Consider the following 70,585-nt stretch of genomic DNA (forward strand, 5'->3'; position numbering starts at 1 on the left):
CAAGGGGCCACAGAATAGGTCTCACTAGGAGGTTGGCTCTTAGCCCCATCATTTTTGCAGAGTTAACTCAGACACCACATCCTGACCTTTGCTTTCACTCCTTGCCTCTGCTTGGATTATGCTGGGCCAATGCCAGGTTCATTAGCTATTTATTTGGAGAACATTTGGTTTTCTTTCCTTGGACTCTGGTTCAGATCCTGCCAATGCTTTCCCCAGTGGTCAAAGTCATTGCACCAGTTCTGGGACATGTAAATGGTAAATAAGAGAGTGCCTTAGCATATGTGACTACTTTCCCCTCATTACCAAGTAATCACTGCCAGTTCCCATTTCTGGACTGAAACATACAGTACTTGTTCCTGACAATTTTCTTTTGTATATTTTGATGTCAAATATTCTCTGTGGTCAAAAATATGTTGAATATTCTCCAGATATTTGTTATCTATATTTGGCACTTATTGATTTCAATATCTGATGAGTGATAATTTGATAGATGACATGCACTGGTATTTAAAATCTGATAGTATTAATATTCAGTGTTGTATCACAGTTGTTTTCCATTTTCTATCTCAAGGGAGCACTCTCAATGTCAACTTGTCTGCCAAATAAACTGCATATTACTAAGGATTCTGGGACTTGTTTTAATGCTACCAGTTAACGTAGACCAGTGATTTGGGCCTTACCATTGCTCACTGTGAACTCATTGCTCACTCCCTTATATGTATTGCTGAGAAATATCAGTAACATTAAGTATGCTGTCTTTCAAGAAAGCTTACAGATGTTGCTAGAGCACAACTTCCATTATCCCTGACTATGCTGGCTAGGGCTGACAGGTACTGGAGTCCAACAACATCTGGAAGGTGGCAATTTAGCTACCCACTCCTGACACATAGAGAATCTTCAGGTGTAAGTAGTTAGACATGCAGGAATATCTGGTGTATTGCACACCCACAGCTGTATGTAATGAATTAGGAGTTTCATAGGAACCAGCCAATCAGTGTTGTGCATTGCCAACGTCTGCTGCAGTCTCACAGAACTGTCTGCTCCCTCTAAGCTCAGGCCTGGAGGAAAAAAATTGTTTGCTTGAATAGAAAAGGACAATGTGCTTTCAGAGTAGCCCCACCACACAGATAAAGAGCATATCTGTGGTTGAAATTAGATCTGAACTGCATATTTGCTTGCTCCCAGTCTGTTGCCACTATACGGTGCTGTCTCTTATTACTATAACATTCTAGAAAACAAAGTCCTCTCACTGTAACACAGTTTTGAGTTTCTCAGAAGTAGCTCATATATATGGACAAAATAATCTTTTATGAATAAGAATGGTTTTCTGTTAGATAATCCAACTTTATTTCCTAGGATAGAAGTTTTCTGATGAACTGCAAGCAGCCATAATACGTAAACTTTAACTATAAATCTAAACTGGATTCCCAAGTGTTATGTGGTTTAAGGAGTATTGAACTAAGGTGGGCTAGCTAACCACAGGGTGAAGCAGATGTGATTTTCAGTAAGGCACTTTCGGAGTCAGACCAACATTTTCCAAAATAACTAAATATATAATGGCAGTTCAGCCTCTTTAAATGCAGATCTGCCCCAATCACATTAGTTATTGATTCGTGTGATGATCTCTACCCCCCCCCCCATCAACTGCTTTCCTAATTGCAGCCCATTCCTCAGGTACTATGTCCAATCTGGGCTTATTTCCAATTCTGGAGTCTAGTAAAGAGGGATTCACCTCTTCTCTGAAATCTCCTTTGCTCTTCCAATCAGTCCTCAACTCCTTTATATTTGATTGGGGCAGGTTCACATTTAAAGAGATGAGTTTGTCGCCATCCTCTAGTTTGATAACTTTTCTCTATACAAATATTTACCTTTTTGCATATTTAAGTAAAGCCCAGAGCTCAAGACATAGTTGCTGCATGGTGCAATTGTCAGAAGGCCATGGTATAGTCACCCAATACCACTTTCTGAAACTAACTCTTCAGGAAGCCATGGAACTTTTGTGAAACAGTGTCCATGATTCTCCACATCACAGAGTTGGTCTAGAAAGGATACCATGGTCAATGGTATCAAGAACTGACAAATCCAGCAAGAGTGAAGGTCCTCTATCCTGACAAAAGCAAATACTATCCCAAAACTCGGCTTAAGCCCAGATTGATGATATGATTCCAAATAATCAATTTCCTCCAAAAATGCCTGGGGCTGCCAGAAGTTAAATACCACCTACACAGCACCTTGCCCCCAAAGGGGCAGTATTTGTGACCAGATAGTCATTTTTAAGTGACTTAGGATTCAGGAAGAAATTCTTAAGAAGTAGCTGCACCACTACTTATTTCAAAGTAACAGTCACCCCTCCCCCCCCCAAGACGCAGCACTCACTACACCTAGAACTGCCCCCTTCCCAATCAGCATCCCCAGTTAACTCATATTAGCCATGATGAGCAAGTGGCTCATTGACACTATTGTTAAAACATATGTACTTTCTCCCCATCTACTGTGAATCCAAGGTCCTTGCATTAATTTATAAAGCCCTGAACGACTTACACTAGGTCTAGGGTACCTCAGCTGCCTGAACCCTTGCATCCCAGCACAATCACAGAGATAATCTGCAGGAACATTGTTGTTGGTTACTTGCATTGTTGAGACTCGCTTGACGACAAGAAACCGAGTCTCTTGTGCCATCAGCCCAGTACTGCGGAATGGAATAGTATTGTCAATAGAGATTCAGCAGTTGCCTTCTGTTTCAACTTTTAAACGCCTGCCAGAAACATTTCTGTCAAGTTCTGCAGGCAATTAAGAACATATATTTCCATAATAGTTTGCTGATTTCTGATTTTCACATTTTTATATGGTTTTTACCACATGATTTTAAAATATCATTGTTGAAAACAGCTCTGATATTTTAATTAATTAATTAATTAATTAATTAATAATAATAATACGGTGTATTTCCTTTTCATGGAATAAGTCAATCTTGTCTTCTGCTTCCTGGTGTGATTATTCTTTATCTGGTATAAGGGTTAAATGTACACAAGTATTTTAAATGGATGCATGTCCTGACTTCATGCAAAAGGCTCCATCCTTCTTAGAGCTCTACACTAAGATCACATGTGTTGCAAATGTACACCTTTTAATAGTTCATGAATTGTTATTATTTGCATCATAATAAATAAATAAATAAATAAGTTAGTAAATAAATAAGTAAAGTATTTATACCCCACCCATCTGGCTGGGTCTCCCCAGCCACTCTGGGCAGCTCCCAACAAAATATTAAAAACACAATAAAACATCAAACATTAAAAACTTCCCTAAACAGGGTTGCCTTCAGATGTCTTCAAAAAGTCAGATAGTTGTTTATTTCTTTGACATCTGATGGGAGGCCATTCCACAGGGCGGGCGCCACTACCGAGATTTATTTTTATTTATTTTTGTTTTTTATTTTTATTTGAAAAGAATAAATAAGTAAGTTTAAGAGGCCACCAGTACAGCTATAAGCACCTTGTCCGTGGGCCTAAAAAATGGAAACTGATAATGTACAACTCCTTACGGTGGTGAGCCTAGAAAATGTCACAGCTAGTGAGTGATTCGCACAAGAATTCATTGTTTGATGTTTACTTATCATTTAATGACATCATTTAATGTGAATGTTTGAATTACTTCCAGTTAAAATACTGCTTAGGAGAAGATGTATGAGATCTGGCCATTCAATCTGATCTATGGTGGCTCTTTTACAAATACAGTAGAAGCCACCATATGGTTTTGGAATCACTATGTGAATGTGCGTGAATTCATTCAAACCCAGACTTATATCCTCTGGGTGTGAAGTTAATTTGTAATCTCTCATCACTAAAATCGTTTTCTTTTTATCCCCATACCTGTCTACTTTCGTTCCCATTGCCAGAATTTCATCTCTCTACCTGGGCTGCTCACCTCTTTGGGTTGAGGGTCCTGGGCCTGAGCAATACCCAGCCTCTCATTGCCCACACAGGTGAAGAGCTTGGAGTTAGTTCTGGCACCGTGAATTGTTGCCATCACCTCGCTGCTCTCCCTTTGCTTCCTCTGCCTAACTTTGGAAGCCTGCCCGGCTTGTGTCTGAGTCTGTGACACATGTTGCCTTCTTCTCACAGTGGGAGAGATTAGAATGAGCCAGCTCTCACAGGCACAACTGACAGGCTGAGCAGAGCAAGAATCTGACTGTTTTGCAACGCTCTGCCCACCCAGTGTACACGGCTTGGGCCAGAGAGGAAACAGCTCAGCCAGCACCAGGAACGATGGCACCTGGGCAGATTGATGCCATAGGATACGAGAAACAAGCAACAACAAGAGAATGGTCTGTTGTTGTGTTTCCACAAAAGACTTCTACAGCACCAGCTCAGAAGTGCCTTCCAGATCAAGGTAAATTCTAGCATACAAGGGTAAAACTGGCATGAACTTGCAAATGTTTCAGTTGCACAGGGCTTTAGATCTAGCAGTAAATTGTTTTGTGCAACTCAACAGATTGCATATTCTCAGAGTGCTTGCAGACGGAGGCTTAATATCTCACACAAGTCCTTCAGATATCACTAGCAACAGTTGGGCCTATTTTAGTTTATCAGATTTTTCTGCAGAAAGGGTAAGACTGGATTAAATTAAGGGTGAGGGAATTATGAGCTAGTATTTTTATGCCGATGTAACCACCTGAACGCTGGAAAAGACTTAGATGCATGAACAGCACCAATCCCACAATAACATCCTCTGGAAGCACATTTAAATTTATATATAAAAACACAATTCATTTCAGGAAAAGAATTTAAGGTTTCTAGATTCCCCTTTTGCAGGAATTCTAGACAAAATTCAGGATTAATTCAGTGATATTCATGTTTGAATGTTGTAGGGTAAATGGGGACACAAATGTGCCCTTGCATTTCCTGCAAGAAAGACTGTTCCTGTAGAAAATATCTGCATGGTGCTTTTGTTGTGCCTTTTCCCTTACTGCTTTCTCACCAGTGTAAATGGTTTGCAAATGGCTCATAATTTTGTAATAGTGTTGCAGAACACTTTGATCATGCATTATGTTCAGTGCGTTCATATATGTTCACACATTCCGTGCATGACAGAGATAATCGTGATCATACTGTGGAAAACCTTTGGAGCTTCCCAGAAGTGATGTTTCATCAACTGTCCTTGCAATCTACATTTGTTCAAACTACTGACTTCTCCAGTGTGTATACAGATACAGCTCCATGGCCAAATCAAATGCATGTTTACTCAAAGAAACTCTAACTGAGTTCCATAATAGAAGCTCTGAATATGTAACAGTATATCAGTGGGAACACTTGAATGTATGAAAATTAGGTAACAGATGCTGCTTGGTTATTAACACTGTTACTCAGAGTCATTTTAAATACCGGTAAGTAAATTCAATGCAAGTTCTAAATTCAAAATTTCAACTGAGTAAGAACATCGGTGCTTTTAATCTCACAATTATGATCAAAACAGGGCTTTTAGAACTCCAGCCCCAAACAGCAGCTGAACTGTAATTTTAACAGAATAATTTCAAAGTTCCACTGAATGAATTGGTTGCTATCTTTAATGGTCTTTTATATTTCTGGTCTGTGACTGTAATAAATCAGTTCAATTCAATGGTCATTTAAACACTTCCCCCTCTTTGTAACGGTCACTGTAATGCAGGAATATCATAAATAATCTTTTAAATATCATGAATTGGTAATGTATATGGCAGTGCAAATATATTTCACACCTGCTACCTTTCTCTCTCAGCCTTTATTTCTATACTGTTATTCTCTCCTACAATAAAAAGATATATTGTAAGCTCCCTGAGGCAGAGACCTGATAATTGTTTTTTTCTCGTAAACTGATGGTGCATAATAATCATTAGCAGTAATAGTAGCAGCAGCAAGAGTTTGGCCTTGGGGCATATAGAGGAAATCTTCCTTTCCACAGCTCAACATACAGCTTGTTTTCATATTACATTTCTAGTGCAAGTAAACTATTAGAAATAACTTCCAATAAAACCATACGATTTCTCTGGAGCTCTTGTCAGCAACAAGTTTAACAAGCACGGCATGCTCTTTCAATATTATCTTTCCCAATGGTTCAATGGTTGTGGGTTTTTTTAAAGTAACTCTTTATTTGCACTACAATTTTAATCTTCCCCAATTATTAAAATATGTGTACAACACTTTAAAAAGTGTTTTAGAGCAAATTTAAAGCTTGCTCTTTCTAGTGGGTACCATTTCAGCAGTCTTCCCCTGCCAATTATCATTATTTATATTATTGAATAAATAGATAACTAGATATATAGGTTAATACTGTAAATATATGCAGCCCTGTAACATTATTTCATTATTTGTAATGAAAGTGATTCAATGGCTTACATTAAAATAAAATAAAATATATCACTCTGACTTACATAGGTTTTACATCCTTATATAGATGCATCTTGTTTGATCTCTAAATCATGATATATGAAGACGACAACTAGCCATTAATTTCTAAAAAGAGAGGTGCTGTGGCTGAAGACTTTTTGGCTATTCCACCTTCTTAACTTGAAAGCCCTTGTCCCTAAAACCAGATGCATCAGGACTGATTGAGGCTTGTTTGAAATCTGCCAATATTCAGAGGTTTTCTCTTCTAATTGATTACTTCACATCTTCAAGGGCTGAGCGCCAGCATTTAAAACACAGTCCATGGCTTAAACTAGATGAAACTTGGCTCAGAGAATTCCCATAGGTAATAGATAGCTTGAGATTATGTTCAATCATCAGTTGACCATGTGTGTGTTTGTTTGCATTCCTATGTACTGCATTTTTATCCTGCACTCCTCCTAGGACCTCAAGAGTATTAAACATGACTCCCTTCTTTATCCTCACTACAACCTTTTGAGGCAGGTTAGGCAAGGGGAGAATGACTCAATGGAAGTCACTCAGCAAGCTTCACAGCTCAGTATTAATTTTCCTGTGTCATGGTTCAACACACTAACTACTACTAATCCAGACTCTCTATTTTCCAGTGGAATTCATTCACATACCAGCAAATTCAGGTTGCCTTATTATAGCTGACTGGGAGGTCTTGCACAACAAACCTGCTTCCCCCAAAGACCAAACTTTTTGCTATAAGGAAAGTGATGAGGAAATACACTGGAAAGTGTGAGGCAACACTTGCTTTGATGTGTCATGAAATCTCCCCAAAAACAAATCAGAATGAATGCTTATTAAATAACTTATGTCATCTAATTTCCTAGCAAACAAACAAAAACCGTATTTATTTAAGATATTTATATTCCACTTTTCTGGTGACTTCTGTTTCAGTGTATCTGAAGAAGTGTGCATGCACACGAAAACTCATACCAAGAACAAACTTAGTTGGTCTCTAAGGTGCTACTGGAAGGATTATTATTTTTTGTTTTGTTTTGACTATGGCAGACCAACACGGCTACCTACCTGTAACTCACAAAGAGGTTTACTTTAGATTGTTACTAAAATAAACATCTTTTTAAAAAAAAACTACTTACAGTAAATATTACTGTCTGTTTAGAAGAAGTTGCAACTGCTTCTTCTCTGCTCCCTGCAGGGCAAGATGGTCCTTCAGAAGCAGCTGTGGTGACAGGTGGAGGGCCACCACTGGGAGCTAGATGGAAGCAATTCACCAGGCTTTTTCCTTCTTAATTGCAATCAACCCTTTGTGGCTGTGGATATTTAGAAGCCCAAGCAAAAGTATATCCATGGAGTTAGGCTTTAAGTTTCTGCTCTCAATGGAATGTTTAAACCCCCCCCCCAAAAAAAAGAACAACAACAACCCAAAAGCAAAAGTCAAATTGCATGGAAGACTCCATCAACAAGAGAAGATTGCAGGGGAGGAGAATCCTGTTGCTGTGGGTCGTTGTCAAAGCTAAAAAGATAATTGGGATATGGGAGATGGATTAGAACATATTCACAGAGGATAAATCTATCAACACCTACTAGCCATAGTGGTTAAAGCGTAATTTATCCAGTCCTTTGACCTGAGACAGCTGAAAGCCGAAAGGGAACAATGGTAGAAGAGGAAACTATAAAGCAAGAGAGGTGATATGTTTATCTTGGAATGGCTAAGCTATTAAAAAACACTGAAGCAAGCTTTCTCATTACAGTGATATCTTATTCTGCCTAAAGAACAAAAAGATTCAGAGCAAGAGAGAAGTTTCATGTTCAAAGAACCACAAACTTGCTCTCCTGTGGTTATTTGGACAAAGGAAGGAGGTGGTATGTTAACTGAAGTTATAATACAGAATCAAAAATTAAATACAGAATCACAAAAGATGATCTTTAGTTCTGGCTACGCAAAAGGTAAAAAGAGCTCAGTAATCCCAATCTTAAAAGAAGCAAGTTATGAAAAAATCTTCTCAATGAAATGTTAAATATTATAATATAAAAATTATCTTGCTCATTTTTTCACTGTTTTGACTTGAAGGAAGTGTGTCTGTCTGTCTTTTCTGTCTGTGTGTACAGCGGAAAAAAGCCATGCTATTTATAATCCAATTAGCACAGTCCTTAAATTTTCCTGCTCCTTTGTTCTAAAAACGATTGTTTCAAATGGAAAATATGAACATAAACTTCTAGCATCTTTCCATTTTGTTCTGAACACCTTCACCCCAGCCACAAGTATCTTGCATGCTAGAGAAGAAGGAATATTTCCTCTCCAAGGGTTCTGCTCTGTTTACACAAATGGATCAAAGAGAAGAGGTGCAATTGAGGAAACCATGGAGGAAATTTTGTCCCTCTACAAGAGTTTAACCAGTCATTACAGTTTTTCTGTGGAAAGTCCCAACAGACTTAAATTGTGAAGGGGGAAAGGGAACTTCAAACTGGAAAAATTACATGTGATGCAATTATGACTCTTTCCCCCTTAATAATTTTCCTGGTTAGTCTACTGCTCCTGGAAAACTGCTGCCCCAGGGAGCCATCTGTGTTACCTATAGGGTTGGGGCAGTCTGTTTATTGAGCAGTGTGAAGAAGTCAGGGCTCCTAACTTCAACGGTGGGAAGGGTGGTTCTACTTGCTCAATGGTGAAGGGGAAAGCAAGCTGTGCAAGCTCAGTGGTATCCTAGTCATTATTATTAGTTTCGTGTTCCAGTGAGCCTTGGTACTGAAACACCAGGCTAGGTTCTGGTGAGTCCTGGATGATAGTAAGCCCGGATCAGATCCAATATTTGGTTAAAAAGCAATGTGGGTTAAAAAGAGCAATCCATTGCAATAGAGTGTGTGTGTCCCTATTTTTCAGAATCATTTACAGACCTATCAGGCAGGTTGCTTGCACTTTCCCCCCCAAGTAGCCATATATTTTCCCTGTGGGTTTCACTGAGTGTGAGATTCTGTCTCAGCAGGAGCTCTAATATCGCTGTGCAAGGGCAACCTGGCACCCAATACCCTATCAGCAATTTCTCACAAGGAAAGAGCAAACACCTGCCCAGGTCTGCAGGGCATTCCCTTCCCTCCTCCTGCACCATGTTTGCTGAGTGAAACTGAAGCTAGTGCCTTATCGGAGATCTGCACTGTCTATCACTATCAGTTTCTTAAAGAGAGTAAGCTAAGCAAGGTTTAACTTCTAAAACCAGAGGTGCTGGGTATTCAAGCTGAGCAGAACTCCCTTCTTGATTTATAGGTGTGAATAGGCTGCTCAGAGGTGAGAGAAAGTCTCTCAGCAAATTCCTGGCTTACAGCTTGTTTATTTCCTTTTTAACCTACCCTTATCCGAGTAGCTCAGGGCAGAGTACTGTACTTGCACAATTTAGAGTGAAAGACAACCCAAGATCACCCAGTCAGTTTTAATGCGGACTGGAGATTTAATGTCCACAGGCCACCTAGCTTTCTAGCCACTACTTACAATGTTGCTATCCTGTTTACAATTTTAATGGTATTGATTGCAATGTGGTCTACCAGAGTTGAGGTCCAAGCTTGGAAAATGTTTGACCTAGGATTCCATGGCTGTGTACAGACACACATAATCTGAGCAGTGTAAAAGTGCACTCAAGGCATTATGGACAAATATCCAATTTAATCTCTCCCTATATTATGTTCAAAGGAAACCTGTACTTCAGGTATGCAGCGAAGGCCAAATCTGCATAGCCCTGGTTGACTGAATTCCCTTTCTGGAATATTTTTTCAGGTGCTTTAAAAAAATGTTCTTGACAAGATAAATATGCAAGAGAGGCTAGTGGTGGGGAACAAAGAACACAGACTGTCCGAAGCACGGCAGGGGAGGGGAGAGAACAGGAAAAGACCATCACCATTTGATTTAGAGGTTAGACATGTGTCATTTGAAGGGCAAAGGCAAAGAGAAGCAGATCTCAGAAGGAGAAAAAAAAGCAACCTGCTTGTCTTGCTAGCTATATTAGTGTACCAGTACTCTGTCAAGGAACACATGAAGTAATAAAAGTGTGTCTGAACATGTCCAGAGTGCCTTTTAATGACTTTTTAACAGCCCAGGTTTATTCCCATATATATTATGACTTCCAGGAAATTTGAGTCCCTTCTGTTTTTAGAATTCAATAACATATCAGTATCCCCAAAATTGCAAAGCTTGTTTGCGACCGCATCCCATTAGTGATAGTTTAAAATCTATGCCACCCACCTAATGAGTATTTTGACATTTGAATATTAGAGGTTGCTGCTGCTGTATTCTTAGGGTTCAAATTGTTCAGTGCTTTCAGGCACCTCCCAGGTAGGTGGTGCAGTGATCGATCGATGGTACCCAGCAAAGCATTGCCAAAAACGTAAAAAACAAAAAAAAACCCCCAAACAATCCTGCCAACAGAAAGTTTCAGTACATCCCCAGTTGGGTAACATAAGTTTTTCCTTACTACATTTTCTGTGGATCAGGAAAATCCAAATTAAATTGGGGGTGGGGGAGCACAGGCTGCCACTTGGATGAGAACGTCATCATGTGAACGAAGCGAAAAACAATGGGATGCATCATAATCCAGTTTAAACTCCCGTGTTCACCATCTTTCTACTATGAGTCACACCAGACTGCTCAATGAACGACATCTCTATAGCTTCAAAAACAACAGGGAATTATACACTGGAAGATGAAGAAGAGTTTGGCTGTGAAGGATAAGGTGATTACTTAAGGGAGGGTTTTCTATGCCATATATGGTTTCTTGGCTGTTGATGAGTTAGCAGCAAATCCCTGTGCGATGCGTGCCCATGCCAATGTGTTTTACGGTGCCTAATATGCAAACTGACTCACCGCTGTCTCTCCCATGTTTACCCTCCTAAACAACGTATTCACCAGAAAGCTGGGGAGAAAACACTTCACCCCGCTGATTGATGAATCTCCCCTCTATTTTCTAAAAGGTGCTCGTTGTTCCTAGTTGCTATCTCATGATGACCAGCAACTGTGAGTATCTAGTGCACTGGCCCCAAAATGGGCCTGCTGTTTGTGTGCCTTTGGTCTCATGAGAAGCATCCCTGAAACGAGGGGGCTGGGCTTCTACCCGGAACCCCTGGTTGCCCCAATTATTTTTCGTTTAAGTTTAAATCTATGATAGACAGCTTTTATTAAAAGAACGAGGACTTGACCACCACCTCGCAAACCCATACCCTTTCAAATTCCTGACCTGCATCGCTCAGCTCACTCTTGATTCCTGCTGGTTTAGGGTGGATCAGAAACTAGCCCCTTATCATACTTAACACACGTCCGTGTGTGTGTGTGTATCTGCTTTATTTAGTAATCTTGTGATTGTGTTTTTTTATATTTTTAACCTTCCGTTTGCTGCTTGAGCTTTTTAAAAGGAAAATAATGATGGAAAAACGTTTTAAATAAATTAAATGACTGGCGGAGTCCACAGAGACCGCAAAAACACAGCTGCAATAACTGTGAGCATGACAGGGGCTTTAGCGGGGCAAGGATAAGGCAACTTATTTAAAAGTCTTAAATATAAGCAGGTAAAAGCTTCTAAACTTAGGGGGGAAACACCTGTATTACATATTTGGTAATGATGATTCAGAGGCACAGATATTTGATTTGGGGTTATAAGAGCTTACTCTAATGGTGTTAACTGTGGAACCGGCACTTTACAAACACCACATAATATACATTATTCACCTATGAGAAATCAGTATTTTATTGCAGCAGCACCCATTCTACAGAACTCCCAGAAAATTAATATTGGTCAGGTGCCATCTTTGTACTGTTTTCAATGTCTGCTAAAAACTGTTTTTAGGCAAGTCTACCCAGATTTACTTTTATTTTTTACATTTTTTTAAAAACTGGTTTTATTGATATTTTAGTAATTTTATTATGCCTACTGTTTTTAAAGTCTGTTTTTATTGCTATTTTAATTCATATTTTATATAATTTCATGGAAACTGTTAGATAACTTGATTAAGCAACATATAAGTTTTGCTAAATAAATAAAAGAAAGAACTGAATTTACTGTTTTGAAGAAAAAGTTTTGAAAATCAAAAGATAAACGGCTAAATATGCAAAAATTGTACTTTAAAAAAAAAACTGAATAGAAGCCACTATTCATAAAATGTGTTGAATATTTAGATTGGCAAAAAAGCTGATGAAAAATATTTTAAAGGTTTTGAACTATGACAGTTGTGGGGGAGGATAAGAAGGATCTTAGGCTGCTGGGAACCCAAGTATTAAAAAATAATAGTCTCCGGTGAGAGAAAACCAAACCCAGGTAAGATATAGCCCTGAAACTTCCCACAGCGTGGGATAGTGGAGGAAAAAACACGTTTCATTCAAAAAACAAAACTCTAAAGCTGATTTGAATTTGTGTGCAAGTTTAGCATGTCGTTATACTTTCAGAATTCCGATTAGAAATTTTGAAATGCTCAAATTTCAGTTTTAAAGCCAGCTGTTGAAAACCTCTTAATGCTGGCCACTAAATCTTTTTACTATTCTCATTGGTAAACCTTTTAAAACAAAATTTGTTTTCAGCTTAAAAATAAGCAGTTTGTAAATCTGTTCGTTCAAACATGGTTGTAAGTGCTGCTCCAGGTCCTCATTTTGCTCTATTACCCTTTTCTACAACAAAATGTTCCTATGACCCCATGTTTTTCTCATCAGGGGGGCAGCAGAAGCAACTTCCATTTTATCCCTGTAGTTGTGATGGCGCTATTCAAGTAAATTTCAAATGTGAAATTGCATGTGCTCAGAATATTCCGCCTCCCCCCCCCCTCCTTCTTCTTCAAGTCAGTGTTGGCAAACTCCTTTTGTTTATTTTTTCACTGTATACCGTTTCTGGAATGCAAAAGCAGATGTAAAGCATAGAATGGCTGTGAAGGAAAAATGTTAAATGTATGTGTGCTTCATATTCGTAATCGAATGAATACCTACGGCTGTCTAAAAAGCACAGAGGAAGGTGGGGGCTTAAGACCATAACACGAGGGTCAGATTACCTAGCACTGCTATTACAGTACCCTTCTTATTGTGGTCCGGGAGCAACAGAGCTTTGCGTTCAAGACAGCACCCCCACCCCAGCCAGTTTTCCCTGGGCACTGCTCTGACTCCCTGAGAAAGTCTTTCTGGGATCTCAAACTGCAGAGTCATCCGCTAACACACAGGCAAGCGGCATGTAGGGAATGTCCTCCCGTGGTGCGTGGGATGGTGGAAGGATGCCTCTAGCCTGGCGCGGCTCCAGTTCCCAGCCTGCTGCTATATTGGCTCCCTGCTCCCGTTGGTTATCTAACAAACCCCCTGCCCGCCGCCTCTCATCCTAAGTGCATACTTCCCTGAGTGCTATCCTTCGATAATAAGAGATTCAGGAAGCAAACCACCATCATGCCTCATTAAAATCAGCGGCAACTGCACCAAAACCTTCCCTCGTTGGGCTGTGCAGGATAAACTTCAAAGTGTTCAGTTTTTTAACAGAAGGCAGGAGGAAGAACCTCTGCCTTAGCTTTAGGAGAGCCCTGTGTCCTGCACTGCACAGGGGAGTATTTGAAGGGCTGTTTATTCCAAGTTGGGTTTAAAAGTTAAATAAGAGAGCATGAGTATTGAAGAAGAAGAAGAGTTTGGATTTGATATCCCGCTTTTCACTACCCAAAGGAGTCTCAAAGCGGCTAATATTCTCCTTTCCCTTCCTCCCCCACAACAAACACTCTGTGAGGTGAGTGGGGCTGAGAGACTTCAGAGAAGTGTGACTAGCCCAAGGTCACCCAGCAGCTGCATGTGGAGGAGCGGAGACACGAACCCGGTTCCCCAGATTATGAGTCTACTGCTCTTAACCACTAAACCACACATCCATCAACACTAACTGGACAGCAGATGGGGAGCCAGACATACAGTTCACATTCTTCCTCGCTGTGGTGAGATGTATTTTACGGTCTATTTAAATAAATAGTGATTGTCACTAAATTTGCATCCATACTTATGCACATCTTATGAAAATGTGTCCTCTCCTCACCTCTTTTTTGGTGGTTCATTTCCTCTTATTTGATGATGGGTAAGTAGCATAGCTTGTTGCTGCTGCTCCACCTCCTGTTTTATCTCACAGCAAGATCAGATGCCATTTCTCCCCAAGAAAGCCAAGTCAAAGTCCTCAACAGTTTCTTACCTCAGGCAACTGTGACATCTGCTGTCTCTCACCTAAGTTAATTAAGTGCAGGATTTCCCCACTTTCTGTGCTCTTGCAAAAATAAATGAGCCAAGCCAAACTGAGAGGAAAGGTGGCCTCTCCCCAATATGCTGCTGTTGATGCTGAAGGTCAGTCTTCATAAAATCATGGGGTGGGGTCATAGAATTGTATAGTTGGAAGGGACCCTGGGGGGTAATTTAGTCCAACCCCGTGATGCAGGAATCTCAACTAAAGCATCCATAACAGGTGGCCATCCAACCTCTGCTTAAAAACCTCCAGTAGAGTCCGCCACCCTCCAAGGGAGTTTGTTCCATTGTCAAACAGCTCTTACCATTAGAAAGTTCTTCCTAATGATTAGTCTGACTCTCCTTTCTTGTAACTTGCAGCCATTGGTGCAGGTTACAACCCTCCAGAGCAGGAGAAAACAAACTTTCTCCATCTTCCAACGGAATTTAGAAGACTACATGTGGATTACAGAGAGTGTTTTAAAAAGTTATCATTCCTCCTTTCTCTTCACAGGCTCTGTTCATGAGCAGAACACCACCTCAACTGAGGCTCTGGAAGATATTGAAGACAATGAGGAGCTCATAGAACAGCTCATGTGCATCACCTCGGACAGCTTACCCCAGCTAGAAGTAGAGGAGAAATATGACATAGCCAAGGAGCTAGGCAGTGGCTCCTATGGACATGTTCTGCACATCCAGCATCGCGAGAGAGGTGAGTGTGTGAAAAGGACAAATTCCATGCTAGGGATCATTAGGAAAATGACTGATCATCAAACAGCCAATACCGTAATGCTGTTAAACAGATCTGTAGCGTGACCACTTGAAATACGGTGTACAATTCTGTTCATCTCACCTGGAAAAGGTTCAAAAAAGGGTGACCAAAATGATCAAGAGGATGGAACAACTCTCCTATGAGAAATGACTATAACATTTGAGGCCTTTTCGTTTAGTGAACAAGAGGGGAAATGATAAGAGGTGTACAGTTGTACCTTGGAAGTCGAACGGAATCCATTCTGGAAGTCCGTTTGACTTCCAAAACGTTCACAAACCAAAGTGCAGCTTCTGACTGGCTGCAGGAAGCTCCTGCAGCCAATCGGAAGCCGCGGAAGCCCCGTCGGACATTCGGGTTCCAAAGAACATTCGCAAACCAAACACTCGCTTCTGGGTTTGCGGCGTTTGGGAGCCAAAACATCTGAGTACCAAGGCATTCAGGATCCAAAGTACAGCTGTATACAGTTTATGCACTGGGTGGAGGAAGGACATTTTGGTCCCTGTAACTTGGGGACATCCAATGAAGCTGAGTGTTGGAAGATTCAAGACAGACAAAAGAGAGTTCTCCATACAGCACATAGTTAACTTGTAGAATTCACTCCCACAGAATGTCAAAATGGCCACAATTTCGATGGCTTTAAAAGAGGATTAGAAAAATTCTTGGAAAATAAGTTTATCTAGCTTACTAGCCATTTTCTGCCTCCACTGTCTGAGTCAGTATGCCTCTAAATATCAGTTGCTGGGAATCACAAGTGGGAATAATGTTATTGAATGGACTTCCCATGAGCACCTGGCTGAACTAAATGGACTTTTGGACAAATACAGCAGGTTCTTCTGATGTTCGTAAGGGCCACACCAGCCCACAGGAGGCAATGTGCTGTTACAGCTGGGGTACCAAAGTCTATTAGTGAATATTAGAAGCTAATAATATTTGGATAATATTTGGGATACAAACAAAGGGAAAATGCAAGCTGCAGAACTGTGCCAGACAAGGAATTCATGGGTTAGTTTATGCAAACCATATTGGCTGAACAATGGGTAAAGAAGTACTAGGTTACTAAGGGCCACAAGCAATGCAAAAGAACTGTCCTTCTCTTTGCCCCACACTCCCAGTGAGAATTAGGGGAGGGGTGTAATATCACAAGAAAATTTGTCCTTTTAGAAAGCTAAAGGTTTGTTGGGAAGGAGTGGGACAGAATTCCATAGGCTGCTATGGAGGCAAGAAGCAGGAACACGGTAAGTAAAAGTTGCAGTGGGAAATGGGATGTTAATCAGATTAGAGCATGGTCTTGTTTTGAGATTGACCCTAGTCTTGAAGAAAACCTACCCTCTAGTACTGCAAACATGTCCTGGGGCTAACGCTTGACTTAAGACCTGCCTGGAGCTGGCTCAGCCCTGCCCCCCTGCCCTCTTCTAGTTCACTAAATCCTGTAATTAATTAGCTGTGTCATCCCAGCAGTGTGGGCAGCTGCCAGCCAGCAGGTGCTGTGTTGGCGATGCCAAGTGCCTGCAGCAGTCCGAATAGCAAGCTAGCCAGCCTCACAGCTGTAAGAATAAGAAGGAAGGAGGTAACCATTTGCACATAAATGTATAAGAGTATGTCACTGAACAACAGATTCAACCCGAGTCCCAAACCCAGGTTAGGGACAGATTATTTTTTCTGTTACCAAGATGAAAGATCTTCCTCACCATTTGAAACTAGCTTTGCAGTGCCCCCTGCTGGGGAGACAATGGTATGCAGCAGTTAATTTCTGAAAACAAGTGTGTTGCCAGAGTTTGAATTGCCCTCCAGAGCTTTTGACCTCAGTGTTCCTTCTCCCAATCCAATGATGATCAGCTTCTAAGGGCTTACAGGCTAGCCACTGTGTGAACTGTGTGTTCGAGGTACAATGCCTGGCGCATGCAGGTGTCAAATACTAAACAGAAGATTTAGGAATGACATGGGCACTACTTTTGGTGCTGTGGCACCCAGGCACCCTCCGATATCCAGCCACTTGACATTTTGTTGTTGTTTGCAGGAACATCGATGGCTCTGAAGCTGATGTCCAAGGAGCGGACAGGGAGGCACGAGTTCCTGCGGGAATACTGTATTGCTCTCTGCCTCTCCTCACACCGCACTCTTCTCCGAACCACTGGCATTGCTTTTGAGACATCTACACATTACGGCTTTGCACAGGAGCTGGCACCAGCTGGTGACCTCTGTGCCATCCTGAATTCAGGGGTACGAAGTGGGATGGAAACTTTGTGGGGCCTACAAATGGGAGAGTCGCATAGCACAGGTGGGAAAGTAGTAGGATTTATTTTGTGTATGTTGTTGTTGTTCAGTCGTTCAGTCGTGTCCGACTCTTCGTGACCCCATGGACCAGAGCACACCAGGCACGCCTATCCTTCACTGCCTCCCGCAGTTTGGCCAAACTCATGCCAGTCGCTTCGAGAACACTGTCCAACCATCTCATCCTCTGTCGTCCCTTTCTCCTTGTGCCCTCCATCTTTCCCAACATCAGGGTCTTTTCTAGGGAGTCTTCTCTTCTCATGAGGTGACCAAAGTACTGGAGCCTCAACTTCAGGATCTGCCCTTCCAGTGAACACGCAGGGCTGATTTCTTTAAGGATGGATAAGTTTGATCTTTTTGCAGTCCATGGGACTCTCAAGAGTTTCCTCCAGCACCATAATTCAAAAGCATCAATTCTTCAGCGATCAGCCTTCTTGATGGACCAGCTCTCACTTCCGTACATTACTACTGGGAAAACCATAGCTTTAACTATACGGACCTTTGTCGGCAAGGTGATGTCTCTGCTTTTTAAGATGCTGTCTAGATTTCTCATTGCTTTCCTCCCAAGAAGCAGGCGTCTTTTAATTTCGTGACTGCTGTCACCACCTGCAGTGATCATGGAGCCCAAGAAAGTAAAATCTCTCACAGCCTCCATTTCTTCCCCTTCTATTTGCCAGGAGGTGATGGGACCAGTGGCCATGATCTTAGTTTTTTATGTTGAGCTTCAGACCATATTTTGCGCTCTCCTCTTTCACCCTCATTAAAAGGGTCTTTAATTCCTCCTCACTTTCTGCCATCAAGGTTGTGTATAGGGAAATATTAAACATGCAAACAGTTGTAATCTAAAACTCACAGTGAGCCTGCAGTGTAGCTCCAGCTTCCTCCTGGCTCTAATATGAATGGCTGAAACACACCCTAGCAGTGTTGTCAAAACTTGGATCTCCAACTGTTTTCGCCATCCCTGACCACTGGTCCTGTTAGCTAGGGAGACCCAAGTTTGGGAAACACTGCAACCTAACATATTAATTAAACGCTGGTTCAACTGGCCACCTTTTTGTTCTTTAAAGTGCCACAGTACCTCTCCCCATTTTTATGTTTATCCTTTGCCTTCTTAATATTTCTAAAGCCCAAAACTGCTCCAGTGTTAAGCAGCTGATAGTAATATAGCAAAACTGTTCTAAGGATGGGGGGGGGGGAGGTGTCTAGGTGACATCATAGGTACCACTAGCCAGGCAATTACATCTACAGTTAGCTTCTTTCAATGAAAGGTACATTTGTACTTGACTCAACGACGGTGCTTCCAAACTGGTCCCATTCCTTTGAAAGACGGAGACTGGAGGGTAATCCTTTTCAAGAGGTAGTGCTCATATTTACACCCTGCTCCCTTTTCTTTTTCTCAACAGGAGGGCCTTCCTGAGGTGCAGGTAAAGCGGTGTGCAGCCCAACTGGCCGAGGCGTTGGATTTCATGCATGGCAAAGGCTTGGTGCACCGGGACATAAAGCTGGACAATGTGATGCTTTTTGACAAAGAGTGCCGTCAGGTGAAACTGGGAGACTTTGGCCTCACACGAGTGGAAGGCACACAAGTGGCTGCTATGTCTGGCACTCTGCCCTACTCCCCACCTGAATTGTGCCTTTTGGAAGGCACCGAAACTTTGGCTCTGGACCCCAGCCTGGATGTCTGGGCCTTTGGAGTGCTACTGTTCTGTATTTGTACGGGTTGCTTCCCTTGGGATGTGGCCATGAGCCCTGACCCTCAGTTTGAGGAATTTGGCATCTGGCAGAACCGCACGGTGCCAGGGGAGGCTCCGGCCCTGTGGAGAGGCTTTACCACCCATCTCTTGGGTCTGTTCCGCCGCCTAATGGCCATTGACCCTAACCGCCGCATTCCTGCTGTTGAAGTGCACAAGTACTTAGCTCTGCCTTGGAGGGTGGACAGTTGTGGAGGGACACAGAGTCCTCAAGATGAACCTCTGAATACAATGGATTTGGGTGCCTTCCTCAATGATCCTATTGGGGGCAATACTAACCTGGGTAATAGATCTCAGGAGAAGTGTCCAGGGGAAATACTGCCTGAGCTAATTCTCTGTGAGAAAACCCACACCATTCAGAATGGTCATAGCCCTGGAAGCAATCCCAGTCCACAGGAAGCCTCATGGCTAACTGAGCCTGGGCTCCAGCCCTGATTTTAGATACCGGTAATCCTCTTCCATGAACATGCTGAACTGAGTTGAAAGACCCAAGTAAGGGAAATAAGACTTAGCAGTAGTTTGTTCAGTATAATGCCACCTCTGCTATTGGTCAGGGTAGCATAGAACTAGCTAGTCAGTAATGAGTGATCTACTCCCTGCCAGAGAGAAAATGCATAGTTGGGTAGCAATGATATCAGCAGAACAACCTTTATTTCAATAGCAGGAACATCCACTAAAGAAGATAACGGTTGCTTCCTCTTTAGCTTTATTAGCTGGAGATGCCTTCCTTTGTTCACTCACTTTTTGTGGAGCATCTAGGCAATGTCATTATTAAGGTGTTGCAGTCCAGAATTTTCTGTATCATCTCACCATGATTTTTTTAGACAATTATGACAATTTTAAAGAAATAAAATATGATCGCTGGACCAGCCTGCCCACGAGGAACAGGCAGAGTTCTGTTCCAGCTTCTCACAGCTCCTGTACCTTTAAGACAGGGATGGCTAACTCACAGGCCGGATCAAGGCCACCAGGCCTTCAAGTCCCACAGCCTGATTAGGAAATCTCGCCTGCTCTTTAAGGAGCAGATGGGGCACTAAATCTCCAGATTGAGACATAAAATTCCTCTTCTCTTTAGATCCTCCTGTGTAGAGATAAAAAATCCCTCTGGCATCCCTTTAGAGGGGATATCTGGAGAGCAGTCATAAGAATCATTTCTCCCTGCTCTTAATGCTCAACCCCACAGTGCTGAGACTGGAGATAATCCCTCCACCTGATATTTAAGAGTAAAAGGCAACATGCCCACCCCTCACTCCAATCCTAGGGTGATACCTGGGGAAATGCTGTGTTTTAATTTTAAAAAGCAAGCAGAAGGCTCATATCCAGCCTTAGTACTGCAGTGCCTAGCATTAAGATCAGAGAGAAGTGTAGGATAGGTTTTAGTGCGTAGGAGAGCATATATTAATTGGCACTTTATCCCTCTAGGCCACGTGTGTGGAGTGAACAGAGTTTTAAAATCGCCACCCTAAACTGAACAATTAAAAGAATAGGAATTAGGCTGCAAAACCTTGATTTTAGCAAGTCCAGCTATGAAGTAAGCTGGCTCTCCTTTCTTACCCTGCTCCGTAAAGAATTGGGCAACAACTTGGAAAGTAATAAGTTAAAAACTATAACTTGTTTACTTATAATCTAGCATTGGTTCAAGCAACGGTAGCAGTAAAAACTATGCAAGCAAAATACTTACATTTGCAGTATAACCAGCTTCAGGTATGCACCTAAAGCTGGAGTAAGTGGAGGCATGTCTGCATCCATGGCTGTCAAAGGGAGAGAGAGAAAGGGAGAGAGGGAGGAACCGGAAGTACTGCATGCTCCTTCCTCTCCAGGAGAAGAGGGGAAATGACATCACACAGAGCCCTCACTACCAATTTTAATTTGGTGGTTCGAGTATCTATCAGCAATACAGCTCTGTGGACATAACCCCTTCTCATGCTAACTCAGCAAGAATATGTATTTGTTAGGTTTTGCTGCTACTCCCACAAGATTCCCATGACTGCTATTTAGAGATCCAGCACTGGAGTTGTGTGGATAAAAATGCTGCCCTTAACTTCACATAGTCCAAAAACAGCTGCCAAGAGGATCTTTAAAGCAGTTTCAGTGAACAGCTTGGCTTTTTTTACTTATGGCAGACTAAACTGAAGGCTACAGGGAGATGAAAAAAATCCCTATAAATTTAAGCCTTAAAGTTTCAGCAATTCTTCTTTTCAGATCTTGTTTTGCCCCCCTGATTAGGGGATTGGTGCTAGATAGCCTATTAATTGCCTCTTTAATTTACCTTTCAGAATTACCCAAATGTCAGTTTCTGTTATTGCTTTAATTACTAGTTTCCTTCTGTTATATTTATTCCCACCTCCAAATAGTGCTATTTCACCAGTAAATAAAATAAAAGATCAGTAATCAAAACATCTTTCCTCAGAAACAGAAATTGTCAATGGAGCAGTTCTGAGAGACTATTCATGGGGTGATGAAATGGTCACCATTCATTTCCCAGGTGCAATTAATAGGAAGCAATTGAACAAGCTGAACTGCAAATAACAAACTTTTAACTGAATGGGACTTTCTTGGAGGTAAATATTATATGAGGATCTTGGCCACAGAGGAAGGGTGTTGCTGCATGATATAGTGCTATATTAGCATGCTGGTTTTAATTACCTTTTCAACTATTTAGAGAAAAAGCAATATGTCAGCTGTACCAAAGGACTTTAAAAGCAAAGAAACAAGAATGCTTTATGTTTGCAGCAGGCCAAGGCCTGAGAGTAAATATATGGATTTTTTAAATATGGTGAATGCAGGCAAAAATGGTTTGGCTTGTTAAAATAATGAATTATACAGGATATTATATGTATATTTATTGTACTGTATGGTTGATGAAATTTCTGTAATAAAATTGTTGCCATGAAAGAAGGCTTAATTCTATGATGCTTCTGCACACTCAAGTGTAATGCAGTCTTTGTGTAGGTCAGACCTCAGAGTTTGTGTACATTACACACAAGCAGGAAAATATTTGACAATAATGCTTTCCATTATATAACATTCTTTCATTTACATAGAAATAGGACACATCCGAGTCAACAAAAACATTACAGTATGTGGGAACAAGATCCAGGAGTGTTTGTGTCTGTATGTGAACTTTCTTGGTTTCTCTGGTCAAGACTCCATTAAGCTTGCCTACATCTTTTCACAACTAATTATTTTTCAAGATAAGAAATAAATCTCGTTGGGCAGAAGTTTGTTGGATGCTCACTGCATAGCCAAGTTGGACAACACAGAATGCTTAAAGCTTCGGCTCCTCCCCACCACAGTGCTGCTTCAGTATCTTCCTCAACCTATCCCAAAATGCAGCCTGGGCAGCTGGCTCCTGAGGCCAGTCTAGATACGCCTTCCTCTTCACCAGCTTTGCCAGACGATGATAGGCTGAGAGTCGGTATCTGGAGATGTGCTCCATGAACACTAGGATCAACGTATCCTCTCGCTCAGCCACAAGACGATATGTGGCCAGGGTCATCTCCACAGAACACCAGGAACTGTTGAGGGAATGGCGGCTGACAACACAGATGGTCTTGTAGCTGCTGTAAAGACTCTCCATGATATTGTCCACAATGGCCTTGCCCACCACAAAGTCCCGGTTGTGGAGACAGAGCTTCAGGAAGGGGGGTCCCTTCTGCTCCAGATTGGGCACCAAGTGCTGCAACACCCACTCCTGGTCCTGACTGCTGTAGGACACAAAAGCATCATACTCAAACCTCTGACCTTTTCTGTTATTCAGCAGTCCATGCCACCATGCTCTCAGGATGTAGATCAGGAAAAGAAGCTCTGAGCCACAAGTAGCTTTCAGGATGGGGAGTGAAATAAGGAGGAACAGCATCGAGGAGGTAGAAACAAAAAGGAGGAAGCCAAAATCCTGACTACAGTTCTGCTGTATGAAAGACAGATAGTTGCCTTTCTTTTCTCTCCTTTGGACATCCAGACAGTCTGCATGCTCCAGCCCAAATACATAAACCTCTTTCCTTCTGATGGCCCAGTCAATGAGCCAGGCACTTGAGCAGTCACACCTGAAGGTGACACTGGAGAAATGCAAGTAGCGGAGAGGCATTTGTCCTAGTATTTGATCCTGAATGTCACTGTCAAGTTCCAGGAAGGCCTCCTTCTCTAGCACGAGTTGCTTGAGTTTGCACTTTCTTCTGAAGAACTTCGCTGAGATGTACCTGATGTTGCTGTTCACCACTCTCAGGGCCTCTACTTGGGGCAGATCCATGAAGAGGGACTGCATCTCTGGCGCAGAGGAACCGTAAGGTTCTTCAGGCAGGTTGTGCACCTCAAGCAGTTGCAGCTTGGACAGATGTGACATGTTGAAATTCCATTCAGTATATATTGCTTCTAACTTATACTTATAAACAAGCTGCTCCAGCACAGGGAAAAGCAGATGGAGGGGCTTAGAAGAAACACATTCCAAAGCTGGCTCCCAATGCATCAATCGCACAGTGGGGAAAAATGTGTTATGAGACAAGTTGTAAAATTCAAAGCAGCCACTTAGAGTCATATTCTGCACTGAAGCAAAGTCAGACTGTGGCGGATTGTATAAGGCAATTGATGAAAAATTTTGCAGTACAAGACTTTCTACATTTATCACTGAGAATCTCAGGGTTTCTTCCCCTTCCTGCAAATTTGGAAAGCCTATTTGGAGTTCTCTTAAAAAAGCCAAACCCTGGAATGAATCTCTTTCAAACTGTGTGATGGGATTGTCACACAAGTCCAAAGAGACCAGGCTGGACAGTTTGTAGAAAGAGGCATTTGCAAGGTTGCGTAATCGATTGTTTCTCAGATTTAAAACCTTAAGTTGACCAAGTCTAGAGAAGGCAGATACTGGAATGTTCTCAAACCCACAGTCATTGAGTGAGAGTGTCTCTAAGTATGGCAGGCAGGAGAACGTAGTAGAGTGGGGACTTTTAAATCTGTTACCAGAGAAATCAAGAATCCTCAGCCGGGAGTTAAAGTTCATCTTCTCATACTCCAGTGGGCAAAGGTTCCAGTAAAGATTATTTCCAGAAAGATCTAACAGCTGGAGATAGAAGAGCTTATACAGAAGCAAGGGATCTACTTGCTCCATTTTATTATCCTCAAGTACCAAATTCTCCACAGAGTAGCAGCCAGGAAGCTCTTCACTGCTGAAGTTTTTGTAGTAATTCAATGAGAATGTCAGAGATCGGAGAGAGAAACGGGAGGCCAGAGCACAGACCTGAAAAGTCTGGTTCTCATGCATGTGGTGTGTCTTCTCCAACGAAAGTGAAGCAAGCTCTTTTATTTCTAAGGATAGAAGCTCACTGAGGGCCAGAGGAAAATGGCTAAGCACCAGGGACTGAAGTGAGCTTTTGTTCTGAGAATAAAGAACTGTTCTTTCCTGTAATTGAGAAGATGGGACCACAGAGCTTGATAAGTTAGGATGTTGCCTCAGATACCAAGAGCGGGGAAACCTCCCTATTTCACAGTTATCTACAGACACATGAGGCACTGATTGCAAAGATGGAAAAATGTTGAACAGCTCTGAAAATTGGCCTAAGCAGCATCTGGAAATGGAAAGTGATTTTAAGTGACTTGGAAGATTTATCCCTCGTTGTCCTGTGAGATAGATGCCCTTCATGTTCAAAGTCTGTAGTTGGTCTAATTGGTGGAAGGCTTGAGTTGGGATGGAGCTGTTGCTGCAGCCTGTATCTGAGTGGTGGATTGATAAGTATTGTAGCTTGTCCAGGCCGAGGAAAGCCCTGGGTGAGATAACAGGTGCCTTCAAATTGATGCTCAGGTGATTAAGTTCTGGAAAGGACGAGAAAGCTCGTTCATAAATGACAGCACTCCCTGAGAGACAAAGAGCACTCACCAGCTCAGGAACAGTAGTCAGATCTTCTTGCAAGGAGGTGACATTGCTGCAGAATGCAACCAGACCCGCATCTGAAGCAGAGAGACAGAGGGATAGGGGTTCAGATGTGTGTGGCCGTAGCCAGCCCTCAGTGATCTGACATTTGCTGGTGAGCGTCGCCTTGCAGAAAGGTGGGCTCAGAAACAGGTGGAGCAGGAAGATGCTGGCCACTCTTCTTGCTTCCAATTTATTCCAGCAGCTCCTCCAAAAAGGGCTTCCATCTCTCTGAAAGATATTTGGGAATCATACATTGTCCATCTAGTGATCACTGTTTTTTAAAATTTGCTTTTTTTTTTAAAGAGGTACTTGCGATGATCAAAACTGCCTACTCTTTGACATACAGACACTGGACCCTGTTATTCTACAATCCGCATTGGGGAATGCAGGGAATCTTTTCACGGAGGCACACTTTTTATACATATCTCTAATGCAGGGGTCAGCAACGTTTTTCAGCCGTGGACCGGTCCCCAGGCCTTAGTTTGCCTACCCCCTGCTCTAATGTAATGTCAGCAACATTAAAAATCTTGACACTTGTTTAAAGCCTGTTTAGTTATCATGATAATTCCCACAATGAACTCTGGAACTGAACTTTGGAACAAGTGCTAAGTGAAGGCTTTGCTGAAGCTTCTGCATCTCTTCAAAATCTCTTTGCTATGGCAGGTAAGTGCTTGAAACTGTTTTATATGTGCAGTGTAGTCACACTCTTATTAGTTGGTCTCCTCACTTCACTTTATTCTGAAGCCTTTTAAGAGTCTTGAATTAATATATACATTTGGTTTAATATTAGAGATCAGGTGCATACAAATTCACTCATGTATCAAAAAGCATGGGAATTTGAGATTAAGGCGCCCATCTTATGTAACATGGAAACATTACATATACTTGTTACAACTTGGCTCCATGAAAACAACCTTAACCTTGGTCTTTCCACCCCAATTTTCTTTCTTTAAAGTTTGGGGAATAACTGACCTTGCACTGGTATCCCTTAATTATTGAGGGAAGCCGTTTTGCCCTTGCTCCTGAAGTTTCCTCAGGACCTGGTGGCTGCTGCTTCTAGGCAGACATCTCAAGACATCTTTAATTATGCCCTGAGTTATTTGTACAGGTGAATAAATGGGCAGGTTCTCCTGTACGGCTTCATGTAAAGTTATGCCCAGAAAGGCTGCTTTCTCATACAATTCAGGACACCTTTGTTGATGTCTATAAGGCCAGCACTGTGTTTACCCCTTGTGGCATGAATGTCAAGACTTTCTTTCCTGATGGCCCATATTTGAAGCCTAAGACCAGCATTAGAACACCCACCCACCACAGCTATAAAGAGTTCATTAGCTAGTAGAGAAACACTGGTACAGCCTTATAAAATATATGCTTTCTATCTTATACACAAATTTGGTCCTGCATGTATGAAAAAGCAATGTGACCCTAAATAGTTAAAAGCAAGTGAATATATTAGAATGAAAGTGTAGTGAACTGTTGAGCATTGCTCAACTCCCATTAGCCTCAGCTAGCATGGCCAATGGTCAAGGTTAGGATCTGTACTCCAACAATATCTGGAGGGCCACAGCTTCCCTATCCCTGGATCGCAGGAGCTCTCTTTGTATGTGAAGGCTCACACAATGTCAGTTGTATGAACCATGGGAGTGTGGCTGTGCTCAGCCTACTCCCACATTGTGTCCTGGGCTGACCCCTCTTCAGGGCCGTCCTTAGCATATGCATCGCCGGGGTGCAAAGATCTTCCCAGCGCCCCCAAATTTAGTTAATTTTGTGTGCACCACGGCACCACTGAGAATGACAAGCGCCGTCGTTGAGTCTGACAATGCCACCGTTGTGAATGACAAGCACCACCGCTGACGTGGCACATCTTTGGTAAATGAGCGCACAAAGTCGAAAGTCCTTTAGTGAAACAGTAGGTATACATTTTCACAATACCTAGGTATATGTATTCTGTTTTTCTAGCTTGATTAAAATTATTTATTATTTCATAACAGGTAGATAGTTAAGAGCTGAAGCGGCTTCAGTGGCAGGCGCCTGGTGCCCCCCCCAGAATTCGGCGCCTGGGTGCCTTGCACCCCCATGTAAAGATGGCCATGCCCCTCTTCAGTACTGTTTATGCATTTGGTAGGCGCAACGTACCAAACTCATGACCTGCGATATGGAGGTGGGATGAATATGTGTGGGCCAACTCTCTTGGCTCATGCAATTAACATTATGTGGGCCTGAACACTCAAATAGGAAACTGGAGAAGCTGTTGCTTTGCCCCTTCTTTTTCAGTTACTCATTGATAAAGTGGTGATAATTTGGTGGGTTTGGGTGAAAAACTGAAGCTGTTGAGGCACCTCAGACACTGTATGTATGAGACATGGCTTGAATCCTGTCCCTGGTCTAATCACCTGGTGCACACCCTAGAATCATTTTGAAATATGACCCAGCAGGAGATGAGCAACTATTGTACCATGGCATTGTCACCATACAGACCATACCACATGCACACAAAGACAAAGACACACTCCTGAAAATCACACCATGATGTTCTCTACCTCTAAGGTGTTCATTTGAACCGTCTAATAATACCCATTCAAATGGGGGGAAAGTCAGCTATTATCTGTGTGGGTTCTCCAGGTTGCACAGAATACATTGCTATGAAATTATAAGCCCATTAAAAACTAACCTAGAGAAAAAGGGAGAAAAAACCAGTTAGCAGTACCTCTTTGCTTCGCCATCCTGGTGCAAGAACTGCATGTTTAGCCATTCTCTTTTCTAGTATTTCCTCCCCTGCTCCTCAAACTAACTTCTCTCCCTAAGTCTCAAACAAGTAGTATCTCCACTGGATAAACTTAGTTACAAAGGGTGTAGCAGATCTCACTACTCCTTCCACTTCAGGACACAATTCCTCTTTCACTCTTATTACATGCAATTTTCACATGCAAGTTAAGGCAGTTATTTAAAAACTGGAACTCTATGCAGAAGTGAGAATTTACTAGAATTGTGCCTTTCCTACTTCTTCATCTAGAAGAAGCCTTTTTATGTGTTTTTCCTTTGCAAACCACAACTACATGAAGCGTCTTTGCATGTTGCTGCTTAGAGGTAAGTGACTTATGAGCAATGGTCTTGCACACTTGTGGATGGGAATCCCTGCACCCCACAGGTTGCCTGTGTTGTCATTTGGACAGTTCTCATGGGACATTCAGCTAGGAACTGTTGTAGAATAGAAAGGGTGGAAAAGCTTGAAGAACAATGCTCTATAACTTGGGCTTGGACAGTATGGCCAGATGGGAGCAAAGGGTTAGGGTTGGGTTGACATGGGCTTTGCATGTAAGCAAGCTGTGGGAAAACACTCTGAGATGAAAGGGTGGTGTTGAAGGAAGCCTTGATATAAAGGAAGAGCTTCTTTGCTGTGGTATGGCTTAGGGACAAAACTGGGAATAAGTCATTAGATTCTGGAAGATGTGTGGGGCAATACCAGAACTTCCCTTGCCCTTTCTGAGGCCCCAAAGGAGGACTTCTGGGTGACTCTGAAAGAAGTTATGTTCTGTGATAGTCACTTTGGACCTATTTAGACACCCACTTTCCTAAGGAGCAGGAAGTTTCAGGAGCAAGCTGTTTCCTTTGGAGGAGAGATCACTGGAAAAAGCATTGTTACTGCTTCTGGCTACTCATTTTTCTTTCTAAAGGAAGATTATGGTTCAGTGTCCCAGGATGTTTGTTTGTTTGCTTGCTTGCTTTCCTCAATGGGAGCTAATGATAAGGAGATATTTGAGGACTGATGGTTGCTTCTGCATTACTGGAACCACCATCCTTTGTTTGCTCATTTTTTAATGGCGCATCTGAACAGTGTCACTGCTATAGTGTTGATGTCTAGTGTTTTCCTGTATGGAATAGTCTTTTTCAAATGCAATTAGTGACAATGTTGTTCTGCAAGAAAACACAATTGCAGGACCAACTGCTGTTGAGTATTTTTAGAATTCCCGTGCCTTTAATTCTAAATATCCCATGTGCAGGTCTTGCCAATTTCATTGATTTCTGCTTTCTCCTGATCAGTAATGAATCAGTTACTGGTTTCCTTGCATATGTTTCTTTCCTTTTGTAACAAAATAGTACAATTTCACTATTACAAAAAGAGAGGGAGAATGAGCAGTTGAAACTTCCACCCTTCGTAGGGGAACAGAAACAGATGCCGGTACAACTGAGGGTTCGTCCACTCTTCTGCTTATCCCATACCTAGAAAGCATGGGTCCAAGCAGTTCTTCATTTATCCCATATTTCTGGGCACGGGTCTGACCGATTTTCCACTTGCCCCACTGCTTTCCTCTGGAAAACCCACTGTTTACCGCTAGATTGAAGCAAATGTCAATCCCGAGAAAGCTTGGTTGACGTTTGCTGCAGTTCAGTGGTATACAGTGGGTTTCCCTGGAGAAAAGTATGGATGAGCTCTAAGAAAGACTACTGAAGATGCAACTAAAAGGACATTTATCACCAATCTCCCTGCTGTGATCAAAATAAAGAGTTAAATTGAAAAGGACTTGCAGTCAGCACATTTGCAATTAGGACCGGAAAGGGGATCTGCCGATCAGGACTTAATTGTGAATCATTATTTTTTTTATTGTGTGTAAAGGGATGCGTGTTGATGAATAAAATGTAATATTGCATTGAGCTGTGTAGAACTTTTAATTTCACCCATGTAATTATGGGAAAGCAATGTCTCTGCAGCACTGAGTGGCTTTAGTGTAGAAGCAATTTTTGTGTGTGTTTTAAAGAGCATTTCTAGAACTTGGGAAAATTACACCTCTGCAGCTCTGAGAATGGGGAAGATGTAAGGCATTTGTTTGTGAAGAAATAGTTTTTTTTTTCTTTTTCATTTTGCAGTTTTGAAAGAGGGAGAGTATGTGTACAGAGTTTGTATTTGCAGTCAGTTAAGACTGGGGGCAGGGTGCAACCTGGGAGGCTGCCTTGAGGGGATCCTTGGGGATCCTCTGTCTTTTCGGAGTGATTCTTGGCTTCCAATTAGTGTATATACTTTCCATACATTGGTAAATAAAACAAAGAAAGTGCTCCAAACACTGAAACATTGTAAATATTACAAAAATGCCTGTGTTCTCTCATCCAAAGGTACTCAAATTTAGGTAGAGATGCCCTTGGAACTTCTCACAGCTTGAGGAAACTCAGGGGTAAGCAACAGTATTTTTTTTGGTAACGTTTGATTATTTACAAATATACACAGGGATATGGGGGGGGGGCAGGCGGAGAGACCAAAGAGGGGATTTCACATCAGTCCCCCAGAGACAAGCACTATGCAGCCAGCTCTGACTCCAGAATGACTGCTCCTCTTAACCAAGCAGGAAACTTATTCATTGTTGCTTAATTAGTTGTTTCTTAATCTGCCACACCTACATAGACATCAGAGCCCATTAAGCCATCAGGGCCCATTAAGCCAAGAACATACTATAACAGGAGTGAGGAGCTTCAGGTCCAGTGGCTGAACATGAGCCTCCAGTCCTCACTATCTGGTACGTAAAACTCTCTCCAGGCCACACCCCTCATTGGCTCAGCCTCACAATACTTTTGCCTGGCTAGGATTGTTCTTGAACTCTGATAAAAGCCGCTTACCTGAATCAAAGGTGAGTGGTGGTTGCGGTTTGTTTCAGCTTCCCCTCTTCCCTCTGTGGAGGAAAAAAGCCTCTTTGTAACAGCTGGCGATTGGGTCCTCCTCTGGTCAGCTGCTATGAATGGCAGTATAGCCCACCAACAACAGATTTGAACTGCCCAATCAGGGGTAGGTTGGGGGCGGAGCCTGGGTACTGGACCAGAGTGTGGAAGTCTTCATTCCGGTCCACCCCCTGGAAATATAAGCCGACTGCACCTGAGTATGGTACATTGTCTTGTCCAGTTTGTTTAAATGTATTGTTGTCTTCACTCACATTCAGTGAGGGGTGCTGGGAGTGGGTCTGCAATGCCCCTTGCTTGTCTGGATGAAGGATAGAGCCGCTGGCAGGTGTGTGTGTATTAAACTAGCCTACTGTAAAGGTAAAGGTACCCCTGACCATTAGGTTCAGTCGCGGACGACTCTGGAGTTGTGACGCTCATCTCGCTTTATTGGCCAAGGGAGCCGGTGTACAGCTTCCAGGTCATGTGACCAGCATGACTAAACCACTTCTGGCGAACCAGAGCAGCGCACGGATACGCCGTTTACCTTCCTGCCGGAGCGGTACCTATTTATCTACTTGCACTTTGATGTGCTTTTGAACTGCTAGGTTGGCAAGAGGAGGGACCGAGCAACGGAAGCTCACCCTGTCGTGGGGATTCAAACTGCTGACCTTCTGATTGGCAAGCCCTAGATTCTGTGGTTTAACCCACAGTGCCACCCGTGTCTGTGCAAAGGTTAAAATTACATGAGTTGCCCCACCCATTACTGGCATGTGGTCCTTGTAAAGTTGCTTAAAATGAAACATCCCCCATTCAAGTGCTAAACTATTAAATTTCAAACTGGGTTAAAAAAAACAACAACCATAGACCTCCTGGGCTTCTTTGAAAGCTTATTAAATTCCTAATGGAATCTAATGGCAGACAAGCTTTCATAGAGGAAAGATGACTAATGAGGATGATGATGATGCTGCTGAGGCTGAACAAACTGAACTCCAGCTGTTTGTTTTTCTTTGCCAGGTTACTTGGCACCTCTAAGGTGATCAAAATTCTTCAGCTGTGGAAAGGAGGCCAATGCAACGGAGAGGAACAATGCTGCCCGTCTTGATGCTTTTTTCCTTGGGACAACCATTCTCCCTTGCTTTGATGAACCTAAAATGCTATACCATTGAAGGGTCACTGAGGCCTTATGTGGTGCGTCGCTTTCCCAACTGCTCCCCACCTAATGGCACCAGGCTGATAGTGAACTGCCAGAATGTATGTTCCTTGCCAGAAGACATCATCACCGTCCCCAAGGAGGTTGAAGCACTCTGTCTCTCAGGGGACATTAAAGTCTTGGAAGCGCAAACCTTCCAAGCTTTTCCAGAACTCCACTATCTGAGAATCATGATAAAGAAGGATGTTGTTATCTCACCCAGGGCTTTCCTAGACCTGGATAAACTGCAGTACCTTTTCATCGTATTCCAAAATCTTCAGTCTTGTTCCAAACTCATAGATATTTGTGAAACCTTCTTCCCTATGCCCTCCCTTCAAACTCTGGTCCTAAGTGATGTCAGTCCCACAGGAGGAAGTATAACACTGTCTCATCAACTCCAAGTACTCTCTGTTTCTAGATGCAGCTTGAAACACATTTTGGAGCTGCTCCGCTTCTTCTTCTCATTGAAGTCATCACCTCAAGGGTCTGTAAATCAACTCATGCCAGATTCTTTTTCTTCCTCTTTGTCTCAAAAGCAGCACCCTAGCAGCTTGGCTCCTGCTGTCCCTACCTCATGGTCTCAGAAAGAGGGAAAGAGTCCTGAAGGCCAAAACAGACGTTTTCTCCAGACCCTAAGATGGAGCTTTTCCCCTCTGACTCTGAGTGAGATCCTAGCATTAGAAATAGAAAAACTTGACTCCCTTTCACTGGAAGACACCAACCCAAGGATCAAGAGCCAGACCTTCCCAGTCTGTCATTTGGCTTCCCATTTCTCCCTCTGTTCTCTGTCACTGTCCCAGATATTTTTCAAAACCTTTGATGCTGTAGAGTATAATGCCTGTAGCTCTCTGGAGAAATTGGCGCTTGTGTGGAACCAACTAGAATATGTAGATTCTTTGATTCTATACAAAATGCCCCAGCTCCAGCTTTTAGATCTTTCTCAAAATAACCTCCACTGGGGCCTGTGCCCACCAGTATATAAGAGGATGAATTTCACCTCTAAGCTGCAGATTATGAATTTCTCAGGAAATAATATCAGCAACCTCCAAGCCTACGCCTTCTCCTGCCTACCATATTTACAGGAGCTCTTACTCTATAGGAGCAATATTGAAAGGATTGATTCACTGGCATTTTCTGGACTTCATCAACTTAAAGTACTAAATCTGGAAAACAACTGCATTAATCATTTGGCAAATCATTCCTTTTCCTCCCTCTCCAGGTTGGCCTTCTTGAACCTGAGGCATAACCCAATTGAAGTGCTGACAACATACTCCTCTCGAGGTCTCAATATGCTGAGAGAACTACGATTTGGTTTTATAAATTATGGTGACCTGGATGTGGGCTTTTCAATCCCTGGCCTTGAAAATCTTGAACTTCAATCCAAATCCAGAGTTAGGTTTAGAAGACAAAGCATTGATATGTTTTCCACTTTGGAGAAATTAACACTCACGTGTAGTCAGGTTGAAGTGGACTTGTGCAAATCACCCTCTTTCCCCAAAGTAAAGGAACTTTATTTGTCAGGATTCATTTTTTCCTGTAACACCTCTAGGTATTTTTTCCATGATTTCCCTCTCCTAGAAAAGCTTCACCATAGGGTTAACATACAGGGTTCTTACAGGGGACATTTCAACTTTTCCCATTTATCAAACCTAAGGGTCTTGGTGGTTTCTAACCTTGCAGATGCAATTAAAGATATTCCTAAAGCTGATGCTCAGTATCTCTTCCAGAACCTCACTCACCTGGAGGTATTGCACTTGATGGAATCGGGCCTGGAATATGTATCCCCTGTTTTATTCCGGGACATGAAGAGTTTGCAGCTTCTTGTGTTGCAAAGTGAATTAATCCTTACCCTAGATGCTAGCTTTCAGGATCAAATGGGGCAACTAAGGTACTTTCACCTGAACACAGGCAACTTTGGGTGCTACTGTTCCAATGCCTGGTTTGTCAGCTGGGCATCAGGAAAGAAAGACCTTTTTGTATCTATTATATACCCATTTAGGTGTCAGCAACTGACAACGGCATTGAAATCTCAGATGTTCTTACAATTTGTTGAGCACAATTGCATCCTGAAGATAGACTTCATTCTCTTTATGGCCACTTCCTCTCTTATCCTCTTCCTCATGTCATTCCCATTGATTCATGTCACCTGTGGTTCAGAGCTCTTCTTCCTCATCTACGTACTACGAGGCTGGTGGCATAGACTGTGTAGTGAAATAGGGAAAGGCAAGAGGTTTGAGTATGATGCCTTTGTGTCTTACTGCAGGCAGGACCAGAATTGGGTCCTTCAGAACCTGGTACCCAACCTAGAGTGCAATGGTCCTCCCTTCCTGAAGCTCTGTCTACACAGTAGGGACTTTGTGGTGGGCAAGGCTACTGTGGACAATATTATGGACAACCTCTACAGAAGCCGGAAGGCCATCTGTGTGATCAGCCCACACTCCCTGTGCAACCATTGGTGTTCTCTGGAGTTAAGCCTGGCTACATACCGACTCTTGGCAGAACCAGATGACACACTGATTCTGGTGTTCTTGGAACGTAGGTCCAGGTATCAGCTTTCATCTTACCATCGGTTGGCCAAGCTGGTAAAGAAGAAGACCTACATAGACTGGCCTAAGAAGCCAACAGCTCAGCTTGCCTTTTGGGATAGGCTGAGGAAAAGTCTTAAGCAGCCCTGTGGTGATGAAGAGGTGGCAATCTGAAGAAAGTGCTACCATAAATCTCTGAACTGTAGTTATAACTGCCAAATCTGCAAGATTAGGACACTTATTCTATTCAGCACCGTCTGTCATTTCCCCCATGCCCCCCTCCCTGAAACAGCTTCAAAGTATTTTCTATATAATGTTTGCTCCATAATTGTTTCCAATATTTCAAATGAAGATATAGTTGGGATAATGCCATGATTACTAAATAATAATAATACTCCCCCTATCCCTTTATTTCCTGGTGTCTTTTAGCTCTCTTGTGAAAAAAGGTAGTTGAAACTTTGCTTACTAGTAATTTTAAAAAAGGATTTTAAAAATCTTAGATTTTGAAACTGAATACTGAACTTGGGTAGAATCTATAAGAAGATCAGGTGAAGCAAAGCTAAGGGCCAGTCACAATGATCAGAGTAAAGTGGTAAAGCTTGGCTTGGATGAGACCTCTTCAGAGGGACCAATGAGCCTTTCTCCTATATGAAGTACCCCAGGGAATCAGTTATTTGTATTGGAGATAACCCTGAAGAAAATTAATTTCTTAAACAGTCTCATGCACTTGTCATCTCTGAAAACTCACATCCAGCGCTGTTTCCCCTCTCCCAGCCAGTGTTCCAGAAGTGTACCTCACAAAAACAGATCTAGAAAACCCTGTAAAAATAAAAGGAGAAAGGAAAGGAGAAATATTCCACTCTGGAGGTCCACACCAGACCTCTTCTACTGCAACCCTTCACGTGAGTTGCTTAATGTGGACAACAAAACCTGAAATAACACACTCACTGCTTTCCCTCCCCTGGAGATATGGGAGTCTTACCTCACATATGAAAAGGCCTACTGCCATCTTCTGGCACAAAATAGTATAAAGTCTTTATTAGCAAAGAGTGGGCAAGAGGAATGTTTGTCTCGCACAGCGCAATTCTTAAATTCTTTGGTTCATAGTGAACACCTGGTAATCTTCCCAGACCTTGTCTGAAGTTGTGCTATGCCAAAATCTGCCCTCCATTTCCTCCTCCCACCTTCCTGTGAAATAAGTTTCCATTTCTGTCCCTTTGCCAGGGCACCTTTGGATTTGGGTGGGTGTGGGGTTTTGAGCTTATCATTCCAACTAAAGGTGGTATGAGTGGGGGCATCTTTCCAGTCAGTATTTCTTCACCATTCTGTGACCTCCCTGGTTATCTCTGCTTCCTGACCTGGAAAAGACTCACAAGAGGAGTTACCTCATGTCTTCCTCCAGGCTTTAACTGCAGCATGGGAACCTGAGAACCTGGGAAGTGCACTGGTGCAGAATGCAGTGCACTGGTGATATGATTTTAGAAGGAAAGAAAGGACTCCTTGGTGTTACAGGAATTTTTATAATGATTTTTTTGGGGGGGGGTTGTCACTCCAGCACGCAGTGTGTACCCCCCCCCTTTGTTCACAAACAATGTCTCCTCAAAGCACCACATAACGCACAGCCAACGTTGTTCTGCTCTGGGAAAAGATGGCTACCGAAGGGGGGGGGGACTTGGGAAACAACCATAATCCCTGAAACCTGGGATCAGGTACACAGCAGCCTCTTGCATAAGAGATAATCACTGGCATCCCTGCAAATGGGTGCCAGACAGGTACCCATCCAGCAACCCATCCAGGAATGGATTAAGTCAGGGGTCAGCAAACTTTTTCAGCAGGGGGCCAGTCCACTGTCCCTCAGACCTTGTGGGGGGCTGGACTATATTTTGAAAAAAATAAAAATGAATGAATTCCTATGCCCCACAAATAACCCAGAGATGCATTTTAAATAAAAGCACACATTCTACTCATGTAAAAACACGCTGCTTCCCAGACCATCTGCAGGGCGGATTTAGAAGGCGATTAGGCCGGATCCGGCCCCCGGGCCTTAGTTTGCCTACCCATGGATTAGGTTCTTGGTCAGGACAAAGAGGTGTGATTAACTTGGTAGGGGAAACCAGGAACTTGTAAATATTTATTTTGTCTTACTTGATGTGAATGAGGTGGAGGTCAGGGGAAAGATGGGGGCAAACCTGATGCTCATGTTTCTGTCACCAGACTCTCCCAATTTGTGATGTATATGTGATGTATGCACGATGTAATTTTAGGGGTGTTGTGGGTATCTTTGTAAAACTGATAAAAGTGGGATTCAGATAGGTAGCTGTGTTGGTCTGACACAGTCGAAATAAATAAATAAATAAATAAATAAATAAATAATCCAGTAGCACCTTAGAGACCAACTAAGTTTGTTCTGGGTACAAGGTTTCATGTGCATGCACACTGCTTCAGATACTGTATCTGAAGAAGTGTGCGTACACACGAAAGCTTATACAGTGGTCTCTGGTTACAAACTTAATCTGTTCTGGAGGTCCGTTCTTAACCTGAAACCGTTCTTAACCTGAGGTACCACTTTAGCTAATGGGGCCTCCCGCTATGCAATTTCCATTCTCATCCTGGGGCAAAGTTCTTAACCCGAGGTACTACCTCCAGGTTAGCAGAGTCTGTAACCCAAAGTATTTGTAACCCGAGGTACCACTGTACCCAGAACAAACTTAGTTGGTCTCTAAGGTGCTACTGGAATTTTTTTTTAATTTTTTATTTATTTTGATAAAAGTGGGAGCCATCCTTTGTTCTGGGCTTCTCCCTGCTCCACCCATGTGGTAGGTGGAAGTCCTGTTGCAACAGTCCTTTAAAATAAAGACCAGGACTACTGGCTGCTGTTTACCTCCTACATTCCTGGCTGGTGTCTTTGTTTGGCAATCCAAGTGAGCCCAAGGATTTTCCTACAACATTGGCCTCCTCAGAAGTAAAGGTAGGCATGGCAGAAACAACAACCCTGCTCTCTACCCACGAGAATTTGATTAAAGTTTCTTTTCCCCTTTGATAAGTTTATTTTCTCATTGATCAATGGAGAATGGACAACTGCAGGATAATGGTTTGGCACAGAACTAGTTTGAATGGTAGGCTGGAATAATCCCAGTGCAGTTCTGTCAGGTCTATCCCTTGAAATGTTTAATGTTTTATTATGTTTTCATATATGTTGGAAACTACCCAGAGTGGTTGGGGCAACCCAGTCAGAAGGGCAGGATACTACTACTACTACTAATATGATGATGATGATGATGATGATGATGATGATGATGATGATGAAATAAGATATCCCTATTTTCATTGGAGAAATGTTGGAGGGTATATGTTCACCACTTCAGAACATTCATAACACCAAAGTTACAGAAAGAGAGAACTGTTGTTCTGGAAAGAGTAAGCTTATTTAATAATAATGACTAGTAAAGGCCCTTCAGCATAAGGCTAGTCAAGTCTCTGAGGGCTTCTCCAACAAGGAAGGCCAAGAGGTGTGTGTACGTGGCACCATCTAGTAGAAGACCATTCACACTAAGAGGGGCGCTTGGATGAACAGGGGTGTTCATTCCCACTGTTAATGGTCGGTGTGGCTTTGGATGCTGATAGCCTGGGAGTAAAGCCAAAAGATTCCAGAGCCATGAGCTCCGAAGAGATTACCTCAGAGCACAAGAGGCCCTGTCAGTCGGCAATGGCAGCAGCTGGCTTTACTCGAGCTGGCAATTGAAAAAAGGATCCTAAAGGGAGTTGCTAGTCTGCCCCCATAGTTCTCTCATCTTCTCTCCACCTGCTAGAAGGGGAGGTGGGGGGGGGGAGCTGGTAAAAGGGTAGATGAGGGGAGAGGGCCTCACTGTCCGTTTGAGATTTATTGCCAGCAGGAGGCAGGAAGAATGCTTTGAAATGCTTCAGAAGGGGGATGCCCTGCCCCATCTTCTCTGAGGTGAACTTAGGAATCCGGTCCTACGTACAAGGCTATGCTAGCTATAGAAGGCCATTCTTTAGGGCTTCCTACCATTGCATGTTTGAAACATGACACTAGTAGTTAAACCTCTACATCACTCTTACCCCCTCAGTGGCAAAATGAACCCTGAGCTCAAGTCACCTGTGGAGCTGCAGGGAAGCATTCTGGTCCCATCTGTCAGCTAAGGGACGCTTGAATTGTGTGATTTCAGGATTTGCATACTGTAGTCTGTTGTAAGCTGCCTAGAGGACCATTCAACCAAACGACAGAATACAAATCTTGTCACTAATTAAACAAAACCCAATTAATATGTAGATTAACTCCACCCCTTTGCCCCATACAGAAATAAAATAACTTTCCCATGCCACCTCAGCTCATTCTTGTATTTTTCATTTGACTACCATTTTAAACAACTAAACTAAATAAAAGCGCACATAATTATTTCTACTATAACTTATCAATGAAACAAAACCTTGGAAGGTAAATTTAATTCTCTATATATAGACCCATAAACCTATATGTCACTGTTGGGCTTTAGGGTTTGGCAGACACCATCACCCCACCAAATTACACTGACCCTAGGGTTTTTCTTTGTTTCTATTCCCAGATCAAATAGTGGCTAGTGTGTTGGACTAGGGGCTCATCCACATGTCTGCTTGCTTCCCTGCTTTCCACTGGGAAAAAGGCTCAGGACCGCAATACTTCAAGGACGGCCTCTCCTCGTATGAACCAACCTGGACCTGGACCCTGTGATCATCACCCGCGAACCTCCTCTGTGAGAGGTCTGGGAGATGACAACACAAGAACTGGCCTTTTGGGTGGTGGCTCCCCGCTTTTAGAATGCTCTCTCTAGGGAAGCTCGCCTGGTGCCTATGTTACATATCTTTAGGTGCTAGGCAAAAACATTCCTCTTCCCTCAGGCCTTTGGCTAATTAAACCATCTATGGCCTTTTAAACTGTGGGGTGGGGTTATTGTTTTTGTTTGTTACGATGGTATGTATTTTTGTGTTTTTACACCCTAAACCATTTAATTAATGGGCCATTCCATTGTCACGGGTGGGACACTTTGACCATGTTTTTTGGTATTCACACATGTGTAACAATGTAAATATACATAAAAATTAACAACCAAAATTTAAACTTTGTTCTTAATAAGATACTGAACATTTTACTAATGTTTTATTATTTTTATGGATATTTTTGACCATTTTATTAAATGTTAAAAGTGTTGTCACGGGTGGGACAAAAAAAGGACATGGAGCTTGAGATAAGTTTGATTTATGGAAAAACTCTGTGAGTTAGGAGGTGACTCAATGATAAACTCAGCATATCTGTTTAAATCAATGTTTATTGGTTACAACTATGCAATCAGGAATTAAGTTTAAGAAATTTAATGATACAAAATTAAGGAAAAAATGCTGTCACGGGTGGAACAATCATCAGAAAACTTTTAATTTGAACACTTCTGTGAAGACTACGTGGGTGGACTTTTGAAAAGAAGGTCCATAAAATAAACTTCTTTTGTCTTTAGCTTTTAAAAAAATGGTTAGACTGCACGTTTGGAATCTTCCTCACCAAAGTCCAGTGCTCATCTAGCATTCTTATCAGGCTCATTTTTCACGGAATGGCCCTAATAAATAGTTATAACAGCCTGCTCTTCACTGCTGAATCAGAGCAAACGACAATAGGGTTTTCCACAGACTGAGTCTGCGATAAAGGGCAAGTTTCCATTTGGGGCAAATGGAAAACCACTCTTGGACCTGGGCCTAGTAGAAAGCACTGGACATGCAGAAAACCTCTCTAGAAGTCAGACAAGCAAAGTGTGGATGAGCCCTAGATATGACCATAAAGACCTGGTTTGAAACCTTCTTGCAGCCATGAAACTTGTTGGGTGATCTAAGGCCAATCCCTAACTCTTAGCCTTGCTTATCTCACAAGGTTGTTGCAAATGGGTGGGAGGAGACAGGGCACTATATCTGCCACCTTGCGCTCCCTGGAAAATGTAGAGCTTCCTTAAAACTGAATAAAAATGCTGGCCCATCTAGTTCAGTGCTGCCTACTCTTACTGGCAGCAGATCTTCAGGGTTTCAGATGGGAGTTTTTCTGAGTCCTACCTGGAAATGCGAAGGCACAAACCTGGGTCCTTCTAAATGCGCAGTATGTGTTCAGCTGCTAGGTCACAGCTCCTGCCCTTGTAGAAAAGATAGGCTATAAAGAATAATAGAAGCCTTCCGTGCTTCACAAAACTTCTCCAATGTTTTCAAGCCTTTTACGTTGGTGTAACTGTTGTAACGTTGGAAAGCATCCAACAGGAAGTTTGACCGTACGAGATCCATCAAGATGCAAAAGAAGTGGATGCATAATACTACCATCTCCTGCTCATTTTGGTGAATCATGTGCAGGAGAACTTCCCAGTTGGACACTGTGCCTCTTTGACCATTTCTGGGCTAGTTTCCCTATCTACTTGCATGTTTTGGACGTTAGTAGGGAAACATTGAATTAGATGTGATTACAGCAAGAGGAACAGAGCACCAGTCATCCCTTTGAACTATATCATCCCCCAACCCCAAGCCTGGGCAGCTGTCGGGGTGACACTCTATCCAGATCATTCAATGGCTAATTGAAAAGCTTAACAATGACCTCAGCTTCTGGTGGATCAACAAACAGCCACCGGACTGTTACACATTCCTTGCTGTGATGGAGTTAAGCTGCCTGAACTAAACTGAAGGTTTTGCTGAGTCTCGGCACATTAGATGCAGTTTGAGGAGGGGACAATCGTGGTGGTGTTACCTATGCTGTCCGATTAAGGGTTGACACAAGGGGAATAGATCACTGGGAGCAATACAGAAAATGGAAAGACTAGGAAGACATTTCCCCTAGACCACAGAAAACCAACCAAGATGTTTCTTTATATTTCTTTTATTTCATAAAATGTATATGCCACTTCATTGTAAAAACCAAACCAAAAAACCCCTCAAAGGGTTTATAAAACAAGAAACTCAAGAAGAAAATAATCACAGCCATACTTTAAAATACTAAAACAGATTATAACTTATGCAGTTCAATTTCCACCTTTCTTAGTTTGAAGGGGTCAAGGTGGGTAACAACTGCCCAAACGTGCTGCCAAACCAAATATGCAAGATAAAACAAAAACTTCCTGTCATAAAATTACGCCGCGTCTGTTTAACCAAGTGCCAATCCAAAGAGAAATGTTTTAAAGGTGCCTGGAAACAATAAATGTTTGGGATTTTCTGGATCTTTATGGGAAGCCTATGAATAAGAAGTGGAAGAATCATTCCTGCTTCTGAATACATGCTAATAGCCTGGTCTTCAGATTACTACTTTTTCAAACAGCACATAGTTATATTGTGGAATTTTCTCTTCTAAAGGGCAGGGATGGCTACCCACTTGGGTGCCTTTAAAAGATAACTATACCAATTCATTGAGGGTAAGCAGTTGATGGAAACCATAGGAAGGAAGAGTGTTGTTGCGCTCAGACCCTCCTTGTTTGTTTCCTGAATGCAGAGCCAAAACTGGGGGGGGGGGCTTTCTTTCTTTTGCCCCAGGTGAAGACCCTAAAGGGGCGCCATTGAGGCTCCAAGCCTGTGTGTGTGTGCGTGTGCAAATATGCATGGTGCTGGTGGTGCCAAATTGGGTCTTTGATCCGGGTGAAATAAAGCCTAGTTTTGCTCCTGCCAACAGGCATCTCGTTGGCCACTGTGAGAACAGGATGCTGAACAAGATGGACCACTGGCCATATCAGGCTGCTGTCATGTGCAAAGAAAGATAAAAAGAGAGCCAATATACGAAAACTGTCTTTTGAACAGAGGATGAAAGGAAGCATTAAAGCTGCCAAGAACTTCCAGAGGATCTGTTTATCAAACATTCATCCTGATTTGTTTGCAAGGAGATTAGAGAACGCCAGCCATTTAATGAGCACTGATTCTGATTTGTCTGTGGGGAGGTTAGGCAATGTGGCATCAAGCAACTATTATCCCACGCTTTCTGGTGCATTTTCCCGTCACTTTTCTCATTGTAAAAAGTGAAATTTGGGGCTGGGGAAGAGATTTGTTACGCAAGTGCTCCAAAGCTACTTCAGTTGCACAACTTGAATATGCCAGTATGTGACTGTATTCTACCTGAAAATAGCAACAGCTTAGAAGTGCTCAGTGTCAAGCACAGGGCTGTGGAGCTTTGAAAACAAGAAGTGTGAAGTTTATGGAAGACATTCTGAGAGTCAGTGTAGGCAGACGGATGGCATGACTATAGTAATGGGAGAAGCATCAGTTTCATAGATATTATAAATTTTCCCAGAGAGGGAAGGCATTCAGGGATTGATTCAAACTGGGGCTCCTAAGCCCAGCTGCACAGAATTTTTAAATGGTATGAACAAAGACAACATCTCTTTGAGTGCCACGGCAATAGATAATAGACAAGTACACAAACCCAAGTTTAGCATAACAAGAAAAGAAGAGTTACAGGTAGGTAGCCGTGTTGGTCTGCCATAGTCAAAACAAAACAAAAAATAAAAAAAAAATCCTTCCAGTAGCACCTTAGAGACCAACTAAGTTTGTTCTTGGTATGAGCTTTCGTGTGCATGCACACTTCTGAAGAACAAACTTAGTTGGTCTCTAAGGTGCTACTGGAAGAAAAGAAGAAAATTATGTGTGCTAATCTAGAAAAGATTCAGAGAGTGGTCTATGAAAATTTTATATTTTGTTAAAATCAGCCTCGAAGATGCAACTTGACTCATAATTAAAATAACCATCACAAAAAAAGAACCAGGTATATGATGTGTGCCCTAAAACTTTGCCTCTGCAGCATTGCCTGTCTCTGAGTACCCCACTGAATGTAAAATTCAGTGCATTTCTAAACCCAACATGATCGTACTGCTGTTTTCAACCCTGGCTTTCTACTCTGTTTTGAACACAGCATGCTCATGAAGCAAAAGCCCGTTAATATTTTTTTCTAAGCCAATTTATGGCAACGTAATTAAGTAGTTATAGTATGATTGTAGCAGAACCTCTCTGTGATAAGGGGAACTCAATGCTACAGTAAGATTGTCAAAGGCCATGCAATTTTTAATATTTGGCAATCAGGAATCACCAGGTAAAGCTCTTCATGGCACAAAGAATATAAGTATTAGTAGAAGTTCTTTCAATTTGTGGTAGGGGCAGTTGGAATGCACACACTGCCTCTGCTCCAAAACTTCTTCAAATTTAGTTTGGGCAGGTTCAGGATAACTTGTCCTTTTGATGTTGTCTTTTACCACAACAGTTACTGTTTCAATATGAAGGTGATTTATTCCCCCCTCCCCTTTTAACATTTTCAGCTGCTTTGCTCTTTTGGATAGAAATTATGATCCACCCAGAAGGTTTCCAAGCCTTGGATGGAATTTTTAAAAAATGCTTTCCCAAATTAGAACTGCTGCATCGGGATGAAAAATGGGCTGCTCTGTGAAGAATTGCAGGAACACTTACAACTGAAGTGGCAGCTAAAGGTTCTGCTTGCCTAATTGAATTCCATCCTGGATTTCTGTTTGATCTTTTCTGCCAGATCACGTATTTCATAAAGGAAAATGCTGGCTCTTCCAAGTCTCGTGCCTGAACATTGATGGAAGAGACTCTTTGCACTCTGCACCTTGGGAACATTTCCATCCACCTGCTGTTGTGCTAACCAGCTGAATGATGAGATTAGCACTTGCTGGGAAAGAGGTCGACCTCCCTTATAGCAGGGCGAAAAGAGATCTGGTGCTAGGGAAAGAAGCCAAGATGGACCAGCAGGGCTGCCAGCAACCTGGGCTCTTACAGCGGTAGGATACAAAAGGTTGCCCTTCTTGAAGCGTGGGTGAAAGTGAAACACAGCTGCTTCCAGTTTATGAGGAAACAATCTGCTTTACCAAATGCTAATGCCTTCTTAGTAACACTCAAGCTCCGGTGAAATTATCGGAAGAGTCATTTTATCTCTGCCCACTTCCAGGTAGCTCGCCTCTGCATAAACTGCTTATTGAGCATTTATTCTGATGTGTTCCCACAGTTTTCAGGCAGGTTAGTTAACTGGTTGCTTATTGAGCATTCATTCTGACTTGTTTTCATGGAGGTTATATAACATGGCATCAAGCATTTTTTATCCCATGCATTCCAGTCAGGGCTTTTTTTCAGCTGGAACTCACCGGAACTCAGTTCTGGTACCTCTCAGGTGGACACCATTGCCATAGTGAGTTCCAGCACCTCTTTTCCTAGAAAAATAGCACTGATTCCAGTGCATTTCTCATCATTCTCCTTATCATAAAATGTCTGTGTTATGTACTGAGTTGAATAGGATCCTGAATGCAGCAGTCTGATTGGTCCTAGAACAATAGGATTCAGAATGCAGTAGTCTAATTGGTCCTAGAACAATAGGATCCTGAATGCAGCAGTCGGATTGGTCCGCAGGAGCCACCCAATCCAACTCCAGGTGGAAGTGAATCCGCAACCTGATTGGTATACAGGAGTATCCCGGAATTAGCCAATCACGTGGGGCCCATTGTGTAAATAATGTATATAAAGCAGACATTTTGGGGGGACTTCCATTCCTTGCTACTATGAGCTGAATAAAGAGCATGAAATCCACACTTGACTCCGAGTATATTTCAGTCTGATAGGAGGGAGCAAGTTTGTTGCACAAAAATGACAAATCTACTGCAGTTATGTAACTTTTATGTAACTTTTGTATACAACTTTCAGAGAATGTTGGAGATGCACCTCTTTATCCTCACTTTTAACACTTGTTATATTTTTAGGACCCACTTCATTTTATGGCTGTAAGTTGTTTTAAGTTGTTTCTAATATCATGTTTTAATGTTGCCACCCTCCATGGAACCTTAGGACAAAGGGAGGGTAACAGTAAAAATAGTAAAAATAATAGTGTTACGAAAGTTGGGTGCCGCGCCCTCTCTTTGCCAAGTGGTAACAACAATCCATGGGGTTCCAGGTACTCACCCAGGGTGTGTGTTCCTTTGCAGAATTGAGACATGCCATAGACTGTTGTAGCTTTAAGATGGTCTATTCACCTATTTTTTAATGTGGGTGAAAGAGGAGAGCGCAAAATATGGTCTGAAGCTCAACATCAAAAAAACTAAGATCATGGCCACTGGTCCCATCACCTCCTGGCAAATAGAAGGGGAAGAAATGGAGGCAGTGACAGATTTTACTTTCTTGGGCTCCATGATCACTGCAGATGGTGACAGCAGTCATGAAATGAAAAGACGCCTGCTTCTTGGGAGGAAAGCAATGACAAACCTAGACAGCATCTTAAAAAGCAGAGACATCACCTTGCCAACAAAGGTCCGTATAGTTAAAGCTATGGTTTTCCCAGTAGTAATGTATGGAAGTGAGAGTTGGACCATAAAGAAGACTGATCGCCGAAGAATTGGTGCTTTTGAATTATGGTGCTGGAGGAGACTCTTGAGAGTCCCATGGACTGCAAAAAGATCAAACCTATCCATTCTGAAGGAAATCAGTCCTGAGTGCTCCCTGGAAGGACAGATCCTGAAGTTGAGGCTCCAGTACTTTGGCCACCTCCCGAGAAGAGAAGACTCCCTAGATGTTGGGAAAGATGGAGGGCACAAGGAGAAGGGGACAACAGAGGATGAGATGGTTGGACAGTGTTCTTGAAGCGACTAGCATGAGTTTGGCCAAACTGCGGGAGGCAGTGAAAGATAGACGTGCCTGGCGTGCTCTGGTCCATGGGGTCACGAAGAGTCGAACAACAACAACATTCACCTATTTACATCTTCAGTCTGCATAAAGGGAGTCCAGATCTTACAGCATGGTTATTTCAAGAGGGGCTTGCCCCCCACAGCAGTACAGCCAGCCTTCAGCCATCCTGCCCAAGATGGATTCCAGTCTTTTTTTCCTTTCTTCTTCTTCCCTAAACACATTGCTAAAAGACTTTCTTTTTCTGTTACCACACACCAAGTTACCCTGGCAACCTTCTAAACCCCCAGTCTCTGTTCACACCTCAGGGCAAGGGGAAAGACAGTTCTCTTGCATTTCCAATGCCTCTCAATGGCCCCATATTGTTTCTTGATGGCCCTAGCTTGGTCAGGTTGTTTTGTTGTTTTTTGTTTGCAAAGGCTAGCATGGGAATTCCTCTGCAGCTTGTATTTTTCCCTTCACATCCCAAATAATCAAAATCCTGCCATTTATCAATTTCTAGGGTTTTGGAGGCTCCCCCCCCAAAAAAATCTATAACAATAGCAGCAACCTGAATTTGCTGGTATGCGTACTCCACTCAAAAATACCAGTCATCTATATAAACTAATAGTAAACAGAAAGTGGGATATTTTGTCATTATCTCATCTTTGATCTTCATATTGTTGCACTTTCATCTTACATTTTCCACCTGCCTCCGGCCATTTGGGCAGATGCAGAGAGTGCTGGCAGCACATTGTGTAAGATGTCAGAATGCTGCTTTCCAGCTGCCTCCAGACTGAGTTAGGAGGAAAATAGTGACAGGATAGCTAGAAGTGCCAAATGAGAGGGAGGAAGGTGAGCAGTGAAGATCTAAAAGGCCTAGTTGCTAAGAACATCAGCTGTGCATCCAAATCCTAAATAATCAAGAGCCTAGGCCAAGGCGAGAATAAGAGACATAGATAAACTAGTGGATATCTTTTCCTTCTCCTTACTATCAAGGCTATAGAGAGAATAAGAGCTATAGATAGACTGGTGGATGTATTTTCCATCTCCTTATTAGTGATTCCAGTTGCCACTCATCTGAAACACTCAACACAGGCAACCTTCACAGCTAATAATCTAATAATCCCTCCCTACATTACATGCCGCTTCTGACTTCCGCTTGCGACGCCATTATGGGTGGTCGTGGGTCGCTTCGGCTGCGAAGCACCCAGTTCATCCCGGGGGTCAGGAGTCCTGCAGCTGCATAGCAGGGCTCCGGTTGGGGTGCGGGAAGAGCGTCCCGTGCCCTGGGCTCCCCGGCTGTGCCCGTTGTGGCTCCGAACCCTTCCCCCGCACCCCCTGTAAAGGGGGAGTGGGGGTGAAGGGACTACGGAGCCGGGCCATAGGGGAGAAGCCCCAACCGGGATGAAATTGCGGCGGCAAAGCCTGTGATGAGCGTCTAAGTTCTACCTGTCATTAAGGAGCTGATAAGAACCCGGAGCTGTGAGTAATTGATTGACTCTTTGTATTCCTGGAATGCTCTGGGGGAGAGAAGAAAGGCAGCCTGCCTCCCTCCCTTCGGCTGCTGAAAGAAATTAACTCTTTAAGTGACTGCTGCCACAACAATCATTAGAAAGTATTTGGAATTTGGAAACTGAGTCTGTTGAGACCTCCCTTTGGGGGTTAACTGGGGGAAAAATATCTCCGTTTGAAGTTTTGGTCTTTATACTCCTGCCTCGGAGAAATGGCGGCGACTTGGAGTGTCGTAGGAAAAATTTGAAACAAAGGAAGGAAGAGACAGGAACTGAAATCTGACACTCACCCTCTCTCTCAAAATGCTGGACTTCGCGCTCATACTGGCATCGAACTCATATTTAAAGGATGAGGAAAAGCTCACTATTTTACAGATGGAATTGCTTAATCGGAAACTACAAGTCTTGTGTGGAATTTTTTATAAAAAAGATCTACTTTCCACAGAGGAGGCTTTTCAAAAGTTCTATACAATGGAATCATGCCTTGGCAAAGAGCTGGGAGAGGCGTTGGAAAGATGGTCTGAGATGGCTGGGCAAAACCGGGAAAAGCAACTGGAAATGGGAAAACTTACAATATCCAGACCCCGAGGTGGTAGCTCGGGGGCGAGGGACATGGAATTAGAATTTTTACAAGAAGAAGAAGTAAAAGAAACGGAGGAGCCCAGAACGCAGATGAGGAACGCCTTGAGGCTCGATGCGGGGTTTGCTGTGGATGCAGCCTGGACCTGTGGACACTTGGAGCAAGACAATGGGAGATTTGGCGCTGGAGAAAGACAGGAAAAGGCAATGGACAGAGGAGGAGTGGGTTGAAGAACTAAATGTATAATCTAAATGGTCTGCCATGGTATCCGAAGTCGGAGTGTGAAGTCGGTTAATGATAAGTTTATTTTAAATAAGTAAGGAGATATTGAATTTTAAGTTAAAAGCAGCATGATAAAGGACAGAAGAAATAAGTTTAGCTATAAGAATATTTGGTTAAAATTTAAGGTATAATGCAAAGAAGGAGATAAGTATGTTTTCTTTCTTTTTTTAAGTAAAGTTAAATTTTTTTTATAGAGAAAAGTTGTTAAGGGAATAGTATATTGAATTAAAACCGAAGGTGAAAAGGCGGGGGAAGTCAAGCGTCAAGATTCTGAACTAGAATTTTTTTTTTGTAAGGTTACAATTAAGAAGAAGAATCCTGACTTTATGTGTATTTGTATTTGTAGTTGTTTTTCTATTTGTAGGTGTGGGGTTGGGTTTATGTTATATTATGAAAATGTTAATAAATTCTGTTTACATGCCGCTTCCAACAGTCAATAAGATGCACTGGGTTTATTTATAATATATTTATTGTACTTCCCTTCCAAGGAGCTCATAACAGAACACATGGTTATATCTCAATTTATCATCCTAGCAACCTTGGGTGGTCGGCCAAGCTGAGAGATAGCGACTAGCTCCTGGTCAGCAAGGGGCTATCCTCCTCTCTTTCCAGGCATGACCCATGATTTAAAGGACCATGTCTGAGCCCCCTTTTTTATCTTGCTCCAGTTTTCCCTGTTAAAACCTGCTCTTTAAAGCTCAATGAAAGCAGACATAAATCTGTGGAAAACCAGAATTGATTTTTGCTCCAATTCGGCTTTAAAGAGTGGGTTTTCATGGGGAAAGTTCAGAACAAAAAGAGAGAGAGAAGAAGAAACACCCGCTTGGGTACGGAAAATAAACTGAGGACCTCTGGCTAGAAAAGGCAGGGCAAAAGATAAGTGTAGATAAGCCCTAAAAGACTTTTCCAAGTCCTACCCTGACACTATAACTACTACAGCATGCTGGCTCCTATACTGTCTCAGCCAACAGAATATCATCAGATGCTACTAATGTGATGTATTAAAATAGGCTCAATGCACTGTCCTAAAGAACTGGTAATTAGGAACATTCTATGCAGCTGCAGTATAGGAATGTCATTAAAGCTAAAACAAAACAAAACAATACAATTAGACTGATCTGCTCAGTGGTTAAACTGAATCATAGGTGAACTGTCTTCTGATTTCATTATATTATATTTTGGTTCACTGGGCTGTTTTTGTTTGTTTCCTGTCAGATGGAGAAACTAGGTCCTGAAATTTAAAGAATATCAGAGATGCTGATACATTAATAATTTCCCAATCATGGATCGCCAGGCATTGTCAAAGTATTCAACCATTATTATTGCAAGACAGAAACGGTCATTAGACCAACATTACTTACATCTACAGTTCAACACATAGCTTGGCCCCAACTAAGAGCCAAATGCTAAGTTGGAGCTTGAACAGCAAGCTCAAGAGATACAAGTCAAATCTCTATCCACTCCATTTGCCAATGCTGCTGCCAGCATCACTTTGACAAATTCACCTTGCATCTTTCTAATAGGATGGGTCAGGTAGGTTACAACACCTTCTAACAGTCCAGTCATATCCCTCTGTTGGGCTCTCATTGTTAAACCAAATCACATGAATCATGATCAAGTGAAGGAGAGAATAATCACTTTTAACCTTTGAGTTGTTTTGCATATTGCAAATTCATTGGCCATCACAGCAGGGAGAAAGCACAGGCACGTGAAGCACCCTCAGCAATGCTGGGTTTTGCCCAAACCACTGAAGTTCTGTCCCATTAATGTGCAAATCACTTGCTGAAATTTCGGAATTCGGCAGATGTTGTTTTCAGGGCTTATTCTGTTGCAGCCAGCCAGCCAGAAGCATGTGACTGAAATCCTCATTTCTCTTGGCTGCAGAGCTTAATCCGAGCTATACTGTTCCTGTTTTGGACAGCACAGGATTATGTAAAGTGACAAAATAGAAGAGGCTGCTTTTGCATGTGCACAGAGTATACTTAACTTCACAGCTATCTTTGGTAAAGCAATAAGAGGCAAGGCTGCTAACACAGAGGACTGGATTGAACTAGGTAACTCACTTACGAGAGTGCGACTTACTTCTCCCTATTCACTCTTTCTGTACAATTCATAATTATATACATCCCTTTTGCGTACCACCAGCTATTGTACTGAACACAAAAAAGTACTCGCTGCTTAATTTTTTCTCTCTCTAGTGTGGAAGACAATTCATTTCCCTAAGTGAAATATTGGCTTTCGGGAAGGTCCAGACTTTCTTACAAGCCTGGGCTTGCTGTACATGTTACATAAGCTGCACCACCCTGGTTTCCATGGAAACCACCTTTATGAGGTAGCCAGTTGTTGGCAACCTCAGAACATGGAACAGACATTTGTCACAGCTTACTCTTGCGGGATCCCTTGTACCTTTCAGCTAGCATGAATAGTGTGGAGAGGAGATGGACCCATGGGGGGTGCAGAAAGAGGGAGGCCATGATTTCCCCATCCCCGCTGCTTGTCTGTTTGCTTTCTTCCTCCCCCCCACACCCACCATGCAGTGAAGAGACATGGACACAGGATGTCACTGTATCACAACTGCAGCATAAAGGATTATGGGGAATGGCAGAGGACTATGGGAGAGAGGTGAAAGGCCATTGAATCCCCCAGAAACAGGAGCCCAAACTCTTGCTGCGGGTTAGGTATCCTGGCAGATGCCATGGTTCGGGCTGAATGCTGCCGGGTGGAGCAGCCTGCCTGGTATGCTCAGCTCTTTCATCTGTCCTAAAGAGATAGATGACACCCTCACTTGCGCTCCCCCTCTTCAAGCTCCAGCTCCATAGGGTGTGTGTGTGGCACAGGAGAAGAGGCGGAGCGTCACGCTTAGACCCAGTAATGCCTGGCAGACACCCCGGCTGCACTCTGGACAGTTTCACCAGACAGCAGCAGAAGCAAGCAAGCAAGAGAGAGAGAGAGAGAGAGAGAGACTGGGCACTCCAGAGATCCTTCAGCACAGCAGGAAGTGGGTAAGTACCAGGTGGAGTCCGCGGTGCCAGGGTGGGGAACTAGGTCCTGGTGTCAGCTCTGTTACCTGGGCTGCAGACAGCAGAGTCCTGATGGAACAATCTGACAGGTGGCTTCCATTCAAATAACTATGGGTCTGCCTGCTACCCCAAGCGCCCAGTGCATTTGGACAGTTTGCAAAGGTGTTTCCGGGTACGGAATGCAGGAGAGCAGCCCAACTGTGTAAGCCAAAGCCAGAATAAAGGGCAAGAAATAATTATCTACACCGAGTAATCAGTAGAGAGTGTTAATTCTAAAAAGTGTCCCTGGTTTTTGTTTGGGCGATTGATGTGTGAGGAATTGCAGTGCAGTGTAGCAGAAATGTGCAGGAAGAGGCAGGTGTTAAGGGCTAGTGCAGTGTGGGATTCTAGCAAAGCGTCCATCGTTTGCCTGCTATTGTTCTATACTTCTTCCCCACCTCTTCCCAGTTATGTCTTGCACCGTGTATGTTCATGTTGCCACCTCATGTAAGTGGCTGTCAGTAGCAGGGCCGATGAAATGTGCAGAACACTGATGTCGCATTGCACATTATGTTATAGTACATGTCCCCGGTAAGGGAGAAGAAACAAATACAAATGGGCAGCTCAGTGTCCCTTGTGTCTAGTTCCACACTACATTTACTGGCCAAAGTTACTGGGAATTTGAGTAAAAACCTCTATAAATCCCAGAGGGGTTTTCTCTCTCACCCAATACTCACAATTAAGGTTTCTTTGCAGTTATCTGATCCATGATGCCCAGTAAGAATACGGTAATATACAGGTGTATGTACCAACAGGAGTGAATGCATCCCCCCCCCCCCGCGCTCTGTGGTCCCTCTCAATCTTTGTTTTTCAAAGGAAACACATACTTGCCTTCATATCCAGCAGTGATCAGTGGCAGACTTTGGGTTCTCACATTTCAGCGCCGCCCTGTTCAACGCTAAAGTTCAGTCCCACCGCCTCGCACGCTCCGTTCTACATCATTACTGCAGCGCCCCCTGTTGTGTGGTGCCCAGAGCGACCAAACCAGTCACGCTACCCTAAAACCGCCTCTGCGGGGATCACTTATTTATCCCTGTTTCAGGTAGGCTGCATTCCATTTTATTAAAAGTGTCTTGCAAGCTTCCTATTCACATTTTCCAGCACCTAAAAAACAGCTTCTAAAAAGTAAAAAGAATAGAAAAGAAGAAGAAGAAGCCCGAGGGGAGTGTGTGTGGCTTTGTGATGTCACAAGGGCCAGTTAATTAGCATGGAACACATCTGGTTTGCATTGGTAAACCAATATACAGTAGCAAATTTTCTCTTCAGCTCAGTCCTGCAGGGAAGATTTGTGTATCTAACCAAAACAGGGTCTGACTGCTCTAATCAGGTAAGTCTGTGCACAGGCAAGCTGTATGAATACATGTAGAGCTGTTTTATATGCTGTCAGACCATTGGACCTCTGTAGTCCAATATTATCTACTACAACTGGTAACATTTTATCAAATATAATTCCTTGCTCTACTTCCCAAGGCAAATATAATTCCTTGCCCTACTTCCCAAGATTTAACTGGAGATCCTGCACAGTGCACTGCAAGACAAAAAAATACTTTCAGTGAGCTCAGGCCCTCCAAAACAACAGAAGCAATTCAGAACTACTGCTATGCTTATGGTGATGCCTTTCCCCTGCTCGAACCACAACAGCTTATTGTCCACAGTAAGCAGATGGCCAGAGTCCTTCATTGTGAGCAGAAAGTACCAGGCTGCTGTCTACAACACATTCATGCTGCTACAGCTTGTAGCAGTGTAGAAAACTGATAGCTCCTATCCTGTGCATCAGTAAAAAGCACAAAAAATGTTACCAGACATGATGGTTGTATGAACTGGCCTGCACACAGTTTTAACTGCTATGGGGAGAACGTGTCCTTAAAAGCCTTCTGTAATTGTTCTCTGTGTTTAACTGAATCATTAAAGGGTCTCTGCACATTCCAACATATAGTTTTTTAATAAACAACACACAACTAAATTCCACACAAAAGATGAATTAGTCATCTTCTATATAAAATAAAAGGGACGCGGGTGGTGCTGTGGTCTAAACCACAGAGCCTAAGGCTTGCCAATCAGAAGGTTGGCGGTTCAAATCCCTGCGATGGGGGGACCTCCCGTTGCTCTGTCCCAGCTCCTGCCAACCTAGCAGTTCGAAAGCACATCAAAGTGCAAATAGATAAATAGGTACTGCTCCGTTGGGAAGGTAAATGGCGTTTCCGTGTGCTGCTCTGGTTTCGCCAGAAGAGGCTTAGTCATGCTGGCCACATGACCTGGAAAAACTGTCTATGGACAAACGTCGGCTCCCTCGGCCAGTAAAGCGAGATGAGCTGGACTTAACTGTCAGGGGTCCTTTACCTTTTATATATATAAAATAGAACAAATGTTTGCACTTCTATTCTTATTTTGCATTAACTTCCTCACCAACATGGTGAAAGAGGGAAGCTATGCAAGGCTCTGAAACCCTGGGAATCCTGCTCAGCTCTTACCCTTGTTTCTGAAATTTCACCAGCTATCTGCAAGCCTACGCAGAACATTAAGGACTAGACACTTACTAGTCCTTGCAGGTGGCAGCAGTGGGGCAGAGGACAAGGTGATGGTGGTGGGTGCATGCCATTTTCTGTTCTGCCTCAGATGGCAAAATGCTCTTCGCTCAGTGGCAACTTCACAAGCCCTGGCCTAAACTCGCACAGATAAACAGAATACCTTTGCCCTTTAGAAATTACAACAGGAAAGAGGGATACCTATTTACTAGTAATTTTCTTCCGTTGGGCATAAGCAGTGCTTTAAATAAAGAATGTAGTGAGCGTTTCACAAGGAGTTTGAGCTTGTAAAGGAGTTGTTTTCTAAAACCGATTGTTCTCACCTACCAAGCTTAGCTCCTGCTGAATAGTTGTTCCTTAACTGCTAATATTTTGTTAGAATCAAGGAGGAACTAATGAGAATGAAGGCAAGGCTGGGTGGCCACTTTGCATTGCAAAAAAGAGAGGAAATGCATCACCAAAGAAGGATTGCATAAAAGACACATCAGTTTCTATGTATTGAGGCAAGTTTAGAAAAGTTTCTATAATTTACACAAAATATATCTCCCTGTATGGAGCAAGGCTGTGGACAGGTGGCCTGTGCACTTGCTCGGTCTGCTCCCAGGCGCTGCTAACCGTTGATGGGCAGCTTCAATGCACTTGGTTTTCCTTCTTACAGTTCTTCATCTTTAAACCAAATGGCCATTCACACTGAAGAAGCACACCTTCATATAGAGAGCTGTCCTTCCAAGAAAGAACTGACCTCTGTAGAGTAGGTCATATGGCCATCCAAAGGCAAGGTTTGGAGGCCAGATTTCAAAACAGAAAGGGAAGCAATAAGCACAAACGTGAGAGGATTTGTCTACTTCAAAAATGGAAGAGTGGCCTTATCTGCTGAATCTATCTGACCTTTCATAGGGTCAGAGGCAGACTCTGTTCACTTGCGGGAGTAGAAAATTCACCATAGAACTCTCATGCCCTTTAAACCAGGAAGCAGAATTTCACAGAAATTGTGGCAAAGTGCCAAACAGACCAGTTGGGCCCACCTTTATTTGTAGTGGGGTGGCAACAAGGCTTATCCGTGGGCTGCACCTATAGGTAGAGCGAATGAAGGAGAGGAAGAGGGCACTTAATGAAAAGTTTGCCTCCTTTTCGACTAGTAAAAAATTGTCTCTTTTGCCCTGTGCAAACGAATGGTACCTGAGTGAAACAGGCCTCAGATTTGCTCGGTTACCGGGGCAACCGCCTCCCCTTCAACCCTGCTTTGCGTGCAAGGATTGTCCTGAGAGGCAGATTGGGTTCCTTGCGAGTGTCCAAGCCCACATGATCGATCACAGCCAAGTGGCATGCAGCAGCAGCCGCGAATGGGCGGGCCAAATATTTGTTGCTTTGCCTGTAACTGGAGAGTATTCTGTGAAGTCTTGGTTTGTGTCCCTGCCACTCATTTGGAAGAGCAACAGCACCGATGGGAGATGAGACTTCCTTCACTTAACTCTGTAGCAATAAAAACACAGTGAGATATTATTATTCTTAATAACAATACCTCACTGTACTTTTATTTACTATTGTTAATAATAATAATAATAATAATAATAATAATAATAATAATCCAGCCCTGTGTTTTTACTTTGGGCTTAAAATCAATTGAGGTGGGAAAGCCCAGAAACGATGAGTCTTTGTACCATGTTTTTATTTTATTTTTCACACAGTGATCTATTTGTGTAAAATTGCCCCTATGCGTGAGAGAAACCAGAAAGTTATTGCATCAGAGGGGTCATAAAATGGATGCGGTGCCTTTTCATTTGCTAGGGCTAATAAAAGCAAGACGCCCTACGAGCATGTACAAAATGCCTACTGCTCCCACCCCTGAATAACCAACACCAGACCCTACACTACTGATCTAGCTCATCCAGACTTCCAGGCACCCTTGAGCTCATTTATTTATTTATTTATTTATTTAAGCATCTTTCTCTCTTCCTTTCACATTTGCCTCTCTTTACTGGGCTTATCTCTAGGAGCAGGCTAGGCAGGAGAAGGGGAAAAGGAGAGGGTGGTTGGACCTTGCCATGCCCTTTCCCTCTGCCTTGAGAAGCTTGGAAATGGATCTCCAGTGGCTTTAAGAGCGTGTCAATCCCATTTAGGCCCAAATCCCCATGAACTTTCCTAGCCTGTAAGAGAGGACGCTTGGCATGGAATCAGAAGGCAGGCACTCTGGCAGCAGCTAAGCAAAGGGGGCTGCAGGCGACTGTGTCCATCTTCCGTGGGGCACCAGAAATGTAATTTAGAACATGACATAGACTCAGTCTGCTCACCCGCTAGAACTGGACCGCAAAAAGCGTGTGTAGAAAGAAGTCCCCATCAGAGAGATTTTCCATTCTGCCTTCCAGCATTCTAGAGTTCTACACAGTTCTGCAACCGGGACAACATTTTATAAGTGGAATTAGTTAGGGAGATTGATACACTTTAACTAATGCCTTGCTAAATTTGGAATACAGTGGTACCTCGGGCTACATACGCTTCAGGTTACATATGCTTCAGGTTACATACTCCACTAACCCAGAAATAACGCTTCAGGTTAAGAACTTTGCTTCAGGATAAGAACGGAAATCGTGCTCTGGCGGTGCAGCGGCAGCGGGAGGCCCCATCAGCTAAAGTGGTGCTTCAGGTTAAGAACAGTTTCCGGTTAAGAACGGACCTCCGGAACGAATTAAGTACGTAACCAGAGGTACCACTGTATGTGTGTGTGGAGTGGGAGAGGGGGAAGGGACTAGAATAAAAAATTGTGGCTCAAAGAATCCCAGGGATACTACAGAGGCAGTGCATCCAATCTGCTGTAGATTCACCTGTTTTAGCGTGTTCGGCCTAGCCCACTCATCATGCAGACTACGTAGATGGATACACCAAGCTGTTACAATACATCTACATGCAAGACTTCCCACAGTTGACATGTAAGGATTAAGAAGGCAAATAATATATGCCCTTTATAGAGTTGCATCTGCGCATATACAGAGTACCTTTGCTTGACTTCCATCATAGATGCTGCATTGGCTCAGCTGAGACAAGGAGGTCTAATACTTCTTTTTTTTGGCAGCCCCAGGTGGGGAGGAGCGGTGGATGTTTGGGGCAATCGGAATAGGTAGACCTTGGCTGTGTGGAAAAACCTGCCTGGTGAGGAAGAGCAAACTCGGGCTCCTGTTGTGCATCTATCTATCTGCCAGAGACGCGCCCTGAGTTTCTGTATTAAATTTATTTGATAAATAATTGTATTAAATCTATTAATTGTGTGCTTAATTTATATATAATATACCAGGTATATATATATAAACATATTATCTGTGTATATTAAATAATATAAACTATATTGCAAACACTTTAATTAACAATATGTACCGGTAAATTTAATTCAGTGTGTGGCCTGCAGGTTCTGTGCTGAAGTGCTCTTGCAACCCACTTCATCTGAGAGGTTGGACTGCCCTGAGCTAAGAGCAGCCGAAGCCTGCAAGGCTCTTAGTCTGAGTACAGAAGGCTAGCTAGTTTAGATGTACTCTGTGTGGCAATTCACAGAAACTAGAATCCATATCCAAACACTGCACTGTGGAAAACAATGGCAGCTGCTTCTTATGGGATGATCACATGCATTCCTATTTAGTGGATGTGTGTGACCACACACACATATGGTTTTATTTATCTGTGTGAAAACTATAAATCCTCTCTCTCTCTCTCTCTCTCTCTCTCACACACACACACACACAAACAAACAACAACAACAAAAACATTCTGACACAGAATGAATTATATTAGGAGGTGTTTATAAGTAGCTTGGATTGATATTATTCCCCCTGGTTCTATATGCTCCTGTCCTGGCAACTAGTCAGGAGGACGTTAAAAGTCTGGCTGTTTGGCAAGCCTAAAATTGCTTCCCGCTGTCCTAAATGAGCAAAGGCATGGAGCAAGAGGCACCTTTTAAGCTACCCATAAAGAAGAATGCATTGCAAGTTACCGTAATCCACGTTTACTATTTTCCTTCAAAACTGCTGGGGTTGGATTGCGTGGTTCTGCTGTGCATTCAAACAGATTGTGTGATATGCTGCCGGTCTCATAACTGCATAACTACCTCAGCATCATAATAATAACTCAGTCCAAATCCATTTAGCCCACATGCCTGCCACATCAATGTGGATGTGTGAATTAATTTACCTTCAGTTCGGGCTAGAGTAGGGACGCAGGTGGCGCTGTGGGTTAAACCACAGAGCCTAGGGGTTGCTGATCAGAAGGTCGGCAGTTCAAATCCCCGCGACGGGGTGAGCTCCCGTTGCTCAGTCCCAGCTCCTGCCCACCTAGCAGTTCGAAAGCACATCAAAGTTCAAGTAGATAAATAGTTACTGCTTCGGCGGGAAGGTAAACAGGGTTTCCGTGCGCTGCTCTGGTTCGCCAGAAGTGGCTTTGTCATGCTAGCCACATGACCCGGAAGCTGTACACCGGCTCTCTCGGTCATTAACGCGAGATGAGCACCGCAACCCCAGATTTGGACACGACTGTACCTAATGGTAAGGGGTCCCTTTACCTTTACCTTTAGGGCCAGAGTGCCTAGTCAAATAGATTAATCCATCAAAATGTTTTGACTGATGAAAAGGTGTCCTGAATTACTCAGGGAGTGGATTTTGCAAACTTTTTAAATAAAAAATGTAAGTATTTAAGTGCAGATGGTATCTTGAAAGAGGTGGCTCCTCCTGTGTGAAAGAGAAGAGGAAGGATGCCCTTTCAATATTAATTTTTTCTGAATGAATTGTAAGATTGACTGACACCACCTTCAACTGAAAAGACTTCTTTCTACTTTTCCTTCTGAGAGGTGTTTCCTTTCGAAAGGATTCAGCCTAGGAATATCATCTAAGTGGAGAGCTAAAGCATGCTTTAAAAAAACCCAACTGGACCCTGGGGACATGGGATGGAACTGGGAATTCACAACGTGCAACATTCAGATGTGTGTGTTGCAACAGGCTGGTTGGGGGGCAGGGTACTCAAATTTAGGATGAAATTACACAGTATGCAGGTTTCTGCTCCGTGGTTGCCCCAAGCTCATCTGGACCCATTCATACTTTTCATGGTGTATAAAGAGTGTCAGGCATGTGTGTTCTTCTGTTTCAAGGTCACTGAGAGGTTTCCAGGGTATCTGAACAGGGGAACTGCAGGGGAAGCAAAGAAAGACAAAGGCTCATCCTAGAGACCTTTTGTAGCTATAGGATGGCCCTGTTTATTGCCTTGGCCCAAGAGACACCAAATAGTGAGGAGAATGCGTCATCACCATATGTTGGGGGGAAAGAGGGGAGGTAAATGACTTCCTTCTCTCTTTCTGCAAATGGGACTTGAGATTGGTGGGTGGTGAGGGCACATCTGCATGGTAGGGAACCATTACCAAGCTTCTTGCAATCTGAAACAAACTCCTGGGACATTAAGTGCAGGAGAAAATAGTCCTTGGAAAAACGAGGAATTTTTGAGAACCTAGCAAAAAATAAAAATAAGTTTGGGCAATATGAGTGACCATACCTCCGTAGGAGTGCCATTAGATGCTCCCTCCCTCCCCACCAGGAAAGAAGGAGTGAGTGAAGATCTGCAACAGGAACAAATGGGGAATAAAGACCTACATCAGGATCTGCTGCTCCTGTGGATCCTACTGCCTGAGGGGGTCGCCACACCTTGCCTCATGGGTGGGCCGGCCCTGCTGCTTAGACCATCTGAAGAGATATTTGAGTAACAAAACATTTTTTTTTATTTGTACCTTGCTCTTCTGACTGGGGTGCCATAAAAAAACAAAACCAAATCACCTTGGTTAGGACTAATTTTGTTTGCTACATTTGGATTTCTTGTGCTGCTTGGTTGTTTTCAGTTACTTGTGACTTAGGAGAATTGAGATGTTATATATTCGCATATATGTAGAGAACTGACTTTCTGCTGTCTGGCTTTCTGCATATATGTAGAGAACTGGCTTTCCCCTGCCCAACACAATTCATTTCAAGCTGTACTTAGCAATTTATTCCTGTATTTCTTGCAGCTTGGTCATGGACCTGTCCTCAGGCATGGAGGCCCAGGCTCTCTTAGAAGACATGTTGGAAATCACGGCCCAGAGTTTGGTGCACATGGAGGTTGCTGAGCACTACCACATCATCAAGGAGTTGGGCAAGGGGAAATATGGGCAGGTGGTGCTGGTGACTCACAGGAAGAGAGGTAAGGGTGGATTGCTATTAAATATTCAGGAAAAGTCAGAAGCCCAATGCAACTTCGTTTATTCAACAGCTCATTCCCATATTAAAACAAGAACACACTCTGAAAGCCCCAACAAGAACTGCCAGTTGGCAGTTGACAGTTGACAGAGCTTGCCATTAGAACTTTCGTCCACCTACGATTCTACGATTGGTTAGAATCATAACATGTGTTAAACCCAATACATAACACTCCTCCCCCAACTTCCTAACAAAAGGAACAAACATAGTCATCAAAGTGTGCTGGCCTTTTCCGCTTCCACTGGGACCGTTGTGGTTCCTGTGCCCGAATGGGTGACCCAGGAGGTTCCTCCGGTACCTGCTGTCTAAGTGGGGAGGCCAGCTCTGAAGGGGTCATGGCCAATGGCACCATTGAGGACTCCGGCCTGAAGTCACCTTGCTGGGGTAACTCGGTCACCTGCAACCCATCTGGTTCCCACCCTGGCCTGGGCACAGATTCTCCCAAAGTACCCATTTCTCTGTCCTCTTGTTCCGCTTGAAGTTCCCTGTTCAGAGGTGTCCTGGTTCTGATCTGGTCAAGGTGTCTCTTCCAAACCAGACCCCCCTCCAACCCTACCTCGTAGGAGACCGGATCTGTACAGCGGGCAATGGTACCTGGGACCCAACCCTGTCCGGGCCCATTGTTCCGGACGTACAGTGTCCCCCGGGAAGAACCCTCTAGGAGCCCCCCGCACCACAGTCGATGGCTGTTGCTCAAGAGCCCGGTCGGGGTGCATACGATCAAGGAGGGTAGTGAGCCTCCTTCCCATAAGCAACTCCACTGGGCTCCGGCCGGTCACTGCGCTTGGGGTGGTGTGTTGGGCCAATAAGAACTCCGCTAACCAGAGAGTCCAGTCACCATGCACTATGCGCCTAAGTGCATCTTTGGTAGTACGGACCATGCGTTCAGCTTGGCCGTTAGTAGCTGGGTGAAAAGGAGCAGAACGAATGTGGCGGATTCCATTCTTTGTTACAAATTCTTTGAATTCCGCCGAAGTAAAAGCGGTCCCATTATCACTCACCAGAGTGTCTGGCAAGCCATGTGTTGCAAATAGCTTCCTAAGCGCGTTTACAGTTGCTCTCGTGGACACGGTTGAGGTCGGCACCACCTCTAGCCACTTGGACTGAGAGTCGACCACTATTAGGAAGTGTTGGCCCTGAAAAGGCCCCGTGAAGTCCACGTGCACCCGGGACCATGGGGACTGTGTGGACTCCCAGGACTGTACTGGAGCCTTGGGTGGATCTGGCCGGGAGACCTGGCAGGGCTCGCAACGTTTCACCCAACCCTCTATCTCCGCATCTATGCCTGGCCACCACACATAGCTACGGGCCAATGCCTTCATCCGGACAATTCCCGGGTGAGACACATGCAGCCCTTCTAAGACTTTTTTTCTTAACGGGGTGGGGACTATAACACGGCTACCCCATAACACACATCCTCGGTGAGTAGACAGCTCGTCTTTGCGGGCTGTGTAACATGAAAATTCTGGACCTGGCTTCCCGGGCCACCCCCTCCCCACCCAGTCCGAGACACGGGCCAATAGTCTGTCCTTCGTGGTTGCGGCGGCAATGTCCTTCACATGCAGGGGCTGGTCAGGTAAGTCTTCCAGCCGCAGGATCTGGTGGGCAGGAGCAGGGTCAGGGCTGCTCTCCGGCAGTGGCAAGCGGCTGAACGCGCCTGCGTGACCCATGGCTTTCCCAGGTCGGTGCTGTAGTGAGTATTGGTACCCGGCCAGGAAAATGGACCAGCACAATACTCATGGCGAATTCATCTGGGGTGTCCGGCGGTCGGGCGCAAAGAGTCCCAGGAGTGGCTTGTGGTCTGTAACGATTGTGAAAGGCCGACCATAAAGGAAGTCATGAAACTTTTTGACTCCTTTAACTATTGCCAAACCCTTCTTGTCGATCTGGGAGTAGTTGCGCTCTGCCGACGTGAGAGTTTGGGAGAAGTAAGCCACTGGAACTTCCCTCCCGTCCGGGAGCTGGTGGCCCAGTACTGCGCCCACTCCATAAGGGGAAGCATCGCAAGCCAACACCACCGGAAGCTTTTCATCGAAGTGTGCCAACACTGAGTTGGACACAAGCAAGTCTTTGACCCCTCAGAAAGCCTTGGCCTGTCGAGGGCCCCAGACCCATGGTGCTTTTTTGTCCAGGAGCCTGTGCAAAGGCTCAGCTACGGCTGCCTTGTGTGGCAGGAATGCATGGTAAAAATTAAGAAGTCCCAAGAAGGCTTGTAACTCTGCCTTGCTCTTTGGGTCTGGGGCATCGCAAATGACGCGCACTTTGTCCTCTGCTGGATGCAGGCCGTCCGCGTCAACCCGGAACCCCAGGAAATCCACACTGCTAACTCCCAAACAGGCACTTTTTCTGCTTTACTTTAAGTCCTGCTGCCTGGAAGCGTTGGAGCACTGTCCGTAATCTGGCAGTAAAGTTCTCTTTTGATGATGCGGCAATCAACACATCATCGAAAAACGGTGTGACTCCGGGGATGCCTTTAAAGAGATGGTCCATTAGGCTCTGAAATAACCCTGGGGCCACGCAAACTCCAAACTGTAGGCGTTTGACCCTGAAAGCACCCCTGTGAGTCACGATTGTCTGGGCGTCTGCGGTGGCCTCATCAATGGGCAGCTGCTGATAAGCTTGCGCTAAATCTAACTTCCCAAAAATCTTGGCCCCAGCCAGGGTCGCTAATACGTGGTTCACTACTGGAACCGGGTATGCGTGGTCCTGTAAGGCCCGGTTCAGGGTGCATTTGTAATCACCACAAATACGGACTGAGCCGTCCGGCTTAACCAGTATGACAATTGGGGTTTCCCAGGTTCCCGAATCTACCGGCTCTAAGACCCCTTGTGTGACTAAGCGATCAAGCGCCTCATCGATCCTGGGTTTCAGTGCAAATGGGACTCTACGGGCCTTGACCCGGATGGGTTGCACTGTGGGGTTCAGCCGTAGGGAAATCGGGGATCCGTTGTACAGGCCCAGGGTTCCATCAAAGACTGATGGAAACTCCTGGCAGATTGATTCGAATTCTGCCCCTGGGGAAATCTGATTAAGCCCTGAAATGCTTAAGCCTAATGGCCCGACCCATGCTAGGCCTAGAAGGCTAGTGAATGGGCCTTTAGTTATGATGAGGTTCAAATTCTTGGTGCACTTCTTAAACTGGACCTTGAAGGTGCCCATACCCTTTAGCTGTATTCTTTTCCTCTGGAAGTCCCGCAGCACTATGGGGGCCGGGCGGAGAGGAGGACCGCCGTCAGGACAAAGCTCTTTCAGAGTCTTAGCAGATATTATGGAGTAGGATGAGCCGGTATCCAACTCCATAGTACACGGGGATCCCTCTATCTTGAGTTGCACCCTAAGCTTATTGGGCCCCGGGGACGGAAGTTGCAGTACCCTGGCTGAAGAGGTGGACTGTAACTCCTCCTCTATGTAGGCCTCATGGACACGTTGCTTGGGTCGTGCTCCGGAGGTCTTGGAGTGGCAGACTCGACCAATGTGCCCAGTTTTCCCACAGCGGCGACATGTGGCATCCCGAAACCTGCATGTCCGCCGCTCGTGGTTTTCTCCGCAGCTGGCGCAGGTCCCTTGAGGTGCGTCAGATGATCGCTGGTTCGACAATGTGCTCGTAGCTTGGGAGCTGTGGTGTCGGTCGGATCTGTCCGAAGCTCGGTGGACATCCCCATTGTGGGAATCTACTGAAGATGACCGGTCTCGCTGTATGCGGTGAGTTCTCACTTCGGCATGTAGGCTGTAGGCCGCCTCATGGGCGTTATCCTTCTCAAAAGCTGTGGCCATATTTATTGCTTCCATCATTGTGATGTCATCTTTTGCCAGCAGCTTGCGGCGGAGACGGCTGTCTAGCACGCCAGTGATGAATCTTTCGAGAAGTCGTTCCTCGATGTCAGTGAATTGGCAATACATCGCAATTGCCCGGAGCGTGGTGATGTATTCACTCACTGACTCTTGTGCTTGTTGCACTCTGTGCGCCAAGTCGTAGCGGTGGTGGTTCTTAGTTGGCTAAGGCGCGAGGTGTCTTGTCATAGCCTGTGTCAGCTCATCGAAAGTGCAGGCCTCTGTGTCCCTGGGTGCCATCAGACCTTCCAGTAGAGTGATGGCGGAACTTCCCAGCACTGTCAATAGGACATCCACCTTGTCTGCCTCCCTCATGAAGCCTTGTAGTCGGACGTAGCTCCTTATTCGGCGGAGCCACTGTGGCCATTCTGCAGGATGGCTCATATCGAAGTCCGGTGGCGGCCGATTATGACTGGTGGCCATCCTCAGACCTGAAGTAGTCACTTGTGCGATTATGGGTGGTTGCGAAGAAGCGGCAGGCGCGGTCTCATTTCCGGGGTTTCTTGCTGAGTCCAGCGTGGTGTTGTTGTTGCAATTACTGTGAGGCGGCAGGCGGCTGTGCTGCGTTGCAGTCTCAGGCCTCTGGTATCTAGCGGGAGCTCATGAATCCCATCCTCGTCGCCAATATTAAATATTCAGGAAAAGTCAGAAGCCCAATGTAACTTCGTTTATTCAACAGCTCACTCCCATATTAAAACAAGAACACACTCTGAAAGCCCCAACAAGAACTGCCAGTTGGCAGTTGACAGTTGACAGAGCTTGCCATTAGAACTTTCGTCCACCTATGCTTCTATGATTGGTTAGAATCATAACATGTGTTAAACCCAATACAGTGGTACCCCGCTAGACGAATGCTTCGCTAGACGAAAAACTCGCTAGACGAAAGCATTCGTCTAGCGGGAGGCTGCCCCGCTAGACGAAAAAGTCTATGGGGCTGCCTCGCAAGACGAAAAAATTTCGTCTTTTTTTTTTCTTTTTCGTTTTTGCGGAGCGCGGCTCCCATTGCCGCTCCGCAAGACGAAAACCCCGCTAGACGAAAATTTTCGCGGGACGAATTATTTTCGTCTAGCGGGGCACCACTGTACATAACAATTGCCTTGTGAGCTCTGGCAACTTCACTCACCAACAGGCTGTTTACATTGAAAAGGCAACTAGGGATGAGAATGCTTCAGTGGCCAGGTGAATTGCCTTTTGCCACTGTTGCTGTTGGAGAAGGTTGGACCACTTGCCATAACCAATGGGTGTGATAACAATTTCAAATTACTATGCGTGATCTGTGGTTAGCCAATCATGCACAGCATTGGTCATGGACAAAAGTGGGCATTAAAAAAACCACAACCCACTCTATTCAGTCATTCATTTCATTCATTTATTAAACTTATGAATCACTTGTCACCTGAAGGTCCCCACCTGAAGGACCTCTACTGTGGGCATTTGGTGCGAAACAACTTATTGCCTGTGAAGGCATTTACCTTTTATCTCGTGACCGTAGAAAGAGTGCCTAAACAATTTCAAACAAACTCCACATATCAAGCAACATTCTTGACGCTGCCCCTAGTGGTTTCACTAAAGTCCATTTTAATGAAAATATCATTGTGAATGTAATCCTTACAACTTGTCTTGTGCTTAAAAGATTTATGGGCCTCAAAAAGCATGAATGGGACTGATTGTACCCAATTCTGAAATTCAGAATTAACACCATAATCCTACCCACGTTTATTCATTAAGAAAGTTATATTAAATCAAATGGGACTTACTCCCAGGTCAGGAATTTCATCTAAATGCAGGAATTTCATCTAAAGCATCCATGAAAGATGGTCATCCAACCTCTTCTTAATAACCTCCAATGAAGGAGAGTCCATTACCTTCTGAGGCAGTCTATTCCACTGTCAAGCAGCACTTACTGTCAGAAAGTTTCCCCTGATATTCTTCAAGAATTCTCAGAGATTATAGACAGAGGCTTTGAGATTACACCCACAAGCTCTTTTAGTACGCTTTAGTACGCTCATCAGGCTCTAGATAGATAGGATGAGCTGCTGCAAATCACTGCTTTCTAAATCCAAGTCTTGTTCGAGTGTTTGAAAGGGAAAGCTCTCACCGCCCCCTCATTTTGTTGCTACGGCAATTCCCCCTCTTCTAATCCAAGTTTAGCTATAATGGTTGAACTCAGTATCTTAATTATCTCACATGTATGAGTCCTATATGTTAAAGAGACTTCACTTTACTTGATTTGATTGTTAGATATAATCTCTCCTCCCACTATCCAACTCTCTCTCTCTCTCTCTCTCTCTATATATATATATATACACAATTGGGGTAACACTATGTTTCAGTTGTCTGTTGTGGAAATACATTTACTGTTATTGGAGTAGTATTATCTCCATGTCTCATCCACTTTTGTATCTTTCAACCTCCCTCAGGGACCCCTATGGCTCTCAAGTTGTTGCCTAAGGCGAGCACTAAACTGGAGAATTTCTTGTATGAATACTGTGTGGCCCTCTCACTCTCCACACACCCTGCCATCGTTGGAATGTTTGGCATCGCCATAGAGTCCAGCCAGCACTATGGTTTTCTCTATGAGGCAGCCCTGCATAAGGACCTCATCTCAATTATCAAGCCCAAGGTAAGGTGTATACACGCACATCCAATGCAAAGCTTAGCTCCCAACACCCCATGCCAGGGTCTCCTTGGGGAGGAAGGGCAGGATACAAATACAGTCATACCTTGGATCCAAGTGCCTTGGTATAATCAGACGTTTTTACTCCTGAACGTCACAAACCCAAAAGTGAGTGTTCTGGTTTGCAAATGTTCTTTGGAACCCGAACGTCCAAACGGGGCTTCCGTGGCTTCCAATTGGCTGCAGGAGCTTCTGAATGTTTTGGAAGTTGAACGGCCTTCTGGAACAGATTCTGTTTGACTTCCAATGTATGACTGTATAATGAAGGAATGAATAAATAATTGGCTTCAGCTAGGAATTCTACCAACATATACGTGGTTTTATTTCTGAAATCGTGAAATGGCTGTTAATTAAACAAATTACAGCAGGATTCTAAAACAAAAAATCCATAGATTAAACAAAAGCAGTGGGGCAAAGCCCTTTGAAGCTTGCATCTGAATGCGTCTTGAGATATTTTAACATGGGTTGATGCGGTCATGGTGGCATCACAGAGAGAAAGGAAATGTAATGTGTATTTTTAAATGCCTGTTGGGATTTTGTTGCTTTATTCAAGAGCAGAAAAGGGCTTGTGTTTCAATGGCAGAGCCTAAAAGCTTATGAGGAAGTGAGGAGACCCGACATGATAAAAACACGTGCCTTTCTCTTCTCTGACCAGGCTGGCATCCCTGAGCCAGCAGCCAAGCTCTGTGCCAAACAGCTGGTGAGTGCACTGGACTTCATCCACAGCCGGGGCCTTGTCTACCGAGATGTCAAGCCTGAGAACATCCTGCTTTTCGATCGCCATTGCCACTGCATCAAACTGACAGATTTCGGCCTGACGCGGCCCCAGGGCACTCTTCTGCGCCTGGTGGTTGGGATCATCCCTTACACCGCACCCGAGCTCAGCCGTGGCACTGGCGACTCCCCAGGCCTGCCCATCGATGCCAGCCTGGATGCCTGGGCCCTTGGAGTGCTGATCTTCTGCCTGCTCACCGGCTACTTCCCTTGGGAGAAGACGGTGCCTGAGGATTCCTTCTTTGATGACTTTGTGATATGGCAACAGTCCGGCCTAGACGAAGACTTGCCATATCACTGGCGCCCTCTGTCGCAAGATGCTGTCGCCATGTTGCGGAGCCTCCTGGCTCTGGAACCCACGAAGCGCGGTCCCATCCGCCGGGTACTCAGCTACCTTGACCGGCCATGGCGAGCAGAAGTGGCGGCTAAAGACCCCTAGCGCAATAAAGCAGAGCGGGGATCCGTTTTACGAGGCCAGGGAGAGAAAAGCACTAAGCAGCTTATCCGACTACAAAGATGCTTGCAGGAATTCAAACGTTACATGCTCTTGGCTGGGTTATTTCGCAACATTCCCCAAGGAACATAACACTGGACATTCAGATTTCAGAAGGAGACAAAGTGTGTATTCTGTATGCCATGTGTCTGATCTTCTGGCACTCTTAGTGGCTAAACATCCTTGTGCTAAGAACAGACTCATCTTATATCCCCAAAGGTAAACTCATTTTTCCACAGGCTGCAGAAGCTGATATTGCCCACCTTCTGCCCCTCTCCGTCACATCATTTGGAAAAGGCTTGGCATTCCTTGGATGCGAGGAGTGTTAAAGGCTTTTAAGGACATTTACAGTTTCAAACTTTCATAGTGCAACCATACATAAACCTTTATCATGTATACGTGGTATATTTAATTTCATTATCTGTATATTTTCCACGCTCTGAATTGAGAATCACTTTTCTCTGAGGGCTCATTCACACTTCTACTTATCCTGCGCATTGGAAAGCATGGGTCCTAGCGGTTTCCCGCTTGTCCCATGTTTTCTAGGCACAGCTCTGAGTGGTTTTGCACTCCTGCTTTCCTGAGGAAAAGCTGCTTTTCAGCACTAAATTGGAGCAAACGTCAATCCAGAGAAAACCTGATTGATGTTTGTTCCAATTCAGCAGTAAAGAGTGGGTTTCCCCCAGGGAACATGGCAGGGAAGCAGAAATGTGGATCAGCCCTGAGTGTACAGTGGTAAAAGTTATAGGCTGCCAGCCAGGTTCACATTTCACCTGAGTCCACTAGGTGTCCTTAAGAAAGCTTTTAGTGTCTACAATGTAGGAATCTAATACAGTACTACGGTATAGCCTTTCCTGATGGGCTGCTGTAGGGATTGTTGAAATACTAGGTTGGATCCAGACTAACTTAGTTGCACTCAGGCCCCATTGAAATCAATGTGAAAAATTAAGTCATGGTTTCACTTAAGTCTTGCTGATTTCAGTGATATGCATAACTTCTTTTAAAGAAAGAAAGAAAAGGCCTAAGAGCAAAAGGCAGTTGAATGCACCTTTCTCATTCTCAAGATACTGGTTCTACTGTTCCTCTCCCTACTTCTTTTAAAGATTCCTTACAACTTAGTGTTACAAAGTATTTTTTCCAGTAAACAGTCATAGTAAGCTATGCGGCCAGCACTTAAGGCAGTAGTGCCCTGTCTTGGTTCGTGCTCTACATTTCACACTGCAGTTAATACCTCATAAAAGAGGTACTAATTTTACCACAATGTCCCTTACTGCTGCAAATGACCTTTGGGGAAATGTTTCGCAATTCTCTTCCTCTTTCCGTTTACCACAGATAGCACTTTTAAAGTTTGAAAGCAGAAGGCATCCACAAATCGACCAGTTTCTCAGGTACCTCATTTCCATTGCCTCCACCACCGCCCACTGCCTGCCAACCTTATCCAACATTAAGTAGACACCTTCCCTGACTATTTTATAATCCCAGATATATGTGTTCCCCACTTTGTATAAAGAGATCTGGATCACCTACTGTAGTTAGTGATGTGGATTCCATTTGTGTGCACTTCTCTGTTTCTATATATATATATATATATATATATATATATATATATATATATGTGTGTGTGTGTGTGTGTGTGTGTAGAGAGAGGGAGAGAGAGAATTACACAACATATAGAGAAAGAAAGAGATGATGGAAAAATTTAAAATAAGACTATTGGGATGCAATCAAAAGGTGATGATCAGTGCTTTTTTCTATTAAAAAAAGGTGCCAGTACTCACCATGAAGTTGTTAAAGTAAGTGCCACACTTTTTAAACAACAAAAGAAGAGGTGTTGGTACTGTGTACCCTTGAGTACCACCTTTAAAAAAAAGCACTGGTGATGATGCCGATTATGTTCCAGCATTCAGCTATTTTCTCATCAATAATGCACATAGAATGCATTCCTAGAAATATCAGCAAATTTCTTTGTCCCATCAATTTCTGTGCTGCGGTGAAGTTCTGTTGTTCTAACGGAATAATCACCATATTGCAAATCTTCACTGATTACCGCCCCCCCCCACGGGTACATTTAAAATATTTTGTGCGCTCCTCAAATTATCTAATTTCTAGAGGGCAAACACATTTGTAAACACATTTATGGTGCAAACAGCAACAATAACCAAATGTATTTATTAAGACCAACTAAAAACCCGAAATAAAAAGAGTCTTGCAGGATCAGACCAAACACCTTTCTAGCCCAGCATCCCATTTCTCACAGTGGGCAACTGGATGCCAATGGTGATGGGTCCTTCACATTAGCAAAGCTGGTGATTAA

At 43.6% G+C, this 70,585-nt stretch overlaps 4 protein-coding genes across 9 annotated transcripts; 3 read left to right on the forward strand and 1 right to left on the reverse strand.

The window, feature by feature from the left end:
- Positions 1–3,883: 3,883 nt before the first annotated feature.
- On the forward strand, positions 3,884–21,137 carry LOC117058513 (uncharacterized serine/threonine-protein kinase SBK3-like). Of its 3 annotated transcripts, XM_033169705.1 has the most exons (5): positions 4,330–4,392; positions 11,331–11,373; positions 15,086–15,283; positions 17,361–17,563; positions 19,018–21,137. In XM_033169705.1, exons 2-5 carry the CDS (start codon positions 11,358–11,360, stop codon positions 19,798–19,800), a joined length of 1,200 nt encoding a protein of 399 aa, XP_033025596.1. In that variant the 5' UTR covers positions 4,330–4,392; positions 11,331–11,357; the 3' UTR covers positions 19,801–21,137. The 3 variants fall into 3 exon arrangements, with proteins under 3 accessions (XP_033025595.1, XP_033025596.1, XP_033025597.1); XM_033169704.1 differs by lacking the exon at positions 11,331–11,373 and having other exon boundaries at positions 3,884–4,392; XM_033169706.1 differs by lacking the exons at positions 4,330–4,392; positions 11,331–11,373 and adding an exon at positions 14,177–14,297.
- A 721-nt stretch (positions 21,138–21,858) lies between these two features.
- LOC117058514 (toll-like receptor 12) lies at positions 21,859–30,945 on the reverse strand. 2 transcript variants are annotated; one of them, XM_033169708.1, is made up of 2 exons: positions 30,875–30,945; positions 21,859–25,495 (listed from the first exon to the last, which is right to left on the reverse strand). In XM_033169708.1, exon 2 carries the CDS (start codon positions 24,995–24,997, stop codon positions 22,634–22,636), a length of 2,364 nt encoding a protein of 787 aa, XP_033025599.1. In that variant the 5' UTR covers positions 24,998–25,495; positions 30,875–30,945; the 3' UTR covers positions 21,859–22,633. The 2 variants fall into 2 exon arrangements, with proteins under 2 accessions (XP_033025599.1, XP_033025598.1); XM_033169707.1 differs by lacking the exon at positions 30,875–30,945 and adding an exon at positions 27,975–28,031.
- On the forward strand, positions 28,300–34,905 carry LOC117057648 (toll-like receptor 12). The gene is made up of 2 exons (XM_033168487.1): positions 28,300–28,354; positions 31,928–34,905. The coding sequence occupies exon 2, from the start codon at positions 31,982–31,984 to the stop codon at positions 34,799–34,801; it is 2,820 nt and encodes a 939-aa protein (XP_033024378.1). The 5' UTR covers positions 28,300–28,354; positions 31,928–31,981; the 3' UTR covers positions 34,802–34,905.
- Positions 34,906–51,219: 16,314 nt separating this feature from the next.
- On the forward strand, positions 51,220–68,667 carry SBK2 (SH3 domain binding kinase family member 2). 3 transcript variants are annotated; one of them, XM_033170743.1, is made up of 4 exons: positions 51,220–51,657; positions 60,268–60,440; positions 66,748–66,950; positions 67,660–68,667. In XM_033170743.1, exons 1-4 carry the CDS (start codon positions 51,428–51,430, stop codon positions 68,215–68,217), a joined length of 1,164 nt encoding a protein of 387 aa, XP_033026634.1. In that variant the 5' UTR covers positions 51,220–51,427; the 3' UTR covers positions 68,218–68,667. The 3 variants fall into 3 exon arrangements, with proteins under 3 accessions (XP_033026634.1, XP_033026635.1, XP_033026637.1); XM_033170744.1 differs by having other exon boundaries at positions 51,232–51,653; XM_033170746.1 differs by lacking the exon at positions 51,220–51,657 and adding an exon at positions 59,024–59,067.
- Positions 68,668–70,585: the final 1,918 nt, after the last annotated feature.

The sequence above is a fragment of the Lacerta agilis genome, chromosome 14, assembly GCF_009819535.1.
Source record: "Lacerta agilis isolate rLacAgi1 chromosome 14, rLacAgi1.pri, whole genome shotgun sequence".
NCBI lineage: Eukaryota > Metazoa > Chordata > Lepidosauria > Squamata > Lacertidae > Lacerta > Lacerta agilis.

Excerpts from the sequence above, each read along its gene's own strand:
- LOC117058513 (XM_033169704.1), top strand. The coding sequence starts at position 4,269 with ATGGCACCTGGGCAGATTGATGCCATAGGATACGAGAAACAAGCAACA. Across the intron at positions 4,393-15,085 it reads GAAGTGCCTTCCAGATCAAG|GCTCTGTTCATGAGCAGAAC; the intron begins GTAAATTCTAGC and ends TTCTCTTCACAG. Across the intron at positions 17,564-19,017 it reads GTGCCATCCTGAATTCAGGG|GAGGGCCTTCCTGAGGTGCA; the intron begins GTACGAAGTGGG and ends TTTTCTCAACAG.
- LOC117058514 (XM_033169707.1), bottom strand. The coding sequence starts at position 28,019 with ATGGCTAAACATGCAGTTCTTGCACCAGGATGGCGAAGCAAAGAG. Across the intron at positions 25,496-27,974 it reads CAGGATGGCGAAGCAAAGAG|AGAGATGGAAGCCCTTTTTG; the intron begins GTACTGCTAACT and ends AATATCTTTCAG.
- LOC117057648 (XM_033168487.1), top strand. The coding sequence starts at position 31,982 with ATGCAACGGAGAGGAACAATGCTGCCCGTCTTGATGCTTTTTTCCTTG.
- SBK2 (XM_033170743.1), top strand. The coding sequence starts at position 51,428 with ATGACACCCTCACTTGCGCTCCCCCTCTTCAAGCTCCAGCTCCATAGG. Across the intron at positions 60,441-66,747 it reads GGTGACTCACAGGAAGAGAG|GGACCCCTATGGCTCTCAAG; the intron begins GTAAGGGTGGAT and ends AACCTCCCTCAG. Across the intron at positions 66,951-67,659 it reads TCTCAATTATCAAGCCCAAG|GCTGGCATCCCTGAGCCAGC; the intron begins GTAAGGTGTATA and ends TTCTCTGACCAG.